Here is a 72,089-nt window from a genome sequence, read left to right on the forward strand (position 1 = left end):
ACCCCTGAACGGCCTGGCTAGCACGCCTACGCTTGGCACCGGTGATCTCGATGCTGCCGGCAAACGTAACAGGCATTGGCGGTGGTGGCGCCATGAACACTTGAAGCAAATCTGGAGATGACGAGTATGGAGGTGAACCGATCGTATTGTCGGCGAGCATCTGTGGTTGATCATTTGGCATCATCCTAGCCTGCACAACAGAGTGCGGCAATGCCAACACAAACAAGGAAAGTATCATAATGGCACGCGAGGAAGCCATGTCAATAAAATGGATCGAGCTAAGTCCGAAGAGTCTAATGTGAGTGTATATCTGTACGAAATTCTTTGTGTAAGAGGAACTGAATGGGTTTGTCTAGTGTGTGCAAATATGCGATGAGGTGAATGTGAGCAGCCTGGGCATGTATTTATAGGTGACGAGAGGTAGGAGTTGCAGCTGGCCACCAAGTATGTACGACTGTGTGTGGAGTGGCGGTGATGATGGAGTTCGTGGCTTAGTCAACTTAGTGAAAACACATCACTATCACGTTGTCTTTGGACCGACACAAATCATAGAGCTTCTTTGTCAAGTTCATTTTATCGGGCACTTAGTAAAGATGAAAAAAGCTGAGTACATAGGCAAAAACCATCGGAAAAAATAACACACTATAGCATCACTAATAGCAATGCTATTGTGTGCTGAGAAATGGCTCGCTAAATAATGTAGTGTACAATGTCTCGCTAATAGCACGCTCTAGCATGATGTTGCATTGCTAATAGGCCGGCGCTATTTTACTATACCACACTTTTTTATTGGAAAAAACATAGCAAAGACAAAGAACTCGGCAAAAAGAGCATTGCTGAGTGCAACACTATGCAAAAACCTAAAACTCCGCAAATGGCTGGACACGTGTCCCAAGTGGCCGCAGCTGAGGGAGCGTTGACGTTGTCATGGTGTTTGATCAGTTTGGTCCTCGGCAAAGATTTTGGGATGATAGTGCTCTTTTACTTTCTTTCTTTTTTTTGTTTTATTATTCTTTCTATTTGCCGAGCGGAGTAAGTACTAGGAAAATGTCTTATTATTATTTTACTGTTTTATTTTCTTCTCTTTGTACTTTTTGTAAAAAAAAACTTTGCTGAGTGAGTGTGACATTTTTTCCTGTTATTTTGCCATTTTATTTTCTTTGTTTGCATTTTTTATCTAGTGAGGTATTTGTCAAAAGTATTTTATTAGTTTACTATTTTTTCTCTTGTTTTATTTTTTATCTACACTTTCCCGAGTGGTGCACTCGGGAAAGCCTTTTAAATTTTTTACACTTTCATTTTCTTTGATTTTTAGTTTTTATTTTCCCAGTGGTGTACTCACCAGAATCCTTTTTTTACTTTTGTACTTTGTTTTTATTTCTTATTGTCCAAGTGTTGTACTCAGCGAAAGCCTTTGTTTTGTTTTTTCTTTGTTCTTATTACTCCCTTCAATGTTTCTCTAACCCCACAGGGAAACAACTCTCAGTTTTTTTTACTGTACACTGTATGGCAACCTCTCCACGACAATTTTTATTAATTAACCAAAAGTTACAAGGCTTGAGCTAAGCCAAAAGAAGAAGAAAAAAAAAGAAAAGAGAAAAGAATAAAACAGAAGAAGAATAACAAAGAAGAAGGAAAAAGACAAAATTACAACTGTAGTGAATCTAGCCAACTGCTGTATTCTCTAGCACACCTCTGTTTAGTTCTGTGCCTGAATATTTGAAGCTCTTCCCCGCAAGTATCTCTCCATCTGATAATAGTTGGCTTAATGTTTTGGAATATGAGATTGTACCTTGTGATCCAAATGGCCCATGATGCCAATATTATAATCGTCATGAAGAATGCCACCGGTAGATTCTGCTTCAAATCTGCAAATGCTTCCATTATAAAGAGATTCCTCTTTCTATGAGGGGAGATGAGATCCCAGCACTGTGAAGAAAATGGGCAAGTCCAAAGGTGATGCAAAGTTTCCTCCCGCTGGCAATTGAGTGTAGCACAATTGTAATCATCCAAGTGAAAATATTTTCTTCTTAGCAGATTTCTTGTATTAAGTCTGTCATGCAATAATCTCTAGAAGAACACTTTGTGTTTTGGTTGGCAAGAAGAGTTCCATATCCATTGGAACTGTTGGGGTACCATTTTTACTCCAATTAAAAGTCTGTATGCTTTGGCCACCGATTTTTTTTTCATTTCCCCAAATGTAACTCCAAGTATCAGTATCTTCCCTAAATTCTGATCTTTATAAAATGTCACAAATATCTTCCATAGCTTCAAATTCCTCCAAAGCTTGTGATGTAAGTAGCAGGTGGAATAGGTCCTCCAGATATTCATATTGTAAAACTCTATTCACAGTGATAGTTTGGTCCTTAAGAAAGGAGGACAAACGGGGAAACAGTTGATTAAGACATGTTGTGTGCCAATGATCAAACCAGAAAAAGAAACACTTTTCTAATCTCCTAAATTCCACCTTGCCAATGTTTTGAATTTATCTACCAGTGTCAGATTAGCTTTCCACCAAAAGGATCCTTCCCATCTAGTTCCAGGCCGTCTTCCATTAGCATAATATGATTCCCAGATTAGGTTGACTCATGGATTATCTACTCTATTGTAGAATTTGTGTAGGTTTTTCAGAAGCAGAGCTTGATTCTGCACAAAAATATTCATGACTCCTAGGCCACCATGATTTTTGGTCTGCAAACAGTGGACCAAGCTACTAAGGCAGGTCTGTGATCCTCCGGATCAGGGCCTCTTCAGAGACAATGTCTTACTCGCACATCAAGGCACCCCATAAATTAAATAATCAGAGAGCTGAGCATAGATTTAACCAAAAGCAGCCTCCCAGCAAGAGTCATGAAAGTAGACAGACCCACCAGCTTGTCGGACACCTTATTGACTAAAGGGAGACACTGCTCAACAGTTGGCTTCTGGACGCCCAAAGGCATACCAAGACAGCTCAATGGGAATGCACCTTTCTTGCAATTCAAATTGTTTGTCAAGATCTCAATTTTATCTTCTGATACATTGATGGGAATGAGATTTGGTTTGGAGTAGTTGACTCTAAGCCTGGTGGCATCAGCAAAAGTATTGAGGAGAGCCTTAAGATAATGTAATTGTTTAGCATCAACCTGCAGGAGAACGAAAGTATCATTTGCATATGCACAACTGGAAAGTCAGGGCACGAATTCACTTGTAGAGGGGAAGTTAGAAGTCCCAGGTTCCTGGCTCTATTCAATATAGTTTATAGTAGATCAGCAGCCAAGACAAATGGTAAAGGAGATAAAGAATCTCCTTGACTCACTCCTCTTATGCAATAATTTTTTCCGTAGTACTCCATTCAACATAACAACAGAAGCTGCAAAAGTGAAGAGCATTTTTATCCATCCAATCGATCTATCCCCGAAACCTTTAGCTTTGAGAATGTCCAAAATTGCTTGTTGTTCAATAATATCAAAAGCCTTTCCAAAGTCCAGTTTTACTACCACCACTTCCTTTGTTTGATTTATGGCATTGATGAAGATACTCAAAAGCCCAGCCCAAACAGTCATGGATAGTCTTTCTTTCATAAACCCATACTGATTTATATAGATCACCTTGTGAAGTATGTTTGCCAGGAGCTTGGCAATAATCTTGAGGCAACAATTGAGAAGTGAAATAGGTCTAAAATCATTTGCACTCATGGGAGTTGGTCCTTTAGGAATGAGGGTGATGTAGGAGGAATTAATGCTCTCCATAGAAATTTGACCTTCCTAGAAATCATGAATCAATCTTATCACATCAACTCTTATGATATCCGAGCATCCCTTAAGGAATTCATTGTTAAACCGACCAGGTCCTGGGGATTTCTCACTAGGCAGTTCTTTGATTACCTCATTGACCTCATCTTCTGAAAAAGGTTGTTCCAGAATTTCAAAAACAAAAGCATCAATGTGAAATCATATAAAGAATTGAGGTCAAGGTGCATAGTGCTTTTTTCATATATGCCCATTCTTTTCTTGAAAGCTTCCCATAATATTGTTGCCTTTCCAAGATGATCAGAAATCTCCACTTGATCCTCATTTTTTAGAATGGCAATATGATTGTGCTTGTGATTTATAGATGCCTTGGTATGAAAGAACTTAGTATTCTCATCACCAAATTTTACCCCTTTAATTTTCCCTCTTTGCTTCCAATAGATCTTTTGGTTTTTAAGCAGAATAAGTAAATACTCTTTGAGAATCAGCCTACAATTCCATTTAAATTCTCCCATGTCTCTAAATTCCTCAAAAATATACAAGAGAGGAAGATCACTTTATTAATAGTTGCAATCTGTGTTTTGAGACATGATAAGCTTCTGGCCCATAGCTTTAGAGCACTTCTAAGATTTTTAAACTTGGCAGTAATGCTTTTCACAGCATCCAAATCACCTAGAGGAATATTCCAAGCATCTAAGACCACTTCTTTGAAAGAGGGGTGATGTAACCAATAATTTTTGAATCTGAACAATCTAGCTTGTGGAATTGAAGCACCCACTTTAATGACATAGGGAAAGTGATCAGAAACATGTCTAGCTAGAAGAAGAGCAGTGGTGTCTGGGAAAATGATAACCCACAAGTATAGGGGATTGTTTGTAGCCTTTTTCGATAAATAAGAGTGTCGAACCCAACAAGGAGCCAAAGGTACAACAAATATTCCCTCAATTTCTATCGACCACCGATACAACTCTACGCACACTTGACGTTTGCTTTACCTAAAACAAGTATGAAACTAATTTGTAGGAATTATGCTAGAACTACTTTGCAAGAATAAAACTAGGAGTACTTTGTGAGATAATAAAAGCTAGTTGTTTAGTAAAATGCTTTTGTCACACAAGAAAGTTATTTGTCCCTAGGTGGTCGATAACTAAATCGGTAATCATCATTGCAATTTTAGATGAGGGAGAGGCCTCCTGCCTGGGACCTTCTAATAACTCCTCAAAGTCGAACTCCACATAGAATCATCTTCGGGATCCTCTGGCTCCTGGACTCCATATTACCGCGATGACCGGGAAAGGGGGGAAAAGAAGTAGCAAAGTAACCGCGAGTACTCATCCAAAGTACTCGCAAGCAAGGATCTACACTACATATGCATTGGTATCAATGAAAAGGTAGTATTTGTGTACTAAACTGCAGCATGCTAGAATAAGAGGGGGATAGCTAGTCCTGTCAAAGACTACGCTTCTGGCAGCCTCCATCTTGAAGCATGTAGAAGAGAGTAGCTGGTAAGTTCACCAAGTAACAATGTATAGCATAATCCTACCCGTGATCCTCTCATCGTCGCCCTATGAGAGAGCGATCACCGGGTTGTATCTAGTACTTGAAAGGGTGTGTTTATTAAGTATTCAGTTCTAGTTGTCATAAGGTCGGAATGCAACTTCGGGTCGTCCTTTCACCGAGGGACATGGCTATTCGAATAGATAAACTTCCCTGCAGGGGTGCACCACATTACCCAACACGCTCGATCCCTCTGGCCGGACACACTTTCCTGGGTCGTGCCCGACCTCGAAAGATCAACACATCACAGCCCTACCTAAGCACAACAGAGAGGTCAGCACCCCAGTCTAAATCCTAAGCGCGCAGGGGTCTGGGCCCATCGCCCGTTGCACACCTGGACATTGCGTACGCGGTAGGTGAGCATACCTAGCAACCTCCATTACAAAGGAACTTGCGCTACGCAGTCCAACCCAGCGCGCGCCGCTCAGTCACTGATGTCAAGATGGCTTCGGCTGATACCACGACGTCGAGTGCCCATAACTGTTTCTGCATAGTTAGTTAGTGCGTATAGGCCAGTGGCCAGACTCAGATCAAATATCCAGATCTTGTTAAGAGTGTTATTTGAAGTATCCGCGGATGCCGACTAGGACCAGGCCCACCTGTCTCCTAGGTGGTCACAACCTGCCCTGTCACTCTACCACAAAGGAACACTCGGGGGCCGTCGGGAACCCAGGCCCACCACTACCTGGGTTGAACCACATGTCCCTTCAGCCCCCACATCCGAACAGTATCACAAGTGATGTAGCAGTATAGTAGTATATGGTATATATTCATGATCACCTCCTGAAGTGATCATGGCCTATTAGTATAGCATGGCAGACGGATAAGAATGTAGGGCCACTGATGAAGTACTAGCATCCCATACTAAGCATTAGGATAGCATGTAAAGGTATCAACAATTATAGCAACAATGACAGGCTATGCAACAGAATAGGTGCTATCGAATCAACAACAATAGCAAACCTAATGCAAGAAAAGGGGAGAAGAGAGTGGATGATATCTGGTTGATCAAAGGGTTTTTTTCTTGCCTGGGAGCTCTGTTGCGTAAGAAGAAGGGTCGTCGGTGATGTAGTCGTACTCAGTGGCATCAGCGCCGGTCTCGGGGTCTACCAGAGAAGAAGAGGGGGAAGGAACAATAAATACAGAGCAAACAAAACATCACAAAATATAACAAGGCAATACACGGTGCCAGGGGTGAGCTATCCCGGGGATATGTGATACCGGCGAAGGGGAAAAACATCCGAGGAAGTATTCCCGGTGTTTCGCGTTTTTGGACAAACGGACCAAAGGTGGATTGTTGCATGTTCGCTATGCTAGGGACGTGTGGCGGACGAACGGACTGCGTATTCGGATTCGTCTCGCCGTTCTGAGCAACTTTCATGTACAAAATACTTTCATCCAAGTTACGGATTATTTAATATTAATTTTCAAAGTTTTAATTTATTTTTAGAATTAACAGAATTAAATTAATTAGAAAAATGCATTATGATGTCAGCATGATGTTAGGGTGATGTCAGCAGTCAACCAGTCAGTTGACTTAGTCAAACTGACATGTGGGTCCCACTGTCATTGAGAGTTAACTAATTAACCAAGTTAATTAGTTTAATTAACTGATTAATTAGGTTAAGTTAATTAATTAATTAATTTAATTATTAATTAATTAATTTAATTATTAATTATATTTTTTATTAATGTTCTGGGGTGCGGGGCCCGTTTAACATAGGCCCATAGGCCTAGCGGGGCGGGGCGTTAGCAGGTGTTGCCCGAATGGGCGCTGGCCACGGGGCGCACCTGGTTGGGCGCTGGCCACGGGGGCGCACCCGGTTGGGCGCTGCGGGAGCCGATGGCCACGGCGGCCGGTGATCCAGGGCGGCATCGAGGCGGGGTCGAGTGGCTGGTAGGGCGGCGGCCATGCCGGGGCCGGAGGCAGGCGTGACATGAGCTCGCGAGGGCGCGCGGTGGCAGAGTGAGCGAGGCGAGTCGCGGGCAGTGGCACGCGCGTGCGGTGGGACAGGGGCGGCCAGGGCGAGGCCAAGGTAGACGCGAGCGGGGGAGGCGCGGCTTCGCACGCGGGCGAGGCCAGGAAGCGTCGGGCAGGGCGCCCGTGGGTTGCGCAGGGCGTGAGCGGGGTGGTGGTCGCAGCCCCGGGGCGGCAGCGAGCGCAGGGCGGCGATGTGGCCGGAACGGGCGACGGGGACGGGGAGAGAGGGAGGTGCTCACGGACGGTGTAGGGAAATGGCAGCGAGCTCGAGGAGGAGGACAGGGACAACGGCGAGGTCGAGGCGGTGGTGCAGCGGCGGGGCGGCGTGCGTCAACGTTGTCCGGTGAGGAAGGGATGAGGAGGCGAGGAGGCAGTCTGGCGAGGTGGCTCCGGCGACGGTGGTCCAGCGAGGCACGGCGTCGGGCATGCGGTGAGGGGCGCCATTGCCCCCCGATTTGGGAGGAGCGGGGTCGTAGGGGGAGAAGTGGGGCATAGGGTTTCCGTCGCGGGGGGGGGGGGGGGGGTTGGTTAAGGAGAGTGCGGGGTGGGCCGATTGGGGCCAGTTGTGCTGGCCGGCTGGGTCATTTGGCCCAGTTGGCTAGGGGGTCCTTTAATTTTTTATTTAATTAATTTTGTTTTATCTTTTCTGGCGAAGAAGGCCGCAAAGCGAGCTGTTGGTGAAGCAAGGGGTCGGGCATATGAGGACCTCTACCAACGGTTAGGCACTAAGGAAGGTGAAAGGGACATCTATAAGATGGCTAAGATTCGGGAGAGGAAGACGAGGGATATTGGCCAAGTCAAATGCATCAAGGACGTAGCAGGCCAACTCTTGGTGAAGGACGAAGAGATTAAGCATAGATGGCGGGAGTACTTCGACAAGCTGTTCAATGGGGAGAATGAGAGTTCTACCATTGAACTGAATGACTCCTTTGATGAGACCAGCATGTGTTTTGTGCGGCGCATCCAGGAGTCTGAGGTGAAGGAGGCTTTAAAAAGGATGAAAGGAGGCAAGGCGATGGGCCCTGATTGTATCCCCATTGAGGTGTGGAAAGGTCTCGGGGACATAGCGATAGTATGGCTAACCAAGCTTTTCAACCTCATTTTTTGGGCAAACAGGATGCCAGAAGAATGGAGACGGAGTATATTAGTACCAATCTTCAAGAACAAGGGGAATGTTCAGAGTTGTACTAATTACCGTGGAATTAAGCTGATGAGCCATACAATGAAGCTATGGGAGAGAGTCGTTGAGCACCGCTTAAGAAGAATGACAAGCGTGACCAAAAATTAGTTTGGTTTGATGCCTGGGAGGTCGACCATGGAAGCCATTTTCTTGGTACGACAACTTATGGAGAGATATAGGGAGCATAAGAAGGACTTGCATATGGTGTTCATTGACTTGGAGAAGGCCTATGATAAGATACCGCGGAATGTCATGTGGTGGGCCTTGGAGAAACACAAAGTCCCAGCAAATTACATTACCCTCATCAAGGACATGTACAATAATGTTGTGACAAGTGTTCGAACAAGTGATGTCGACACTGATGACTTCCCGATTAAGATAGGACTGCATCAGGGGTCAGCTTTGAGCCCTTATCTTTTTGCTTTGGTGATGGATGAGGTCACAAGGGGTATACAAGGAGATATCCCATGGTGTATGCTCTTTGCGGATGATGTGGTGCTAGTTGACGATAGTCGGACGGGGGTAAATAGGAAGTTAGAGTTATGGAGACAAACCTTGGAATCGAAAGGGTTTAGGCTTAGTAGAACTAAAACCGAGTACATGATGTGCGGTTTCAGTACTACTAGCTGTGAGGAGGAGGAGGTTAGCCTTGATGGCCAGGTGGTACCTCGGAAGGACACCTTTCGGTATTTGGGGTCAATGTTGCAGGAGGATGGGGGTATTGATGAAGATGTGAACCATCGAATCAAAGCTGGATGGATGAAGTGGCGCCAAGCTTCTGGCATTCTCTGTGACAAGAGAGTGCCACAAAAGCTAAAAGGCAAGTTCTACAGGACGGCGGTTCGACCCGCAATGTTGTATGGCGCGGAGTGTTGGCCGACTAAAAGGCGACATGTTCAACAGTTAGGTGTGGCGGAGATGCGTATGTTGAGGTGGATGTGTGGCCACACGAGGAAGGATCGAGTCCGGAATGATGATATACGAGATAGAGTTGGGGTAGCATCAATTGAGGAGAAGCTTGTCCAACCTCGTTTGAGATGGTTTGGGCATATTCAGCGCAGGCCTCCAGAAGCTCCAGTGCATAGCGGACGGCTAAAGCGTGCGGAGAATGTCAAGAGAGGGCGGGGTCGACCGATTTTGACATGGGAGGAGTCCGTTAAGAAAGACTTGAAGGATTGGAGTATCGACAAAGAGCTAGCTATGGACAGGGGTGCGTGGAAGCTTGCTATCCATGTGCCAGAGCCATGAGTTGGTTGCGAGATCTTATGGGTTTCACCTCTAGCCTACCCCAACTTGTTTGGGACTAAAGGCTTTGTTGTTGTTGTTGTTGTTGTAATTTTGTTTTATCTTTTTCTTTTTATTTATTTATTGTTTTTATTTTACCTTAGTTTTATAAATTATAAACGTAGCCCCTAAATAAGTACTATTTCTTATGACACTGCCACAAATAACTTGGCAGCCTAAACAATTAGTTTATATTTGTTTATTATTTAAAAGGTGTTTGAATATTAGTTTTACTGCTGCTTTAATTAACTTAGTGCATTTAACTATTTTATAAAAAGATGTTTTCTCCACCATAATTACCTATGCAATATCTGGCACAACCCGAACATTTTAGTTTTAATATTTGAAAACTTTGGTTGTTTGCCTTTAATTTTTTTTGACTATATTGTTTGCCTTTAATTCAAATTTGAATTTGAATCATTTTGAACTAACATGAGATTGCCAATAGTAACCAAGGTGACATGGCATCATTAACAGAGGTTCACTATATCTTAATTATCCAGGCGTCACAGTTCTCCGCAACTATTAGAAATCTCGTCCCGAGATTTTAAGAGGTGGAGTAAGGGGAAAAGATCTGGTTACGAAATTCTAATGAATCTTCTCGGTATTGGTTGCTCTTCTCGAAGAGGTCAATCCATTACGTTGATGTCTTCACTTCTCTGCTTCAGGTCATCGTGATGAGGTCGGCATCCTTTCTTTGGGAACTCCATCGTACTTACGAAAGAATAAAGGATGGGTATTCTGGTGGAACGGACCTCCGCAAGGTTGATTATCTGGTCGATAACATCGGGGAAGGTGGAGGAAAGTAACTCCCAAATAGAAACTTAAGAAAATATCGAGAGCAAAGTAAGGAGGTATCATGGGAAGTTTCGAGCGGGCAGGCAATCGTTTGATGCCTGAAATAGGGCGTGAAAGGGGTTCCAAGCAACGGGAATAGGTATTGTGTCTGATACCAGAATTGGGGATCTCTCGGAAGGTGACTTGTGAATTAAATACGAGGCCACGCGCGAGGAACAACCTTGGGAACAGGGGGTGTACAGGAGAGTCAGGTTCCGATCATATCGAACTGTGGGTTATGGGCCCACCATCTGGGTTAAAAGAAGGAAGGGGGTTGACATCTTGCACGGTCATGATAGTAAGGCATGTCGGGGAATAACAGATTAGTTATGTTGGCAACATCGTTGGTACCAAGGGCAAGGGACGAAGAGAACCATTTTCCTGCTCGTTGAACGAGGCGGACCAATAGGCAAAGTCCTTGTCCATCAGTGGTTACCGGAATGACATCAACAAAAGCAACGGGGTCTTACTGACACAATTGTACACCAAGGTGTTTACATAAGCAGAAGAATATTACTGCTTAGATCATATAGATCACAAGAAAGGTTAAACAAAACAATGGAAAGGAAAAAGTGATCAATAGATTAAACAGAACAACGGAAAGGAAAATGTGTTTAAACACATATTTCAGGGGTATATCCTTCCCAAGGACAAGTAGAGCATGATATCCATGACAAGATAGAAAGTAGAAAACCGTTTAGGTAAGGGGAGAGGAATTTCATGACATTACCCATACAACGGTGTCTGGATAATGGACGAAGAAAATTTAGCATTGTGCTTCAAATGCTCTTATTGAAAAAATCGAAGTACCACGACATGCTTCGAGATAGCATTGTCATGGTCTTCAAGCAAAGGTCAGACTTTGGATACACAATGGATCCATAACTTATAGAATAAGTCTTAAAATTTCCTCAAGGAAGAATGGCTAACCTTGCTGGAAAGGAATCTATAACAATGGGTCCTCCGGCCAGGTGTGCTAGGCATGGCATCATCTTACCAGGTCATATAAAGACCAACGTCATAACTCCTGGAAATATGTTCCAACCACCATATCTGACCGAGATTCAGATCCAATTGGTGTCAGGATACCTCAGACTCAGGATGCCTGAGAAGAAAGGTGCAACACAAATTGTCGACATGACATTGTAAGGTTCTCAGGGAAATGAACTATGGAAGCGAGTACTAAAACAAGAGTTCATCATTAAACCAAGGAGGAGGGTGAGGAGATGGCTGATGGATTTAGCGACAATTCATTGAGATTTCCAAAAATATGGATTTCCACAAATATGTGAACCAGGAGACACACTTGTCAAATCAAATGATATAAATATGCATGCTCGAGGAAAACATACACAATTAAACATTGGTTGAAAGGTGCACCCGGGAATGGGCTTAGGTAGTATGAGCAATGTTATAATGGTGATTCAATAACCAATAGTCTAAGGACAAATTGCCGACCATTAACTTCAAAGCAATAAGGTTGCTAGAAGTACAGAATCCAAGAAGCACCGTTCACTTGTTGGTATCCGGTTAGAATGAACATGGGGACCAAGAAAGAATGGTGATGGTGAGAAGTATCACTATACCAAGAATACTTAAGAGGTGGAGCAATCCTCACAACATCCTTGACAGAAAAGATAGTATTACTACAAGGTAGAACATAATACAAGCTGGATAGCGAGTTGCATCCATAACATGAACAGTTTGTGATGAAAGGAAGGTAAGGATGTTGTCGATGGTAACTCAAATTACCAAGGGACGAGGATGGCACTAATCATCATGAATTCGTTTGATAAACTGGAAGGAGTCAAAATGTTGATGATGATCACGACAAATTTTATCGAGAGGCTCCATGAAGAAGCAATCGAACAGTGACTGCATCAAGAAAAAGGACTGATGTAGCGAAAGATTATTGTATTCACATATACAACACCAACTCCAAATCAAGTTTGTTGTTCGAGGTGGGACGATAAGTCGAGTAATTCGACATAAGCTTAGCTCATCATCGAAAGTTGTGCTCCGGGAATAAGTACCATGTAGCACAGTTAAAATCAGCACGGTAATGATATAGCCAATCAGCCTAGGAATGATGTGATCGAGTTCCAACCTATAAGAAATGACGGTAAATAAGAGTTGTTGAATCATAGTGCAGACTCGATTCAGTTGTCGGTGTTCTCGAGTGACTAATAACTCAGAACCTGGGAAAAATTGGAATCAATGAGAATGTAGTACTTGATGAAGAACTCATAAGAAGTTATGCAGTTTCATGATAATCTCAAGATACGAGGGGGGTAATACTTGACGATAGATCAAAGTAGAAGTTGGACTGGGTATTTCTCTACAGAAGACAAGTTCTTAAACTTGCACGAGAAATGGTATTTAAAGGAGAACATGGTCGGAACCACGATTGCAAAGGATCAATTCACCGATACCAGATGATATTATATCAAGGAAATAGTTATTATTACGAGAAGCTTCCATGATAGGATCTACATCGTGTCCATGGGCATGAACACAAGGTTCAAGGTCGACTCCCACTTCTTCAATGCATAACCTTACATTTACCTCCCATTTTCGAAGTTGTAGTGTTGAAAAGTTATCTGACGAAGCGTCATTAGGGTATAACCCGCATAACTTTCATGATCAAACATATTAGGAAAGGCATAGGTTAAACTCATCGGGGCATCTTAGGAACATATACCACAAACTGTAGGAGTAATTAGCACAAGCTCGAAATTAGAGCACGGTTGACAAAGCAGAGGATAGAAGTATCCAAAGACATAAGACACGATTTACCAAAAGGCATTATGTATCCGAGGAAAACTCACAAAGTTTATTGAATATGAAGGACTCTATCAGATAATAATCAAACAAAGGATTTCGCGGTACACAAAGGATCTGATGTGAGTATTGGTACCCAACTAGAAGAAGAAAGAATGCAAAGGCATCGGATTATTGAAACATCTAAATAATTCGATGCTTATATAGAAAGAAATTATTATTTCCAGACCGATGTATCAGAATCACATGTTGTCATCAGATATGATTAAGTTGTATAGACTTGGAGGCACAATCGATTGTAACTTGATTGGCCGAGAACCAGCTCATGTCCAAGGTGATGCCTAAGGTGGAAAGATAAATTCTATGATCTGCTTGAGGATTGCGAGCATTTGCAATATATTGAATCAATGGACTCAAAATAATAGTGACAACGGATGCCAATAAGATTATTATACTTATGGGGTTAACCATAACGCAAGCAAGCAAGAATTTTAAGTGCAATAGGATGTTGAGGATTTTTGGAAGAACCAATGGTATTTCAAAGACTTTTGTGAAATACATGAGTCATCTGGGGATGAGCGGATACTCGATAAGTGCGAGAAATCATCCGTAGGGGTATTCAGGTGGCAAAGAACTCCAAGGCAGTAGGCACCGAGTATCCTTGGAACAACAAAGAGAATTTTGGGCATCTTGTGATAACAAGAGCAGCTAGGAAGGAATGTATGGATGACAAGTGTATGTAGTTATCCATAAGGATATAACGGTGGTAAGGAGTTGCAAAGGCGCTGGACACAAGGGTCTCGGAAACATCAAAGAGTATCTTCGTAATCTTCTGGTGATGCAAGCGATCATCTGGAACGAGGGGCCCTCGGGAGGAAGTAGTTATGAGAACCTATAGTCAAAGTTAGTAAAATCATGTAACCCATTATAGGTCAAGAAATAAAAGATCCTAATACCATCCAATGGCAACGTGGGCCCGTAAGTCACACAACCATGTTAGTAAACGTTTTGTAATGACTGGACTCAACTTCGGCCAAGGAGTTGGAAGGGAAATTCCTATAGGCAGTCGGATCTAATACCAACTTGTGACGCCCCCGATTTGACCGTACACTAATCATGCACGCAAATGTGTACGACTAAGATCAGGGACACACTGAAAGATATCACAACCCAACTCTAGACACAAATTAAAGATCATACAAGCTTCATATTGCAAGCCAGGGGCCTCGAGGGCTCCAATACATAAGCTCGGTCATAAGCAAGTTAGCGGAAGCAACAATATCTAAGTACAGACATAAGTTAAACAAGATTCCATAAGATAGCTAGCACAAAAGTAGCAACGATCGGAAAGGCAAGGCCTCCTGCCTGGGACCTCCTAATAACTCCTCGAAGTCGAACTCCATGTAGAATCATCCTCGGGATCCTCTGGCTCGTGGACTCCATCATATGATCGCCATAACCGGGAAAGGGGAAAAAGAAGTAGCAAAGCAACCGTGAGTACTCATCCAAAGTACTCGCAAGCAAGGATCTACACTACATATGCATTGGTATCAATGAAAAGGTAGTATCAGTGGACTGAACTGCAGCATGCCAGAATAAGAGAGGGATAGCTAGTCCTATCGAAGACTACGCTTCTGGCAGCCTTCATCTTGAAGCATGTAGAAGAGAGTAGCTAGTAAGTTCACCAAGTAACAACGTATAGCATAATCTTATCCGGTGTTCCTCTCCTCTTTGCCCTGTGAGAGAGCGATCAGCGGGTTGTATCTCGCACTTGAAAGGGTGTGTTTTATTAAGTATCTAGTTCTAGTTGTCATAAGGTCGGAATACAACTCTAGGTCGTGCTTTTACCGAGGAACACGGCTATTCGAATAAATAAACTTCGCTGCAAGGGTGCACCACATTACCCAACATGCTTGATCCGACTGGCCGGACACACTTTCCTGGGTCATGCCTGACCTAGGAAGATCAACACGTCACAACCCTACCTAAGCACAACAGAGAGATCAACACGCCGATCTAAATCCTAAGCACGCAGGGGTCTTGGCCCATCGCCCATTGCACACCTGCACATTGCGTACGCGGCCGGTGAGCAGACCTAGCAACCTCGATTACAAAGGAAGTTGCGTTACGCGGTCCAACCCAATGCGTGCCGCTCAGTCACTAACGTCAAGAAGGCTTCGGCTGATACCACGACGTCGAGTGCCCATAACTGTTCTCGCGTAGTCCGTTAGTGCATATAGGCCAGTGGCCAGACTGAGATCAAATATCTAGATCTCGTTAAGTGTGTTTGAAGTATCCACGGAGGCGAAACAGGACCAGGCCCACCTGTCTCCTAGGTGGTCACAACCTACCTTGTCGCTTTGCCACAAAGTAACACTCGGGGGCCGTCGGGAACCCAGGCCCACCACTACCTGGGTGGAACCACCTGTCCCTTCAGTCCCACATCCGAACAGTATCACAAGTGATGTAGCAGTATAGTAGTATATAGTATATATCCGTGATCACCTCCCGAAGTGATCACGGCCTAGTAGCATAGCATGGCAGATGAACAAGAATGTAGGGACACTGATGAAGTACTAGCATCCTATACTAAGCATTAGGATAGCAGGTAAAGGTATCAATAATTGTAGCAATAATGACAGGATATGCAACAGAAGAGGAGCTATCGAATCAATAACAGTAGAAAACCCAATGCAAGAATAAGGGAGAAGAGAGTCGGCGATATCTGGTCGATCCAAGGGTGTTTGCTTGCCTGGAAGCTCTGTTGCAGCGGAAGAAGGGTCGTCTGTGATGTAGTCGTACTCAGTGGCATCAGCGCCTGTCTCGTGGTCTACCGGAGAAGAAGAGGGGGGAAGGAACAGTAAATATGAAGCAAACAAAGCATCACAAAATATAATAAGGCAATACGCGGTGCCAAGGGTGACCTAACGCAGGGATAGGTGATACCGGCGAAGGGGGGAAACAACCGAGAAAGTATTCCCGATGTTTTGCATTTTCGGACAAATGGATCGGAGGTGGATTGTTGCATGTTCGGTATGCTAGGGACATGTGGCGGACGAACATACTGTGTATTCGGATTCGTCTCGTTGTTTTGAGCATCTTTCATGTACAAAGTATTTTCATCCGAGTTACGGATTATTTAATATTAATTTTCGAAGTTTTAATTCATTTTCAAAATTAACGGAATTAAATTAATTATAAAAATACAATTATGACATCAACATGATGTCAAGGTGATGCCAGCAGTCAACCAATTAGTTGACTTAGTCAAACTGACATGTGGGTCCCACTCTCATTGACTGTTAACTAATTAACCAAGTTAATTAGTTTAATTAAGAGATTAATTAGGTTAAGTTAATTAATTAATTTAATTAGTAATTATATTTTTTTATTAATGTTCTGGGCCGTGGGGCCCGTTTGCCATAGGCCCATAGCCTAGCGGCGTGGGGCGTTAGCGGGTGTAGCCCGAATGCGCGCTAGCTGATACATCCATTTTGCGTCATGCTTTTATATCGATATTTATTGCATTATGGGCTGTTGTTACATGTTATGTCACAATACTTATGGCTATTCTCTCTTATTTTACAAGGTTTATCATGAAGAGGGAGAATGCCAGCAGCTGGGATTCTGGGCTGGAAAAGGAGCAAATATTGAAAACCTATACTGCACAACTCCAAAAGTCCAGAAACTCCACGAAAGTCATTTTTGGAATTAATAAGAATTATTGAGCGAAAGAAGTACCAGAGGGGGCCCACACCCTGGCCACGAGGGTGGGGGGCGCGCCCACCCCTACTGGGCGCGCCCCCTGCCTCGTGGGCCCCCTGGTGGCCCTCCGGTGCCCATATTCTGCTATATGAAGTCTCTTACCCTGGAAAAAATCATAAGCAAGCTTACGGAACGAAACTCCACCGCTACGAGGCAGAACCTTGGTGGAACCAATCTAGGGCTCCAGCGGAGCTGTTCTGCCCGGGAACTTCCCACCGGGAGGGGGAAATCATCACCATCGTCATCACCAACGATCCTCTCATCGGGGGGGGGGTCAATCTCCATCAACATCTTCACCAGCACCGTCTCCTCGCAAATCCTAGTTCATCTCTTGTATCCAATCTTGTATCAAAACCATAAATTGGTACCTGTGGGTTGCTAGTAGTGTTGGTTACTCCTTGTAGTTGATGCTAATTGGTTTATTTGGTGGAAGATCATACTCCCTCCGTCTCAAAATAAGTGTCTTAAGCTTAATATAAATTTATACTAGAGCTAGTATAAAGTTGAGACACTTATTTTGGGATGGAGGGAGTATGTTCAGATCCTTAATGCATATTAATACTCCTCTGATCATGAACATGAATATGCTTTGTGAGTAGTTACGTTTGTTCTTGAGGACATGGGTGAAGTCTTGCTATTAGTAGTCATGTGAATTTGGTATTCGTTCGATATTTTGATGAGATGTATGTTGTCTCTCCTCTAGTGGTGTTATGTGAACGTCGACTACATGACACTTCACCATTATTTGGGCCTAGAGGAAGGCATTGGGAAGTAATAAGTAGATGATGGGTTGCTAGAGTGACAGAAGCTTAAACCCTAGTTTATGCGTTGCTTCGCAAGGGGCTGATTTGGATCCACTAGTTTCATGCTATGGTTAGGTTTACCTTAATACTTCTTTTGTAGTTGTGGAAGCTTGTAATAGGGGTTAATCATAAGTGGGATGCTTGTCCAAGAAAGGGCAGCACCCAACCACCGGTCCACCCACATATCAAATTATCAAAGTACCGAACGTGAATCATATGAACGTGATGAAAATTAGCTTGACAATAATTCCCATGTGTCCTCGGGAGCGCTTTTCTCATTATAAGAATTTGTCCAGGCTTGTCTTTTGCTATAAAAAGGATTGGGTCACCTTGCTGCACCTTATTTACTTTCATTGCTTGTTACCCGTTAAAATTATCTTATCACAAAACTATCTATTACCTATAATTTCAGTGCTTGCAGAGAATACCTTACTGAAAACCGCTTGTCATTTCCTGCTGCTCCTCGTTGGGTTTGACACTCTTATTATAAAAAGGACTACAATAGATCCCCTATACTTGTGGGTCATTTAGACTCTTTTCTGGCGCCGTTGCCGGGGAGTGAAGCGCCTTTGGTGAGTGGAACTTGGTAAGGAAACATTTATATAGTGTGCTGAAATTTACTGTCACTTGTTACTATGGAAACTAATCCTTTGAGGGGCTTGTTCGGGGCATCTTTGCCCTGACCAATAGAGCAAAGAGTTGCTCCTCAACCTACTGAACCTATTGAAAATGTTCACTTTGAGAATCCTTCGAGTATGGTAGAGAAACTGCTAGCTAATCCCTTTGCAGGAGATGGAACATTGCACCCCGATTTACACCTTATCTATGTGGATGAAGTTTGTGGATCATTTAAGCTTGCAGGTATACCCGATGATGTTGTTAAGAGGAAGGTCTTCCCTTTATCTTTGAAAGGAGATGCATTGACATGGTATAGGCTATGTGATGATACGGGATCTTGGGACTATAAACGATTGAAATTGGAATTTCACCAGAAGTTCTATCCTATGCATCTTGTTCATCGTGATCGTAACTATATATATAATTTTTGGCCTCGTGAAGGAGAAAGAATCGCTCAAGCTTGGGGGAGGCTTAAGTCAATGTTATATTCATGCCCCAATTATGAGCTCTCAAGAGAAATGATTGTTCAAAAATTTTATGCTCGGCTTTCTCTCAATGATCGCACCATGCTTGATACTTCCTGTGCTGGTTCTTATATGTTGAAGACTATTGAATTCAAGTGGGACTTATTGGAAAGAATTAAACGCAACTATGAAGATTGGTGTTCCGACAATGGTAGGAGTCAGGTATGACACCTAAGTTTGATTGTGTTAAATCTTTTATAGATACCAATGCTTCTCGCGGATTTAGTGCTAAATATGGACTTGACTCTGAGATAGTAGCTTATTTCTGTGAATCTTTTGCTACTCACATTGATCTCCCTATGGAGAAGTGGCTTAAATATAATCCTCCCATTTAATTAAAAGTAGTTGCACCTGTTATAGTTGAAGAAAAGACTATCACTTATAATGATCCTATTGTTCCTACTACTTATGTTGAGAAACCACCTTTCCCTGTTAGGATAAAGGATAATGCTAAAGCTTCAATTGTTGTTCATAAAAGTAATACTAGAACATATACACCTCCTGAGCAAATTAAAGTTGAACCTAGTATTGCTATGGTTAAAGATCTCTTGGCTGATAATATTAATGGGCATGTTATTTATTTCTGTGAGGAAGCTGCTAATATTACTAAACCCAATGCTAAGATACATAGACATGTTGTAGGCATGCCTGTTATTTCTATTAAAATAGGAGATCATTGTTATCATGGCTTATGTGATATGGGTGCTAGTGCCAGTGCAATACCTATTTCCTTATATGAAGAAATTATGCATGATATTGCACCCGCTGAGTTAGAAGGTATTGATGTTACTATTAAACTTGCAAATAGAGATACTATTTCACCGATTGGGATTGTTAGAGATGTTGAAGTCTTGTGTGGGAAAGTTAAAATATCCTGCTGATTTTCTTGTTCTTGGTTCCCCACAAGATAGCTTTTGTCCCATTATATTTATTAGACCCTTCTTGAATACCATCAATGCTAGGATTGACTGCAAAAAGGATGTTGTTACAATTGGCTTGGGGGATATGAAACATGAGTTTAACTTTGCAAAATTTCGTAGACAACCCCATGATAAAGAATTGCCTAGTAAAGATGAAATTATTGGTCTTGCTTCTATTGCCGGGCCTCCTACTGATCCTTTAGAACAATATTTTCTAGACCATGAAAATGACATGTTTATGAATGAAAGAAGGGAGATAGATGAAATATTCTTTCAACAGGGTCCTATTCTGAAACACAACTTTCCTGTTGAAATCCTAGGGGATCCCCCTCCACCCAAGGGTGATCCCGTGTTTGAGCTTAAACCATTACCTGATAATCTTAAATATGCTTATCTTGATGAAAAGAAGATACATCTTGTTATTATTAGTGCTAACCTTTCAGATCAGGAAGAGGAAAGATTATTGAAAACTATGAAGAAGCAGTGTGCTGCTATTGGATATACTCTTGATGATCTTAAGGGCATTAGTCCCACTCTATGCCAACACAAAATTAAATTGGACAAAGGCTCCAAACCAGTTAGAGATCATTAACGACGGTTAAATCCTAAGATGAAAGAAGTGGTAAGAAAGGAGATACTAAAGCTCCTTGAGGCAGGTATAATTTATCCGTTGCTGATAGTGAGTGGGTAAGTCATGTCCATTGTGTCCCTAAGAAGGGAGGTATTACTATTGTTCCTAATGATAAAGATGAATTGATCCCCCAAAGAATTATTACAGGTTATAGGATGGTAATTGATTTTCGTAGATTAAATAAGGCAACTAAGAAAGATCATTACCCCTTACCTTTTATTGATGAAATGCTAGAAAGACTATCCAAACATACACATTTCTGCTTTCTAGATGGTTATTCTGGTTTCTCTCAAATACCTGTGTCAGCGGACGATCAAGCAAAGACTACTTTTACTTGCCCTTTCGGTACTTTTGCTTATAGACGTATGCCTTTTGGTTTATCTAATGCACCTCCTACCTTTCAAAGATGCATGATGGCTATATTCTCTGACTTTTGTGAAAAGATTTGTGAGGTATTCATGGATGATTTCTCCATTTATGGATCCTCTTTTGATGACTGCTTGAGCAACCTTGATCGAGTTTTGGAGAGATGTGAAAACACTAGTCTCGTCTTGAATTGGGAGAAGTGCCACTTTATTGTTAATAAAGGCATTGTCTTGGGGCATAAAATTTTTGAAAGAGGTATTGAAGTTGATAAAGCTAAAGTTGATGCTATTGAAAAGATGCCATGTCCAAAGGACATAAAAGGTATAAGAAGTTTCCTTGGTCATGTCAGTTTTTATAGGAGGTTCATTAAGGACTTTTCTAAAATCTCTAGGCCTCTGACTAATCTATTACAGAAAGATATCACTTTTGTCTTTGATGATGATTGTGTAGAAGCATTTGAAATACTTAAGAAAGCTTTGATCACTGCACCTATTGTTCAGCCACCTGATTGGAATTTACCCTTTGAAATTATGTGTGATGCTAGCGATTATGCAGTAGGTGCTGTTCTAGGGCACAAAGTTGATAAGAAATTAAATGTTATTCAATATGCTAGTAAAATTCTAGACACTGCTCAGAGAAATTATGCTACCACTGAAAAATAATTCTTAGCAGTCGTATTTGCTTGTGATAAGTTCAGACCTTATATTGTTGATTCTAAAGTAACTATTCCCACCGATCATGCTGCTATTAAATATCTTATGGAAAGAAACATGCGAAACCTAGACTTATTAGATGGGTTCTCTTGCTACAAGAATTTGATTTGCATATTATTGATAGAAAGGGAGCTGAGAACCCTGTTGCAGACAACTTGTCTAGGTTAGAGAATGTTCTTGATGACCCACTACCTATTGATGATAGCTTTCCTGATGAACAATTAGCTTTCATAAATGCTTCTTGTATGACTACATGGTATGCTGATTATGCTAATTACATTGTTGCTAAATTTATACCACCTAGTTTCACATACCAGCAAAAGAAAAAGTTCTTTTATGATTTAAGACATTACTTCTGGGATGACCCACACCTTTATAAAGAAGGAGTAGATGGTGTTATTAGACGTTGTGTACCTGAGCATGTACAGGAATAGATCCTACGCAAGTGTCACTCCGAACCATATGGAGGACACCATGCTGGAGATAGAACTGCACATAAGGTATTGCAATCCGGTTTTTATTGGCCTACTCTCTTCAAAGATGTCCGTAAGTTTGTCTTGTCTTGTGATGAATGTCAGAGAATTGGTAATATTAGTAGACATCAAGAAATGCCTATGAATTATTCTCTTGTTATTGAGCCATTTGATGTTTGGGGATTTGATTATATGGGACCTTTTCCTGCCTCTAATGGATACACACATATTTTAGTTGCTGTTGATTACGTTACTAAGTGGGTAGAAGCTATTCCAACTAGTAGTGCTGATCATAACACCTCTATTAAGATGCTTAAAGAAGTTATTTTTCCGAGGTTTGGAGTCCCTAAATACTTAATGACTAATGGTGGCTCACATTTTATTCATGGTGCTTTCCGTAAAATGCTTGCTAAGTATGATGTTAATCATAGAATTGCATCCCCATATCACCCACAGTCTAGTGGTCAAGTAGAATTGAGTAATAGAGAGATCAAATTAATTTTGCAAAAGACTGTTAATAGAAGTAGAAAGAATTGGTCCAAGAAACTTGATGATGCATTATGGGCCTATAGAACTGCATATAAGAATCCTATGGGTATGTCTCCATATAAAATGGTTTATGGAAAAGCATGTCACTTACCTCTCGAACTTGAACATAAGGCATATTGGTCTATTAAAGAGCTCAATTATGATTTCAAACTTGCCGCTGAGAAGAGGTTATTTGACATTAGCCCACTTGATGAATGGAGAACCGAAGCATATGAGAATGCCAAGTTGTTTAAAGAAAAAGTTAAAAGATGGCATGACAAAAGAATACAAAAGCGTGAGTTTAACGTAGGTGATTATGTGTTGTTATTCAACTCTCGTTTAAGATGTTTTGCAGGAAAACTTCTCTCTAAATGGGAAGGCCCTTACGTTATCGAGGAAGTCTATCGTTCCGGTGCCATAAAAATCAACAACTTCGAAGGCACAAGTCCGAGGGTGGTGAATGCTACCTCTTGAGCACTGCGTTGGATTTCCCCGAAGAGGAGAGGATGATGCAGTAAAGTTGCGTAAGTATTTCCCTCAGTTTTTTAGAACCAAGGTATCAATCCAGTAGGAGACCACGCACAAGTCCCTCATACCTACACAAAACGATAGCAACTCACAACCAACGCTTAGGGGTTGTCAATCCCTTCACGGTCACTTATGAGAGTGAGATCTGATAGAGATAATATTTTTGGTATTTTTGATAGATAGATGCAAAGTAAAAAGTAAAAGGCAAAGTAAAAACAAATCAAGTAAATAAATTGATATGATGAGAATAGACCCGGGGGCCATAGGTTTCACTAGTGGCTTCTCTCAAAAGCATAAGTATTCTACGGTGGGTGAACAAATTACTATTGAGCAATTGACAAAATTGAACATAGTTTTGAGTATATCTAGGCAATGATCATGTATATAGGCATCACATCCAAAACAAGTAGATCGAAACGATTCTGCATCTACTACTATTACTCCACTCATCGACCGCTATCCAGCATGCATCTAGAGTATTAAGTTAAAAACAGAGTAACGCCTTAAGCAAGATGACATGATGTAGAGGGATAAATTCATGCAATATGATAAAAACCCCATCTTGTTATCCTCGATGGCAACAATACAATACGTGCCTTGCAACCCTTTTTGTAACTGGGTAAGGACACCGCAAGATTGAACCCAAAGCTAAGCACTTCTCCCATTGCAAGAACTACCAATCAAGTTGGCCAAACCAAAAAGGATAATTCGAAGAGACTTGCAAAGATAACTCAATCATACATAAAAGAATTCAGAGAAGAATCAAATATTTTCCATAGATAATACTGGATCATAAACCCACAATTCATCGTTCTCAACAAACACACCGCAAAAATAAGATCACATTGAATAGATCTCCATGAGAGAGGGGGAGATCATTGTATTGAGATCCAAAAAGAGAGAAGAAGCCATCTAGCTACTAGCTATGGACCCGAAGGTCTGAAGTAAACTACTCACACTTCATCAGAGGGGCTATGGTGATGATGTAGAAGCCCTCCGTGGTGGATGCCCCCTCCGGCGGAGCTCCGAAACAGGCCCCAAGATGGGATCTCGTGGGTACAGAAGGTTGCGGTGGTGGAATTAGCTTTTTGGCTCCTGTTCTGATTGTACGGGGATGCGTAGGTATATATAGGAGGAAGGAGTACGTCAGTGGAGCGTCAGGGGGCCCACGAGGTAGGGGGGCGCGCCCTCCACCCTCGTGACGCCTCTGGCACTGCTTGGAGTAGGGTCCAAGTCTCCTGGATCACGTTCGGTTGGAAAATCACGATCCCGAAGGTTTCATTCCGTTTGGACTCCGTTTGATATTCTGTTTCTTCGAAATACTGAAAAAGGCAAAAAACAGCAATTCTGGGCTGGGCCTCCGGTTAATAGGTTAGTCCCAAAAATAATATAAAAGTGGAAAATAAAGCCCAATATAGTCCAAAACAGTAGATAAAGTAGCATGGAGCAATCAAAAATTATAGATACGTTGGAGACGTATCAGGCACCCCCAAGCTTAATTCCTGCTCGTCCTCGAGTACGTAAATGATAAAAAAGAATTTTTGATGCGGAGTGATACTTTGGCATAATTTCGATAGGAATATTCAGATCCGAAAGATTCAAGACAAAAGTTCATATTGACACAAAAATAATAATACTTCAAGCATACTAATCAAAGCAATCATGTCTTCTCAAAATAACATGGCAAAAGAAAGTTCATCCCTACAAAATCATATGGTTAGGCTATGCTTCCTTTTCATCACACAAAGATGTTCCCAACTTCTATATCCCCGATGAAAAGCCAAGCAATTGTTTCATACTCAAAATAATCTCAAACTTTTTCAACTTTCACGCAATACATGAGCGCGAGCCATGGATATAGCACTATGGGTGGAATAGAATATGATGATGGGGATTGTGTGGAGAAGAAAAAAAATGAGAAAGTCTCACATTGACGAGGCTAATCAACGGGCTATGGAGATGCCCATCAATTGATGTCAACATGAGGAGTAGGGATTGCTATGCAACGGATGCACTAGAGCTATGAATGCTCAACAAAAGAAAACTAGTGGGTCTGCATCCAACTCGCTTGCTCACGAAGACCTAGGGCATTTTGAGGAAGCCCATCATTGGAATATACAAGCCAAGTTCTATAATGAAAAAATTCCCACTAGTATAAAAAGACAACTTATGAGACTCACTATCATGAAGATCTCGGTGCTACTTTGAAGCACAATATATGAGACTCACTACATGAAGAACAAGGTGCTACTTTGAAGCACAAGTGTGGTAAAAGGATAGTAACATTGTCCCTTCTCTCTTTTTCTCTCATTTTTTATTGTTTGGGCCTTTCTCTTTTTTTTATGGCCTCTTTTTTTTCGTCCGGAGTCTCATCCCGACTTTTGGGGGAATCATAGTCTCCATCATCCTTTCCTCACTTGGGATAATGCTCTAATAATGATGATCATCACACTTTTATTTTCTTACAACTCAACAATTACAACTCGATACTTAGAACAAAGTATGACTCTATATGAATGCCTCCGGCGGTGTACCGGGATGGTGCAATGAATCAAGAGTGACACGTATGGAAAATAATGCATGGTGGCTTTGCCAAAAATACGATGTCAACTACATGATCATGCAATGGCAATATGACAAAAGTAATGTACGTCATGATGATGATGGTGGAAGTTGCATGGCAATATATCTCGGAATGGCTATGGAAATGCCATGACAGGTAGGTATGGTGGCTGTTTTGAGGAAGATATAAGGAGGTTTATGTGTGATAGAGTGAATCGTATCACGGGGTTTGGATGCACCGGCGAAGTTTGCACCAACTCTCAAGGTGAGAAAGATAAATGCACGGTACCGAAGAGGATAGCAAAGGCGGAAAGGTGAGAGTGCGTATAATCCATGGACTCAACATTAGTCAAAAGAACTCATATACTTATTGCAAAAATTTAGAAGCCATCAAAAAATTCAAGTACTACGCGCATGCTCCTAGGGGGATAGATTGGTAGGAAAAGACCATCGCTCGTCCCTGACCGCCACTCATAAGGATGCACAAGCCAGGTACACTTCATGTTTCAAATTTGTTACACAACTTTACCCGTACGTGCATGCTACGGGACTTGCAACCTTCAACACAAGTATTTCTCAAATTCACAATTATCAACTAGCACGACTTTGATATTATTACCTCCATATCTCAAAACAATTATCAAGCATCAAACTTATCTTAGTATTCAATTTACTCAAAAGAAAGTTTCACATGTCTTGAACACTAAGTATATTAACATTAAGCGAATTACCATGCTATTAATGACTCTCAAAATAATATAAGTGAAGCATGAGAGATCAATAGTTTCTTTAAAACAAATCCACCACCGTGCTCTAAAAGATATAAGTGAAGCATTAGAGCAAAAATTATCACGCTCAAAAGATATAAGTGAAGCACTATGAGCAAAACTATCAAGCTCAAAAGATATAAGTGAAGCACATAGAGTATTCTAACAAATTCCAATTCATATATGGCTCTCTCAAAAGGTGTGTACATCAAGGATGATTGTGGTAAACTAACAAGCAAAGATGCAAATAATACAAGATGCTCCAAGCAAAACACATATCATGTTGGTGAATAAAAATATAGCTCCAAGTAAATTACCGATGGAAGTGGACGAAAGAGGGGATGCCTTCCGGGGCATCCCCAAGCTTTGACTTTTGGTGTCCTTGTATTATCTTGGGGGTGCCATGGGCATCCCCAATCTTAGTCTCTTGCCACTCCTTGTTCCATAATCCATCAAAAGAATTCACCCAAAACTTGAAAACTTCACAACACAAAACTCAATAGAAATATTGTGAGCTCCGTTAGAGAAAGAAAACAAAAGACTACTTCAAGGTACTGTAATGAACTCATTCTTTATTTATTTTGGTGTTAAAACTACTGTATTCCAACTTCTCTATGGTTTATAAACTATTTTACTAGCCATAGATTCATCGAAATAAGCAAACAACACACGTAAAACAGAATCTGTCAAAAACAGAACAGTCTGTAGAAATCTGTAACTAACGCAAACTTCTGGAACTCTAAAAATTCTACCAAAATAGGAAGTCCTGGAAAATTTGTTTATTGAACAGCAGAAAAAATAATCAAGGAAAAATCACGTTTTTGTGATTTATCATAACTAAATTTGTGCGCGCGAAGTTTCTGTTTTTCAGCCTGAATCAAATCAACTATCATCGTAGGTTATCCTATAGGTTCTACTTGGCACAAACACTAATTAAAACATAAAACCACATACAAACAGAAGGTAGATGGATTGTTTATTCCTAAACAGAAGCAAAAACAAAAAACACAAAATAAAATTGGGTTGCCTCCCAACACGCGCTATCGTTTAACGCCCCTAGCTAGGCATAAAAGCAAGGATAGATCTAGGTATTGCCATCTTTGCTAGGCAATCCATAAGTGGCTCTCATGATAGATTCATATGGTAATTTTATTTTCTTTCTAGGGAAGTGTTCCATACCCTTTTTTAAGGGAAATTGGAATCTAATATTCCCTTCCTTCATATCAATAATTGCACCAATCGTTCTAAGGAAAGGTATACCAAGAATAATAGGACATGAAGGATTGCAATCTATATCAAGAACGATAAAATCTACGGGCACATAATTCCTATTTGCAACAATAAGAACACCATTAATTCTTCCCATGTTTTTTAATAGTGGAATCCGCAAGATGCAAGTTTAGAGAGCAATCATCAAAATCACGGAAATCTAGCAAATCACATAAAGCTTTGGGAATAGTAGAGACACTAGCACCCAAATCACACAAAGCATGAAACTCATAATCTTTAATTTTAATTTTTATAGTAGGTTCCCACTCATCATAGAGTTTTCTAGGGATAGAAATTTTCAACTCAAGTTTTTCTTCATAAGATTGCATCAAGGCATCAACAATGTGTTCGGTAAAGGCCTTATTTTGACTATAAGCATGAGGAGAATCTAGCACGGATTGCAACAAGGAAATACAACCAATCAAAGAGCAATTTTCATAATTAAATTCCTTGAGATCCAAAATAGTGGGTTTAGCAACATCTAGGTTTTTATTTCTTTCAATCCCACTTTCATCAATTTCATCATCAAGATCTAGAAACTCCGAATTCTTAAAACGCCTTCTAGGTAAAGGAAGATCATATTCAGTTTCATCAAGATTCATATTGCAAAACAAAGATTTAATGGGGGACACATCAATAACTTTTAGATCTTCATCTTGATTTTCATAGGAATTCGGTTTAGCGGCCATCTTATTGACTAAGGTAGCTTGCATATCCAAAATTTCAGCGGTCATCTTTTCAAGACGAGCAATTTGGGCCCTTATACCATCAAATTCTTTAGACATATCATCGAGTTCTTTATTCATAAAGCTCATAAAACTTTTTTTTCCTTAAGTTCGTTTCTAAAGAAATTATTGTGCTCAAATTGCAAAACCATAAACTTTCTGACATTGCTTTCGATCTCCTCTAGCCTTTTAAGGTGAAGGTCACCAAATCTAGGTAGAGCCATCACAACAAATAAGCAAACTAACACACGAACAAGCAGAAAGGCAACGGGAAAGAGAGGAGGAGATTGGGAAAGAGAGGGAAAATAAAACGACAAGGGTGAAGTGAGGGAGAGGAAAACGAGAGGCAAATGGCAAATAATGTAATGCGAGAGATAGGGATTGCAATGGGTACTTGGTATAGTTGACTTGCTTGCGTGAGCCTCCCCGGCAACGGCGCCAGAAATTCTTCTTGCTACCTCTTGAGCACTGCATTGGATTTCCCCGAAGAGGAGAGGATGATGCAGCAAAGTAGCGTAAGTATTTCCCTCAGTTTTTGAGAACCAAGGTATCAATCCAGTAGGAGACCACGCACAAGTCCCTCATACCTACACAAAACGATAGCAACTCGCAACCAACGCTTAGGGGTTGTCAATCCCTTCAGGGTCACTTACGAGAGTGAGATCTGATAGAGATAATATTTTTGGTATTTTTGATAGATAGATGCAAAGTAAAAAGTGAAAGGCAAAGTAAAAACAAAGCAAGTAAATAAATTGATATGATGAGAATAGACCCGGGGGCCATAGGTTTCACTAGTGGCTTCTCTCAAAAGCATATGTATTCTACGGTGGGTGAACAAATTACTGTTGAGCAATTGACAGAATTGAGCATTGTTATGAGTATATCTAGGCAATGATCATGTATATAGGCATCACGTCCAAAACAAGTAGATCGAAATGATTCTACATCTACTACTATTACTCCACTCATCGACCGCTATCCAGCATGCATCTATAGTATTAAGTTAAAAGCAGAGTAACACCTTAAGCAAGATGACATGGTGTAGAGGGATAAATTCATGCAACATGATAAAAAACCCCATCTTGTTATCCTCGATGGCAACAATACAATATGTGCCTTGCAACCCTTTCTGTAACTGGGTAAGGACACCGCAAGATTGAACCCAAAGCTAAGCACTTCTCCAATTGCAAGAACTACCAATCTAGTTGGCCAAACCAAAAAGGATAATTCTAAGAGACTTGCAAAGATAACTCAATCATACATAAAAGAATTCAGAGAAGAATCAAATACTTTCCATAGATAATACTGGATCATAAACCCAGAATTCATCGGTCTCAGCAAACACACCGCAAAAAGAAGATTACATCGAATAGATCTCCACGAGAGAGGGGGAGATCATTGTATTGAGATCCAAAAAGAGAGAAGAAGCCATCTAGCTACTAGATATGGACCCAAAGGTCTGAAGTAAACTACTCACACTTCATCGGAGGGGCTATGGTGATGATGTAGAAGCCCTCCATGGTGGATGCCCCCTCTGGCGGAGCTCCGGAACAGGCCCCAAGATGGGATCTCGTGGATACAGAAGGTTGCGGCGGTGGAATTAGGGTTTTGGCTCCTGTTCTGATCGTACGGGGATACGCAGGTATATATAGGAGGAATATAACGCCCTCGATGCGGCTATAGCTCCCACGTGTCGAGGCACGACTTAGAGGCATAACCGCATTGAAAGCAATGTCGCAAGTCAGGCAATCATTACAACATCCCATGTAGTACATAATAAAAGGGGGAGATAACATAGCAATATAATGATATCCCAACAAGCAATATAAATGTTCCAACAAGGAACGGCTCCAATCTTCACCTGCAACTAACAACGCTATAAGAAGGGCTGAGCAAGCGGTAACATAGCCAATCAACGGTTTGCTAGGACAAAGGTGGGTTAGAGGTTCAACATGGCAATTGGGAGGCTGACAAGCAAAAGGTAGGCATCGAAGCAGTGGCAAGCAAAAGAGCGAGCAAACTAGCATGGCAAAGATAGTAGTGATTTCGAGGGTATGATCATCTTGCCTGCACAGTTGTCAGAGTTGACTGGATCCTCACAAGCAAACTCAACGGGCTCCTCGGTAGCGAACTCGTCTCCCGGCTCTACCCAACAAGACAAACAAGCAACAAGGATACAATCAACCACGGGCAAGACCAAACAATATGATGAAATGACGATATGCTATGCGGAATACGATGCGGGATGCAAAATGCAAGATATGACAGGAAAAGCATGAACCTGGCATCAACTTGGAAAACCAAGTGTGCCACTGGATAGAGGGGATGAAATCGCTCGAAAACGATATAAAGATCATAGGAATCGGAGCTACGGTTTGGAAATGGCAAGCGTTTTAAGATATGACACCGGTCTGCGATTTACAGCAAGTAGGCATCTAAATGCAATGAAATGAGCATGCTACAGCCACCAAACATGAAAACAAAATACATGGCAGCGAAGTACACAAGATGGTCGACAAAACACTAGCACTGAGCCATAGGCAAATTCATCCATTAAGAGGTTCAAACAAGCATGGCTAAAACGCAAATGCAAAACAGATCTCAGACTTAGTGAAATTAACACTAGTCTGAAATTTCAGATCACGAAGCTCTCTTCGGAGCAGCAAAACAACATGATAGGAAACCTGAACATGACAAGTAAGAACATGGCATGGAGCTACTCAACAAGCTTAATAAAACACCCAAAGTGACCTGGGGCCAAAAGGGTTCACAAAATACTCTACCGAGCTCACGAACATCGCTCGAACACAATCAGTTTTCAGACTTAGTGAAAACTGAGACATGCTGAAATTTAACTCACGAAGGCATGTAAACGAGCTCGATGCACTCACTACGGTGCAAGTCATGGAAAGGAAAGCATATAACCAGCAAGAAGGCACAAAGTGCTAGCTACACATGGCAAGAACGAAGGCATAACATGCATGGAACACTAACGGTAGCATCGGCGAAATCGCAAACAAGTTAACGATCTGCCCAGATTAACAACGAAGCAAAAGTTGAGCTCGATTGAGTCAACCTAGAGCACTCCACAAATGCCAACAAAGACATGGATGGATAGAGCATGACATAAATATCAAAACTCCCTTACTGATCATCCTCAAAAGAGGCACGGATCACTAGGAAACAAGCTGGACATATAGCATCATGAACTAAAATATCCCAGACTTAGTGAAAATCACTAAGTCTCTGAAATCTGCATTCTCAGGTACCCTACTTCGCAAGCTTGCACAAGACAACACACACATCCTAAAAATGCATGGGTGGCACCTCTGGAAAGAAGACAAAATGCTTCACAATACATCCCAAAGGGGCACAGGCATATCATGCACGAATTAAATATAGCAAAAATGACAAAAGTGCATGATGAACTAACGGATCTGCAATTTAACTCACGAAGCCTCCTTCTAACAGCATTTTGGGTATCAAGATGACCTCAAATGCAAATGATGCAATGGAATGAAATGATGTACATGTCGAGACGAAGATTTTGATATATCATACGCCCAAAACGGAGCTACGGTTGCGGAGATACAAGCAGTCAAAGATAGCACGAAAATTAGGGTTTCGGGGGAGAGAAGTCAACCTAGATCTAGATCCAGCCGCACTGTAGCAGTGGCGCGACTCCCGAGGTTCGCCGGCCCGATCTGGAGCTCGCCGGCGTCGGACTTGGCGCGGAGGAGGGGCTCGCCGGCCGGGAGGGAGAGGGCGGCGGGGCCGGTGAGGAGGCGGGCGGCGCGGACGGCGGCGGGGTCGGCCGGCGTCGGGGATGGCGCGGACGGCGCAGCGGGGCGATGCCGGACCGGAGAGGCGAGCGGCGGCGGGGAGGCGGCCCGCGGCGGCGCCGGTCACCGGCGTCGGGGAAGGAGGCGGCGCAGGCGTCGGGGACGGGCGCGGAGAGCGGCGGCGCGGAGCCGGGCCGCGGGGGCCGGCCTCGGGCTCCCGGGCCTCGGCGGCGGCGATGTGGGCCTCGGCCACGTGGCGGCGCGGGACTCGCTGCGGCGGCGGGGCGGACGTTGTCCGGTCGGATCCGGACACGTCCGTCGGTGGCGGGGTTGATCTGTTTTTTTTTAGGGTTTCGGGGAGAGGGAGAGATCCGAAAACGGAGGGGTGTATATATAGGCATAGAGGGAGCTAGGAGAGTCCAAATGAGGTGCGGTTTTCGCCCACACGATCGTGATCGAACGCTCTAGGACATGGAGCAGAGTTTGGTGGGTTTTGGGCCAAATTTGGGGGGTGTTGGGCTGCAACACACACGAGGCCTTTTCGGTCCCTCGGTTAACCGTTGGAGTATCAAACGAAGTCCAAATGACCCGAAACTTGACAGGCGGTCTACCGGTAGTAAACCAAGGCCGCTTGACAAGTCTCGGTCCAATCCGGAAATGTTTAATCCCCACACGAGAAAGAAAGGTAGAAATGACCACCGGAGGAGAACGAAACGCCGGAATGCAAAACGGACAACGGGGAAAATGCTCGAATGCATGAGATGAACATGTATGCAAATGCAATGCACGTGATGACCTGATATGAGATGCATGAAAACGAAAACAACACACACGAAGACAAAGACCCAACCCGAGAAATAAATATAACTTAGCGCCGGAGACGGCAAGAGTTGGATACAAATATGGAAAGTTACATCTGGGGCGTTACAACACTCCACCACTACGAAAAGATCTCGTCCCGAGATCTAGGACTGAAAGAACTCCGGGTACTCGGAACGGAGGTGATCCTCGCGTTCCCAGGTAGCTTCACGGTCGGAATGGTGTGACCACTTGACTTTGAGAAATTTGATTGACTTGTTGCGAGTCTTGCGTTCAGTCTCTTCGAGAATAGCAACTGGGTGCTCACGATAGGAGAGATCTTCTTGGAGCTCAATGTCCTCGAAGTTGACGGTGCGGTCAGGAGTCTTGAAGCACTTTCGAAGCTGAGAGACATGGAACACGTCATGAACATTTGCAAAGTTTGAAGGAAGCTCGAGTTGGTAGGCGAGGTCGCCTCTCTTGCTGACAATCTTGAAAGGTCCCACGTATCTAGGGGCAAGCTTCCCTTTGATACCGAAGCGACGAGTACCTTTCATGGGAGAGACGCGGAGGTAAACATGATCTCCAATCTCGAAAACCAGATCACGATGCTTACTATCATAGTAGCTCTTCTGGCGGGACTGGGCTGCTTTGAGGTTATCACGAATGACTTTGCACATTTCTTCTGCTTCTGTGATTAAGTCATTACCCAGCAGCTGACGTTCACCGGTTTCAGACCAGTTGAGAGGGGTACGACACTTCCTGCCATACAGAATTTCAAAGGGGGCCTTGCCCGAACTTGCTTGAAAGTTGTTGTTGTATGAGAATTCAGCATAAGGAAGACAATCCTCCCACTTCATGCCGAAGGAGATCACACAAGCCCTGAGCATATCTTCAAGAATTTGGTTGACACGCTCGACTTGACCGCTTGTTTGAGGATGGAAAGCTGTGCTGAAGCGGATGTTGGTGCCCATGGCCTTCTGAAAAGAATCCCAAAACTTGGAGGTAAAGATGCTGCCACGGTCTGAAGATATCACTTGAGGAATACCGTGCAGAGAGACAATGCGAGAGGTATAGAGTTCCGCCAATTGAGCTGCAGTGATTGACTCTTTGATAGGGAGAAAATGAGTCACCTTGGTGAGCTTGTCGATGACGACAAATATAGCATCATTGCCACGCTTGGACTTTGGAAACCCAGTCACGAAGTCCATTTCAATGTGGTCAAACTTCCATTCTGGAATGGCAAGAGGTTGGAGGAGACCAGCTGGCCTTTGGTGTTCTGCCTTCACTCTTCTGCAGACATCACATTCGTTCACGAATTGAGCGATCTCGCGCTTCATTCGAGTCCACCAATAAACTTGCTTGAGGTCCTGATACATCTTCGTACTACCAGGGTGGATGGAGAGGAGAGAGTTGTGAGCCTCGTTCATGATCACCTTACGGAGTTCACCTTTGGGCACAACAATTCGATCCTCGAAGAAGAGAGTGTCCTTGTCATCAAGTCGGTAGCACTTGTACTTGGACTGACTCTTTGCAATACCAATCTTCACCTTCTTCACCATGGCATCGAGAAGTTGGGCTTGGCGAATCTGGTCTTCTAAGGTAGGAGAGACTTGAAGGTTGGCGAGGAAACCTTGAGGAACAACTTGCAGATTCAGTTTGCGGAAAGCTTCACAAAGCTCGGGTTGATAAGGCTTGAGAATCAGACTGTTGCAATATGCTTTTCTGCTCAAAGCGTCAGCAATCACATTAGCCTTGCCTGGAGTATACTCGATACTCGGATTGTACTCTTGAATCATTTCGACCCATCGAGTCTGCCTGAGGTTGAGATTAGGCTGAGTGAAGATGTACTTGAGACTCTTGTGATCAGTGAAAATATCCACTTTCCTTCCCAATAGAAGATGTCTCCAAGTCAACAAAGCGTGTACAACTGCCGCCAATTCGAGATCATGAGTGGGGTAGTTCTTCTCATTAGGTTTCAACTGGCGAGAGGTATAAGCAACAACTTTCTTCTCTTGCATCAGTACAGCACCGAGACCTTGGAGAGAGGCGTCACAAAAGACCTCGTACGGCTTGGTTTCATCAGGTGGAGTCAGAACTGGAGCAGTGATCAATTTCTCTTTCAAAGTGTTGAAAGCAATATCACACTCCGGAGACCAAACGTACTTGATGTGCTTCTGAAGAAGATTTGAGAGAGGCTTGGCGATCTTAGAAAAGTTTTCAACGAATCTTCTGCAATAGCTTGCGAGACCGAGGAAACTGCGGAGTTGCTTTACGTTCTGAGGAGGTTCCCAATTCACAATTGCAGACACCTTCTCAGGATTCACGGAAATGCCCTTGGCAGAGATGATATGACCAAGATACAGAACCTCATCGAGCCAAAATTCACACTTGGAGAACTTGGCGTAGAACTGATGTTCTCTGAGCTTGTCAAGAACCAAACGCAAGTGCTTGGCATGATCTTCCTTGTTCTTCGAGAAAACCAGAATGTCGTCGAGATAGACCAGAACGAATTCATTGGTGTAGGGGTTGAAGATGAAGTTCATCATGCGAGAGAACGTCGGAGGAGCGTTGGCGAGGCCAAAAGACATGACGGTGTATTCATATGAACCAAAGCTTGTTCTGAACGCCGTCTTGGGAATATCTTGCTCACGAATACGAATCTGATGATAACCCATACGGAGATCGAGCTTGGAGAATACTTGAGCACCCTTGAGTTGTTCAAACAGCTCATTGATGTTGGGAAGGGGTATTTGTTCTTGATGGTCTTCTTGTTTACTGGACGGTAATCAACACAAAGTCGACTCGATCCATCCTTCTTCTTCACAAAAAGAACACCACAACCCCACGGAGAAGTACTAGGCCGAATGAGACCCAATCTTTCTTGCTCATCGAGTTGTTTTTTCAGCTCCTTCAACTCTTCTGGGCCGAGCTTGTAAGGGCGCTTGCACACAGGTTCCGTACCGGGCTCAAGTTCAATAACAAATTCAACCGGCCGGTGCGGAGGCATTCCTGGGAGCTCTTCTGGAAAGACGTCTTGATATTCGCAAACGACAGGAATTTGCGAAATAGCATCCAATTCACCCTTCTCATTGAGAGAAAACAACCGGATTGAATTATCTCGAGCGGCAAAGACAATGACATCCTCAGACGAATGAGTCAGTTGAATCTGCCTGGCTGCACAATCAAGCTGAGCTTTATGCTTAGAGAGCCAGTCCATCCCGAGAATAAGATCGATATCGGAATTACCAAGAACCATAGGAGAAGCAAGAAACTTGAAATCGCCCATCGAGATAGCGACATCTGGCACCTCCAGACTTGCGCTCAAACGTTTGCCAGGAGAAATGATATCCATATGTTTACCCAAATGAGAAGAAACGAACTCATGCTTGGTAAAAAAATGGCTTTGACATGAAACAATGCGATGCACCCGTGTCAAAAAGAACTTTTGCAGGAATATCATTAATAGGAAGGTTACCCATAATGACATCTGAAGAATCCTCAGCCTGAGCTGCATTCAGCATATTGACCTTGGCGTGCTTGGGATTGTGTTTGACCACAGCTGTACTTGCCGATCTGACAGGAGGAGGAGGAGGAAGACGCCTCTGGTTGGTACACTTGTTGGCATAGTGACCCTTCTGTTGGCACTTGTTGCACGTGACCTCTGAAAGCGGACGGTGATACGGAGCACTCGGTCTTGGAGCTTGAGACGAAGCCTTGTTCTGAAAGCCTGGGTTGGGTGGGTGGGAGAAACCACTGCCACCTTTGCTCTTCTGCTGATACGGCTGACGGAACGGAGGAGGAGGAAGCCAGTACTTCTGCTGCTTGACCACTTGAGTAGAGGAAGACGGAGTAACATCTCTGGCACGCTTCCTGGAAGCATCACATCTCAACTGAGCAGCCTCTTGCTTCAGTGCCATGTTGTAGAACTCATCGTATCTCAACGGCTCAAAGAGGACAAGAGCGAGCTGAATTTCCTCACGAAGACCACCCCTGAACTGATAGATCATACTCTTCTCATTAGGAACATCCTGCTTGGCAAAACGGGCGAGCTTCTGGAACAACTTGTTGTAGTCATAGACAGACATAGAGCCTTGCTTCAGATTACGGAATTCCTGACGCTTACTCTCAACCACACTTTGAGGGATGTGATGAGCGCGGAAATCTTGACGGAAATCGTCCCAAGTGATAACACGTCCACCTCTGGAATCCTTGTACTGCTGGAACCACTCTGCAGCCTGATCTTTGAGCTGGAAAGAAGCAAACTTGACGAAATCTTCAGGCCTGACGTTGCTGCATTCAAAATGCTTGCCCAGATCCACTAGCCAATCGTCAGCATCGGTAGCCTCAACACAACCGCTGAACGTCTTTGGGCCATTAGCAAGGAACTGGTTCAGAGTAGCAAAGTGGTGCTGATTGTGGCCTTGATTCCCTTGACTGCCTTGATTGCGCTCTTGAAGGATTTGCATGATCAACTGTGTGTTTGCATTAGTAGCGGCCATCACAACTTGCCATGCTTCCGGAGGAGGCGGAGGTGGATTAGGATTCGGAGTCGTGCGCGTTGGAGGAGCCATCCTGAACAGGTTGACCACCATTAGCACATAGATAGACAACAATACAGAAGCTGAATCCAACGGAATGAAAATTGCAACATATAGTCTTCACATCCGAACAAAATGAACGAATGCATTCCTCTTCAAATGATCACATATCCATAAATTGCGAAGCCACGAAGAATTAAGGTAGAGAAATAAATCAACAAGGTACAGATCAAGAACGAATAATCGGTAAGAAATCCCAATCTCAAACCAATATCCGTGGAAGAAGAATTAGAGCTACTAGATTTCCCACCTATGAAACTCCCGAACCTTTCCGGTTATGCAATCAGGTGTTGGGGATACAGGGGAAGCACAATATCTCATCCAAACTAGCAAATCCTACATCCAGCTGTATCCATCCTTCAACACATAACCAGGAAAACTTCGGAAACCATCTACCTCAACCTTCGAAAAGCATCTGTTATACAAGTTATGGCGATACTCCCGAACTCCCGCCCCAGTACTGGGTGGCGTCGAGGTTATCTCACCAACGAACTGCATAAAAGAGATTTTCGATGTCGGCGAACATATCTCAAGTATACCAGAATTGCAACGATAAAATTGTGACGACAACACCTCGGAGCTCAACTCCCCGGGACACTGCCACAACCCCTAAAGACAGGAGGCACCAAGAACAATGTTCTCGTCACAAAACCATCGGAACAAAACCAAGATACTCGCGTGATCCTAAAAAAAAAATTTAGTGAAATTTGAGAAGAGAAGAGACAAAACTCTACGCCAGGATGCCTTACCAGAGCGATGAGGAGACTGGGAAGTAAAAAGAATTCCTAAGCTCTCCGATATATAATTCCTAAGGACTCAAAACACTTTTCTAGACACAACTCGGCTGCTAAAAACGATCAAGCAATGGGGCTCCTAAGGTCGGGGATGGCTCTGATTACCAACTTATAACGCCCTCGATGCGGCTATAGCTCCCACGTGTCGAGGCACGACTTAGAGGCATAACCGCATTGAAAGCAATGTCGCAAGTCAGGCAATCATTACAACATCCCATGTAGTACATAATAAAAGGGGGAGATAACATAGCAATATAATGATATCCCAACAAGCAATATAAATGTTCCAACAAGGAACGGCTCCAATCTTCACCTGCAACTAACAACGCTATAAGAAGGGCTGAGCAAGCGGTAACATAGCCAATCAACGGTTTGCTAGGACAAAGGTGGGTTAGAGGTTCAACATGGCAATTGGGAGGCTGACAAGCAAAAGGTAGGCATCGAAGCAGTGGCAAGCAAAAGAGCGAGCAAACTAGCATGGCAAAGATAGTAGTGATTTCGAGGGTATGATCATCTTGCCTGCACAGTTGTCAGAGTTGACTGGATCCTCACAAGCAAACTCAACGGGCTCCTCGGTAGCGAACTCGTCTCCTGGCTCTACCCAACAAGACAAACAAGCAACAAGGATACAATCAACCACGGGCAAGACCAAGCAATATGATGAAATGACGATATGCTATGCGGAATGCGATGCGGGATGCAAAATGCAAGATATGACAGGAAAAGCATGAACCTGGCATCAACTTGGAAAACCAAGTGTGCCACTGGATAGAGGGGATGAAATCGCTCGAAAACGATATAAAGATCATAGGAATCGGAGCTACGGTTTGGAAATGGCAAGCGTTTTAAGATATGACACCGGTCTGCGATTTACAGCAAGTAGGCATCTAAATGCAATGAAATGAGCATGCTACAGCCACCAAACATGAAAACAAAATACATGGCAGCGAAGTACACAAGATGGTCGACAAAACACTAGCACTGAGCCATAGGCAAATTCATCCATTAAGAGGTTCAAACAAGCATGGCTAAAACGCAAATGCAAAACAGATCTCAGACTTAGTGAAATTAACACTAGTCTGAAATTTCAGATCACGAAGCTCTCTTCGGAGCAGCAAAACAACATGATAGGAAACCTGAACATGACAAGTAAGAACATGGCATGGAGCTACTCAACAAGCTTAATAAAACACCCAAAGTGACCTGGGGCCAAAAGGGTTCACAAAATACTCTACCGAGCTCACGAACATCGCTCGAACACAATCAGTTTTCAGACTTAGTGAAAACTGAGACATGCTGAAATTTAACTCACGAAGGCATGTAAACGAGCTCGATGCACTCACTACGGTGCAAGTCATGGAAAGGAAAGCATATAACCAGCAAGAAGGCACAAAGTGCTAGCTACACATGGCAAGAACGAAGGCATAACATGCATGGAACACTAACGGTAGCATCGGCGAAATCGCAAACAAGTTAACGATCTGCCCAGATTAACAACGAAGCAAAAGTTGAGCTCGATTGAGTCAACCTAGAGCACTCCACAAATGCCAACAAAGACATGGATGGATAGAGCATGACATAAATATCAAAACTCCCTTACTGATCATCCTCAAAAGAGGCACGGATCACTAGGAAACAAGCTGGACATATAGCATCATGAACTAAAATATCCCAGACTTAGTGAAAATCACTAAGTCTCTGAAATCTGCATTCTCAGGTACCCTACTTCGCAAGCTTGCACAAGACAACACACACATCCTAAAAATGCATGGGTGGCACCTCTGGAAAGAAGACAAAATGCTTCACAATACATCCCAAAGGGGCACAGGCATATCATGCACGAATTAAATATAGCAAAAATGACAAAAGTGCATGATGAACTAACGGATCTGCAATTTAACTCACGAAGCCTCCTTCTAACAGCATTTTGGGTACATGTCGAGACGAAGATTTTGATATATCATACGCCCAAAACGGAGCTACGGTTGGGGAGATACAAGCAGTCAAAGATAGCACGAAAATTAGGGTTTCGGGGGAGAGAAGTCAACCTAGATCTAGATCCAGCCGCACTGTAGCAGTGGCGCGACTCCCGAGGTTCGCCGGCCCGATCTGGAGCTCGCCGGCGTCGGACTTGGCGCGGAGGAGGGGCTCGCCGGCCGGGAGGGAGAGGGCGGCGGGGCCGGTGAGGAGGCGGGCGGCGCGGACGGCGGCGGGGTCGGCCGGCGTCGGGGATGGCGCGGACGGCGCGGCGGGGCGATGCCGGACCGGGGAGGCGAGCGGCGGCGGGGAGGCGGCCCGCGGCGGCGCCGGTCACCGGCGTCGGGGAAGGAGGCGGCGCAGGCGTCGGGGACGGGCGCGGAGAGCGGCGGCGCGGAGCCGGGCCGCGGGGGCCGGCCTCGGGCTCCCGGGCCTCGGCGGCGGCGATGTGGGCCTCGGCCACGTGGCGGCGCGGGACTCGCTGCGGCGGCGGGGCGGACGTTGTCCGGTCGGATCCGGACACGTCCGTCGGTGGCGGGGTTGATCTGTTTTTTTTTTAGGGTTTCGGGGAGAGGGAGAGATCCGAAAACGGAGGGGTGTATATATAGGCATAGAGGGAGCTAGGAGAGTCCAAATGAGGTGCGGTTTTCGCCCACACGATCGTGATCGAACGCTCTAGGACATGGAGCAGAGTTTGGTGGGTTTTGGGCCAAATTTGGGGGGTGTTGGGCTGCAACACACACGAGGCCTTTTCGGTCCCTCGGTTAACCGTTGGAGTATCAAACGAAGTCCAAATGACCCGAAACTTGACAGGCGGTCTACCGGTAGTAAACCAAGGCCGCTTGACAAGTCTCGGTCCAATCCGGAAATGTTTAATCCCCACACGAGAAAGAAAGGTAGAAATGACCACCGGAGGAGAACGAAACGCCGGAATGCAAAACGGACAACGGGGAAAATGCTCGAATGCATGAGATGAACATGTATGCAAATGCAATGCACGTGATGACCTGATATGAGATGCATGAAAACGAAAACAACACACACGAAGACAAAGACCCAACCCGAGAAATAAATATAACTTAGCGCCGGAGACGGCAAGAGTTGGATACAAATATGGAAAGTTACATCTGGGGCGTTACAAGGAAGGAGTATGTCAGTGGAGCGTCAGGGGGCCCACGAGGTAGGGGGGCGCGCCCAAGGGGGCGCGCCCTCCACCCTCGTGACCGCCTCTGGCACTACTTGGAGTAGGGTCCAAGTCTCCTGGATCACGTTCGGTTGGAAAATCACGATCCCGAAGGTTTCATTCCGTTTGGACTTCGTTTGATATTCTGTTTCTTCGAAATACTGAAAAAGGCAAAAAATAGCAATTCTGGGCTAGGCCTCCGGTTAATAGGTTAGTCCCAAAAATAATATAAAAGTGGAAAATAAAGCCCAATATAGTCCAAAACAATAGATAAAGTAGCATGGAGCAATCAAAAATTATAGATACGTTGGAGATGTATCAGTGAACGGTCAAAGAATCAAACATTATATCTCAGGTAATCCTATAAATGTTGAAACTAATATTATTGAAACCGTAACCTCAAAGGAATACATAAGTTACACATTCCAGAACGTTTCAGACTCTGAAAAGGAATAGGTATGTGGTACGGTAAGTAAACTGACTCCGAAACAGTTCTAATGGCAATTTTTCTCCGTTTTGGAATATTTAAGAAAATAGGAAAATAAGAAGTAGTCCGGGAAGGACACGAGGCCTCCACGAGGGTGGAGGGCGCGCCCACCCTTATTGGGCGCGCCCCCTGCCTCGTGGGCACCTCGTGTGCCTTCCGGACTCTGTTTTCTTGCACGATACTTCTTTTAGTCGGTGAAAATTCATTATATAATCTCCCGAAGGTTTTGACCACCGTATCATGCAAAAATCTTCTGTTTTCGTTTCGAGCTGTTTTCTGACAGATCTAAATCACCATGACATCTCCAAGCGCTCCCAAGGACAAGTTTTTCGAGAAGGTCATCAACCCCTATCTCGCGGAGGTGCTGCAACACCCTCAAACCATTGAGATGCGTGAGGGGGTGCTGCACATCCCGATGTGGAGGGACCAAGGCATACCGGAAGCATGGAGACAAAGCTCGAAGCTATGGAACAACAGGTTTTCAAGTGCCAAGGGATAGTGGAGCGCGGACATAATGCTACCCAGATGATGATCATGGAGTTCACCAATGTCGGTGGGAAACGACACCTATGGGATCACAAGAATCCCTACTACGGTTGCGGAGCGCGGGGTTGTGAGAAGAGCGGGATTAGTAATTGACACGGGGATCGTTTACCCAGGTTTTTGCCGCAAGGACGTGTAAAACCCTAGTCCTGCTTGGTGGATGTATTGAGTGTTCTTGAGCTCTTGAACTAGCTACGGGTGCTGCCTGGTTCGAAAGAGCCGAATCATTTTCCTGTACGCCATGGGCCTCCTTTTATAGGCAAAGGGGCTGCCACGGTGGCACACAGGAGGTGGAAAGGCCTACAGTGTTGCGAGCTTACCGCTCGTATTACAGGACAAGATGCATTTAATGCATGGCTTAGGTGTCATTCACTTTATCGGGGACGGGAGCGAGGCCCGTCCTATCGGTCGATGCTCCTCCTCGCTTTGACACGCGCCCTGGCCAGCGATGCATGCGGTGCCATGTAGGCAGGCAAGCAGCAGAGGTGGCGCGGTGGTGGAGCCTCCACGAAGATCTGCATGCCGCCACGCAGATGCGTGCTGAGTTGGCCTGGAAGCTGCATGTTGCCACGCAGGTGCCTGCACTGCTGGTTGGGCTGGTAGCTGCATGCGAACGGCGGCGGGGAGTTGGCTAGTTAGGGCCTGGCAGTGGCCCCGCTGTCTCCTCCGACAAGGGTCTTGTTGATCGGCCCAGCAAGGGTCTTGCCGGGTGGCCCGGCAAGGGTCTTGCCGTGGTGTCCCCGGCAAGGATCTTGCCGGGGGTCTTGTGGGTTTCTTCGGTAAGGATCTTGGTAGGGAATGTTGCCTTCCAATCCTCATCTGATCTTGAGTATTCTATGTCTTCACAAAGATTTGCATGTCACCATGGAGGTGCCTCCCGAGCCCTAGTCCAACGTGGTTGCTAGCGTTGGAGACCGTGGGTTCAAGGGTGGCTCGCTCCGTTGGTGTGGGCGAGCTGCCCCGGCAAGGGGCTTGCCGGCGCTGCAGAGGCTGCCCCCAGCAAGGGTCTTGCCAGGGTAACCTGCTTCGCCCGTCTGCACTTTGTGGCCTTGGTCCTTGATGTTTTCTTGTTTGTCTTCAGCCTTCGACTTCTCTCCGGCTTCCCTCCTTTGCCCTACTATGTGTGGCCACGACGCGTGGCTCCGACTGCCCATGCACAAGTAAAGGGGTCAAAAGGAGAGCCCCTACTTTTGTACATCGACAAGAGCCCCCGGGCCTGGGCCATACATAAGCGCGACACGTTGTTGGGCCAGGCCCAGAACGGTGCGCGAGCAGGCAGGGTGGATTTTACCGCGGTAACTGCTCTGTCTACTGCGCTTCCCCACGGCCCGCGTTGAACGTGCGACATGGGGGTCATGCGCGCGCGTGTGACGGAAGCATGCTGGCGTCATCTTGTGGTGGACAGTAAAGAGGCGGCTTGCGTGTCTCTTCGAGACCACAGGGCCGCTGCTCATTTACTGCCCTCACTTGGGAACCGTCGCTCCACGCGTCTCACTGCGCCTATCCCTTGTGCCACGTTCGCTGCATGCACGATGCAGAGCGAATGACAGGCGTGTGGGATGTGGGAAGTCGTGCGCGTGCGTGGGTCAATTCCCACGCGCCTTTCAATGCAGCGGGGAGGGCGGTCGACGGCCCCGCTTGCTGTCTCTTCGACGGGATGGATTGGCCGAGAGGGGCAGCTGAGCCTCGTGCCCACCCCTTTATGAAGAGGGGAGTGGGGGGGAATGGCGCCTCTCAATCCTTCGCCATCTGCCTCTCCCCATTCCCGCTTCCTCCTTTCTTCTGCCATGGTGAGGGGGCGTGGCAAAGCTTCATCGGTGGCGGCGAGGGTCTCGGCTCGACTATGCATCGCCCCTCCCCAAGTGCTCGTAGCGGTGGAGCCGGCCGCGAGAGGGAGGGGGAGGGGACGAGGTCGAGGTCGTCGTGGCGCTTGAGGGAGAGGAGGATAGGGCAGCAGATCAGCCTCGCCTCCGCCAGCGGCCCCTCCTCCGATGGAGGGCCACGTCGGGGACAACCCTTGCGAGTTCTTCATTAGGCTGCGCCGGCCGCTGCACCATCGTCTCCGCCTCCTGACTCCATTTGCCCGGGAGATGGAGCTGGATCCGCCACAGGCGCTGCGGCTTCATATGAGGGGTTGCGGGAACAGCGGCACATGGCCGACGTCGAGTTCCCCGCCCCTCACGTCATGTATCTTCACCGAGGGTGGAAGACCTTTGCCAGCGTCCACAACTTGACGGTGGGCTCGTTCTCTTCTTCAAATTAATGGAGAACGGCCTGCTCTCCGTCAAGGTCTTTGGAGATATTGGAACTCTCTTGAAGTGCTAAGTGGAGAGCTCCTCCGACGACGGGAACACTTCCTCGAGCGGGAGTGATCAGGAGGACAGCGGGGCAGATGACAGGGACGAGTCTGACTAGGCGTCGGACGCCGGCAACAGAAGCATCTGCACCTGGCCGCTCCTCCGGTGGGACCCGCTGGGGGAGGGGCCAGCTTCTTGGACTTCTCGGGGCCGCCTCCTTGGGCGGCTGGCGTAGGGAAGCTGGGGAAGGCTAGGAAGGCGGGTGGCGGGCCGTCAAGTCGGAGTACGCGGGCACCAACGGCTTCATCGACGGGCCACTGCCTCATCTTCCAGCTCTTTCCCTGGTGCCACCACCGCCGACCCTCTCCTAGGCGACCGCCGGCATGTTCTCTTGGTGTCTTCTGCTGCTCGTACCTCGCCTAGGCGCCTCTTTTGCCCTTCTGCTTTCTTGTTGCCTTTCCTGAGGAGAGGGACAAGAAAGGGATTACGGGCATCTTATCTCTTTTTAGTCTTGTAAGCCTTCAGGCCTTTGTTAACTTTAGAACTTGTAATCCTCTTGCTCATGTTTTTCATCTCGTATGAACTGTACCTGTACGGGATGTTTTTTAATGAAAAAGGGATGTTTGTCGGGTTTTTAGCTCGCGGGTGGAACCCACGACAAGGAGTGAATCCTCGTTGTTTTTTAAGACAAACGTTGCCCGGCAATAGGCCTTGCCATTTCCCCACTTCGCTTGACCTTTCCCACGCCCTTGGCGGAGGCAGGGATGAGGTGGGCTTAGGCTCCTTGTTCCTCTTCTTTGCTACCGCGGGTACGACCAAATTCAGACCCAGGGGATAATCCTTGGGTGCCGAAAAAAGGGGAGCACGGTAGCTTAGAGATAAAACGAGGTTTCACGTATCCCAGTCCATAACGAAATGCATGATAGAGGATAGAGAACATATCTAGATCTGCAGCCCCTGGCGACCTTGTCCTGTCGTGGATGGATCCTTGTGCTTGCAGCCCCCGGCAACTTTGGCTTGCCGGGGCCCGGATGCCGTTCTGTCCACCTTCTCCCAAAATAGCTCGGCAAGAATACTTATATGCCATGCGAACCAAATAAGATAGAGAAGAACAAAGAGACGCACACTCGACCTCTAAGCTAGGGGTCAGCCGCCGCTAAGCACTATCAACCCTAACCAAGGAAGAGACTCAACCTAGCATGCATGATATAGCTTAGGGCGCCAGTGCTTCATTTATTTATGCTCAGGGTCTGCGCCTGGCTTTGTACAAAGGGTTACATGGCCTGCTGGCAAGGCTTGTACAAAAGGGTGGCTTGCCGGGAGGCCTGCAGCCGCGCCTTATGGGTAAAACTTGCGGAGATGCTTGATGTTCCAGGAGTTGCTCACTGGAACGACATCTTTGGTCTCCAGCCGGACTGCGCCAGGCCTGGTGACTCGTGTTACCCGATAAGGGTCTTCCCACGTCAGCGTCAGCTTGTTGAATTCTTGGCCGACTGAACGTGCCGAAGAACAAGGTCGCCTTCCTCAAAGCTCCGGGCATGAACCTTGCGGCTATGGTAGCGGCGCAAGGCTTGCTGGTAGCATGCTGCTCTCACAGCCGCCCAGAGATGATCTTCCTCAAGGAGCGTAGCGTCATGTTGCCGCAATCGCTCTTTCTCAAGCTCATCATAAGCGAGCACTCGAGGTGAGCCGTATATGAGTTATGTGGGGAGAACTTCTTCTGCCCTGTATACCAGGGCAAAGGGTGTCTGGCTGGTGGCTTGATTTGGCGTCGTTCTGGTCGACCAAAGAACCACCGGCAACTCATCAATCCAGCACCTTCCACTCTTGCGCAGCCTGTCAAAAGTCTTCGTTCTTAAGCCTCGCAGAACTTCAACATTTTCTCTCTCCGCTTGGCCCTTGCTCCATGGATGTGCCACGGAAGCAAAACAAACCTTGCTGCCGAGATCCTCAATATATTGCATGAAGGCATGGCTTTTGAACTGTGTGCTGTTGTCAGTGATGATCCTATTGGGCACCCCAAAACGGCACACTAGTCCCTTGAAGAACTTGATGGCTGACTATGCTGTCACCTTCCTCACTGCTTCCACCTCTGGCAACTTTGTGAACTTGTCGATTGCGACGTACAAGTACTCAAAGCCCCCGACAACATGGGGGAAGGGGCCCAATATGTCGAGCCCCCAGACCGAGAAGGACTAGGAGAGAGGGATAGTTTGAAGGGCTTGGGCTGGTTGATGAAGCTTCTTTGAATGGAACTGGCACGCTTCACACTTGGTTACTAGTGCCGTCGCATCCTGGAGGGCGGTGGGCCAGAAGAAGCCTTGCCGGCAAGGGCCCTCGACCCTATGTGGGAGCCACATATGCCTCTGTGTATCTCTGCCAACAGCTTTAGTCCTTCCTCCCGGGAGATGCACTTTAATATCACCCCATTCGGTCTTTTTCTGTACAATACGCTATCAACGAATTGGTACAGAGCAGACCGGCGGGCTACTCTTTCTGCCTCTTCCTGCTTCTCAAGAAGCTGTCCTTTTTGGAGGAAACGATGGAGCCTGTGGCTCGACGACAAGGACCAAAGGCATCTCTTCTACCACGGGAGCGACCATCTCGACGGCCATGACTTGAGGTCCTGCCGGAGTCGGTTGCCCTGCGGAAGGATCGGCATCCACGGCAACATCTTTGCCGGCGGCTCCGGGGAGCTCGGTGGGGAAGTACTTGCCGGAGCCTAGCTTCCTCCGTTTGCTCTGCCCGGTTGACGGCTCAACGGATGGTTGAGTTAACTGAAGCACAAAAGTACCTGGTTCCACAGGTAGCTTGAGGGCAGCGCATTTTGACAGGTAGTCGGCAATGTCATTCTCCGTCCGAGGGACACGCTCCGCTTGTATACCGTCAAAGCACTCCTCCATTTTCCTCACCTCATCTATGTAAGCTTCCATCAACAGGATTTGATAATCTTTGTTGATCTGCCTGACGACAAGCTGTGAGTTGCCCCTGACAATGAGCTTTTTAACTCTGAGGTCTGTCACGATCCTGAGACCGGCAAGCAAACCCTCGTACTCGGCGGTGTTGTTGGTTGACATCTCCCGGGGAAGTGCATCTGGATGACATACTTGAGGTGCTCTCCGGTGGGTGCGACAAGCAGCACACCAGCACCGGCGCCTTGTAGTGAGAAGGCACCATCAAAGTACATGATCTAGTTGTGGCTCATTTCCTTGCCGGGGAGAGTGGTCTCCTGCACCTCTTCGTCGGGCGTAGAGGTCTATTCTGCAACAAACTCCGCCAAGACTTTGCTCTGAATCGTCGAGGTACTTTCGAACTTCAAACCGAAACTTGACAGCTCCAGGGCCCATTCCACGATCCTCCCCGTTGCATCTGGGTTATGCAATATCCGTTGCAATGGGAGGCGGGTGACCACCGTGATCTCGTGTGCTTGGAAGTAATGGCGCAGCTTCCTCGAAGCCATAAGGAGGCCGAAGAGCAGCTTTTGCACACCTGAGTACCTCGACCTAGCCCCCTACAAGAGGGAGCTGACGAAGTAAACTGGGTGTTGTATCATTTTCTTCTTCTGCGCCTCTTCACCCGGTCACGTGGGCCCTGTCGCACTTGCGTCAGCCTCTGCCGGGGACTCGGTCTTGCCGGGATCGAGCCCTGCCGGAGAGGGTTTCGGCTTGCCATTTGTTGACTCTGTCGCTGCCTTCTCGTCGACCTCTCTCTGCGCCAATAGTGCGGCGCTAACCACCTGATTTGTTGCCGCTAGATAAAGCAACAATGGTTCTCGTGGTTTGGGCGCAACCAGCACTGCGGTAGAGGAGAGGTATTTCTTCAAATCCTGCAGGGCTGCCTCGGCCTCTAGGGTCCACTCCACTGGCCCTGCTTTCTTCAAGATCTTGAAAAAAGGAAGGGCACGCTCCACGAACTTGGAGATGAATCGGCTCATGGCAGCACCGCAGCCAGTGAGCCGACGCACGTCCTTGATCCATTTGGGTGCCTCAATCTGCTCGATGGCCTTGATCTTATCTATGTTTGCTTCAATCCCGCGCTGGGACACAAAGAACCCGAGAAGCTTGCCAGACGGGATGCCGAAGACACACTTCTTAGGGTTCAATTTGAGGTTCATCTTGCGGAGGTTCGCAAATGTTTCCTCCAGATCTTGCACAAGGGTTGCTTTGTTCTTGGTTTTGACCACTATGTCATCCATATAAGCTTCCATACTTCTATGTAGATGGGGTTCAAAACCAATTTGGACCGCTCGTGCAAAGGTTGAGCCAGCACTCTTCAACTCGAAAGGCATCCGTAAAAAGCAATACGTACCACATGGGGTGATGAATGCTGTCTTCTCCTCGTCCTCTTTCGTCATGAAGATCTGGTGGTATCCCGAGTAGGCGTCGGGGAATGATAACAGGTCACACCCAGCCGTGGATTCAACAATCTGGTCGATGTGCGGTATACGTAAAGGGATCCTTTGGACAAGCCTTATTAATGTCCGTGTAATCAAATCACAGTCTCCACTTCCCGTTTGCCCTGCGCACCACTACCGGATTGGCCAACCATGTCGGATGGAGTACTCCTCTTACCAAGCCTGCCGCCTCCAGTTTTCTGATCTCCTCTGTGATGGACTCTTGCCTCTCCAGAGCATGCTTCCTGACCTTATGCTTGACGGGGCGCGCATGAGTACAGATAGCAAGATGGTGCTCAATCACTTCCCTGGGAACGTTGGGGATGTCGGAAGCTTGCCATGCAAACACATCGACATTTGCCCGCAGGAAAGTGACGAGCTCGCTTTCCTATTTGCTATTGAGGGTAGAGCTTATGGTGAAAGCTCCCCCCGCACCGTCCTCCTTGACGGGCACCTTCTTGGTCTCTGGTGGTGCAGCTCTGGACTTCTTGCTCTTGCCGGCGGAGCTCTCTAGCACTTCCTCAACGGGTGCGCAACACCCCGTGGAGCTCTCTGGCACTTCCTCAACGGGAGCGCAACACCCCCGAAGAGGTGCGCTTGCCGGAGTAGGTGCGAGGGGTCTCGCCGGTCTTCTTCCCTCCCCTGGCTCCATCGGCGGGAGCAGGTGCCTTGGCAACAGCTGCCGCGACTGCTTCCCGGTAGAGTTGGTCGGTGCAAATCAACGCATCTTTCTTGTCAGAGGGGATGGTGATGATGTTCATTGGCCCGGGCATCTTCAACATGTTGTAGGCGTAATGTGAAGCCGCCATGAATTTGGCTAGCGACGGGCGGCCGAGGATCCCGTTGTAGGACAAGGGGATCTCAGCTACATCGAAGACAATCCTCTGCGTCCTGTGGTTCAGCTTGCCTCCGAACGTCACGGGCAGCGTGACCTTTCCCTTCGGCTGGCTCCTCCCCGGGTTGACCCCTTGGAACGTGCCCGTCTCCTCGAGGTCTCCATCAGGGATTTGCAGCCTCTTGATCACAACGGGCGAGATAAAGTTCAGAGCAGCCCCGCCGTCAACCCACATCTTTGTCACCTTGAGGTTGCAGATTGTTGGTGAGACCAACAACGGCAAGCGACCGCGGTAGTGCGGTCAGGGTGGTCCTGGGTGTCAAAGACGATAGGCGTGCTGAGCCACCTCAGCGGCTTCCGTGCGTTGACCGATGGCTCCACCGCTGTGATCTCACGTGCCCACTGCTTGAGCTGGCTGTAGGATGTATGCAGCGAGGCGCCACCATCAACGCACATGGCTTCTGTGGATTTCTGGAGCTCGTGGTCGCTGAACTCATCACCCTGTCATGATCATCGTCTTCCTGCTTCTTGTCGCGGTCCCGAGCGGGCCTCTCTTGCTGATTATCTTTGCCACGGCAGACTCCATGGCCGCCGCGCTTCTTGCTGGATCCTTCAGCACCCTCTTGACCCTTCTCCTTGTCCCGCCGCTCATACTCTGCTTTCTGCTTCTCAGCGAGCAGCTCTACTTGCCGGCAGTTCTGGAGATCGTGGCCCTTGGTGCGGTGGATTTTGCAATACTGTTTGTCAGAGTCTCCTGGCTTGTCGGCAGCCGCCAAGGCCCGGCAAGCGGCACACCCGGTAACCTCCTTGCCAGGGTCACTTGCCTTGGGTTTCTTGGTGGCGCCAGTGTCGTCGGATCCCTCGACAGCAAGCACGGTCTTGCCACTGCGCTTCCTGTTACGGCGCAGACCCTTCTTTGCTGGGGCGGCGGTATCATCCATGGAGTCGGTTTCCGCGCTGGCTTCTTCGCCGGGGTACTTCCTTCCCTCTTGAGCGCGAGCGCATTGATCGGCCAGAACATAAAGTTCGACCACATCCCTGACCTTGTTCATTGCCAGCTCCTCACGCATCTTACAATTGTGCACATTCTGATGGAACGCACTGATCACGGTGGCAGGATGAACGTCGGGGATGTTGTACTGCACTCGGCTGAACCTTTGGATGTACTTGCGCAAGTTTTCTCCTTCCTTCTGGGGGATGATATGCAGATCACTTGCCTGGCCATGAGCTTGGTGGCCTCCGGTAAAGGCGCCAAAAAACTCATGACACAGATCTGCCCAAGAAGAAATGGAGTCTACTGGCAAGTGCATCAACCATGACATGACATTGGGCTTCAGTGCCAATGGAAAGTAATTGGCAAGCACCTTGTCATCGAGGGCCCCAACAGCCTGCATCGCGATGGTGTAGATGTTGAGGAACTCTGACGGGTGAGTCTTGGTGTTGTACTTTTCTCCAACGTCGGGTTTGAACTTGCGGTAGGAGGGCCACTGGAACTGCCGCAGCTCGCGGGTGAAGGCCGAACAACCTACCTCGTAGGGTGGGCCACCGTAGCCCCCCGATGCTGGGTGGTCCGTAGTGGGCCCCGCCCGCCTGTCCGACTGGTGGCGCGCGAGCGCCGACGCTCGATGGTAGTTTGAGCGTATTCATGAACTCGCTCCCGAAGAACCTGGCGTTGGTGGTGATGGGTTCGTGGGTCGGACAATGCTATGGAGATATCATCATGAGCGTCGTCGCGACGGACCGACACCCACGATGGTCGGGGAGGAGGGGAGTGCACCGTGGCCGCATCGCCTCCGGCCCGGCCTCCGCTGGCGTGCGGTGGCCCGACGGAGCGACGGCCTACGGGTCCTGCCGGCCACAACTCGTCATTGTTGGCGATGCCGACGAGGCTCCAGATGGTGGCCCTCCATTCGTCAAGCTTCTCCGCGGCGGGAGGAAAATCGAGAAGCAGCTGCGCATGCTAGGGCTTCTGCTAGCGTGGGTGGCGGTGAAAGCTGGGTGGACCGTGATGCGCCTCGACTTCTAACCGCGTTAGAAGGAGCCGCGTCACGGCCCTGCAACCGTTTGCCATCTCAGTCAGCACCTCGGCGCGCATGCTGGCCTTCCTCATCATTTGAGGGGCGCATGGGACTCTTCCCAGGACGGCACCCAGGGTCACTAGCAGAGCGGCACTGCTCGTCACGCACAACCTGAGAAGAGCACACCGTGGGAGCCAGTGTTGGCGTTTTGGAGGCCGCCGCGCCGCCGTCTGGCGGGATGGCGGCGCCCCTGGAGGACCTCGCGCTGCCTGCGGGGGCCCCATCTCCGTCTCTGGAGCCCACGACCGGTGGCTCGTCACCTGGCGTGCGAATGACGCTACTCACCGGGCCTGGACCTCCAGGGTGATGCGAATGTTCGTGGGCCGCGTGACGAGTTCTCTCCGCGACTGGTCCGCTACTAGTCTGCACCGGTACTGGCAATCCGGTCCCGGACTAACCGATCATCGTGGTCGTCTTCTTCTTATGAGCCATGGCGATGAGTAACAGCTAGGTCAACTGCTAGATCAGATTCTCAGAATTGTGCCCCCTACCTGGCGCACCAGAGATGTCGGTGGGAAACGACACCTATGGGATCACAAGAATCCCTACTACGGTTGCGGAGCGCGCGGTTGTGAGAAGAGCAGGATTAGTAATTGACACGGGGATTGTTTACCCAGGTTCAGGCCGCAAGGACGCGTAAAACCCTAGTCCTGCTTGGTGGATGTATTGAGTGTTCTTGAGCTCTTGAACTAGCTACGGGTGCTACCTAGTTTGAAAGAGCGGAATCCTTTTCCTATACGCCATGGGCCTCCTTTTATAGGCGAAGGGTCTGCCATAGTGGCACGCGGGAGGTGGAAAGGCCTACAGTGTTGCGAGCTTATCTCTCGTATTACAGGACAAGATGCATTTAATGCATGGCTTAGGTGTCCCTCACTTTATCGGGGACGGGAGCGAGGCCCGTCCCATCCGTCGCTGCTCCTCCTCGCTTCGACGCGTGCCCTGGCCAGCGATGCATGCGGTGCCATGTAGGCAGGCAAGCATCTGAGGTGGTGCGGTGGTGGAGCCTCCACTAAGATCTGCATGCAACCACGCAGGTGTGTGCTGAGTTCGCCTGGAAGCTGCATGTTGCCACACAGGTGCCTGCCCAGCTGGTTTGGCTGGCAGCTGCATGCGAATGATGGTGGGGAGTTGGTTAGTGCGGGCCTGGCAGTGGCCCCGCTGTCGCTTCCGGAAGGGTCTTGTCGAGCGGCCCGGCAAGGGTCTTGCCGGGTGGCCTGGCAAGGGTCTTGCCATGGCGTCCCCGGCAAGGATCTTGCTGGGGGTCTTGTGGGTTTCTTCGGTAAGGATCTCGGCAGGGAATGTTGCCTTCCAATCATCATCTGATCTTGAGTATTCTATGTCTTCACAAAGATCTGCATGCCACCATGGAGGTGCCTCCCGAGCCCTGGTCCAACGTGGTTGCTAGTGTTGGAGACCGTGGTTTCAAGGGTGGCTTGCTCCATTGGTGTGGGCGAGCTGCCCCGGCAAGCCGGAGGTAGCCCCCAGCAAGGGTCTTGCTGGGGCAACCTGCTTCGCCCGTCTGCACTTTGTGGCCTTGGTCCTTGATGTTGTCTTGTTTGTCTTGAGCCTTCGGCTTCTCTCTGCCTTCCCTCCTTTGCCCTGCTATGTGTGGCCACGACGCGTGGCTCCGACTGCCCGTGCACAAGTAAAGGGGTCAAAAGGAGAACCCCTACTTTTCTACACCGACAACCAAAAAACACAAGCTGGACGCCAAGAACATTGGGGAGACCATCTTCACGCTTTATGAGAAAATCGAGCACCTCCAAGCCCAGATCTATGACCTGCAAAACCAAAACTGTGAGTATGAATATAGATTCAAGAGGATGAGTTTGGCTGCAGATTTGAGGATCCCGGTGACTCGATCATCCTTCTATGATGGCGAGCCTATACCTTGGAAGACGGACGACAAGCCTACATCATCAACAACTCCTTCTTCACCACCTCCGAGGACATAATCACATGGGTATGGGCATTTCCCTTGGCAACTTCCAAGCTTGGGGGAGTTGCCCCGGTATCGTATCACCATCACACTCCTATCTTTACCGTTTTACTTAGTTTGATCGTTTTAGTAATATCTTGATCTAGTAGAATAAAGTTTTGGTATGAATTAGTTTTGAGTTTTGCTTTGTGATCCCTCTATGTAATCGAGTCCGTGAGTTATATATAATAAAGATTAGTGTTGAGGTAAGGGCTTTGCTGTCTTGCTATAATCATGAGAAAATAGAAAGAACAAAAAGAAATAAAAGAGTTCATATTGATCTTATGGATAGTAATAACTTCACATATAAAGAGTATGATGCATAAAAGTAGTTGAGAGTTGAAAACCATAGTTTTGGTCATCGTTGCAATTAATAGGAAGTAATAAAGAAAGAGAGGTTTTCACATATAAATATACTATCTTGGACATCTTTTATGATTGTGAGCACTCATTAAAGTATGACATGCTAAAGAGTTGAGGTTGGAAAGGGAAGACAACGTATTGGGTTATTTTTCTCACATCTTAGTTAAAGTATATTGTCATGGATCGTCCAACATGTTGAGCTTGCCTTTCCCCCTCATGCTAGCCAAATTCCTTGCACCAAGTAGAGATACTACTTGTGCTTCCAAATATCCTTAAACCCAGTTTTCCATGAGAGTCCACCATACCTACCTATGGATTGTGTAAGATCCTTCAAGTAAGTTGTCATGTTGCAAGTAATAAAAAATGCTCTCTAAATATGTATGACTTATTAGTGCGGAGAAAATAAGCTTTATACGATTGTGTGATATGAAAGTAATAAAAGTGACGGACTGCATAATAAAGGTTCATATCACAAGTGGGAATATAAAGTGACATTCTTTGCATTAAGATTTTGTGCATCCAACCCTAAAAGCACATGACAACCTATGCTTCCCTCTGCGAAGGGCCTATCTTTTACTTTATGTCTTTACATTATGCAAGAGTCAAGGTGATCTTCACCTTTCCCTTTTTCATTTTATCCTTTGACAAGCACCTCGTGTTGGAAAAATACTGATATATATATATCCAATTGGATGTAAGTTAGCATGAACTATTATTGTTGACATTACCCTTGAGGTAAAACATTGGGAGGCAACACTATAAGCCCCTATCTTTCTCTGTGTCCGACTAAAACTACGGAACCATAAGTATTGCGTGAGTGTTAGCAATTGTAGAAGACTATATGATAGTTGAGTATGTGGACTTGCTGAAAAGATCTATTCTTGACTCTTTCCGATGTTATGATAAATTGCAATTGCTTCAATGACTGAGATTATAGTTTGTTAGTTTTCAATGAAGTTTCTGAACCATACTTGACATTGTGAATAGATTGTTACTTGAGCATAAGAAATCATATGACAATATATATATATGTTGCTGTTATAAGAATGATCATGATGCCCTCATGTCCGTATTTTATTTTTATCGACACCTCTATCTCTAAACATGTGGACATATTTTTCGATATCGGCTTCCGCTTGAGGACAAGCAAGGTCTAAGCTTGGGGGAGTTGATACGTCCATTTTGCATCATGCTTTTATATCGATATTAATTGCATTATGGGTTGTTGTTACACGTTATGTCACAATACTTATGGCTATTCTCTCTTATTTTACAAGGTTTATCATGAAGAGGGAGAATGCCGGCAACTGGGATTCTGGGCTTGAAAAGGAGCAAATATTGGAAACCTATTCTGCACAGCTCCAAAAGTCCTGAAACTCCACGAAAGTCATTTTTGGAATTAATAAGAATTATTGAGCGAAAGAAGTACCAGAGGGGGCCCACACCCTAGCCATGAGGGTGGGGGTGCGCCCACCCCTACTGGGCGCGCCCCCTGTCTCGTGGGCCCCCTGGTGGCCCTCCGGTGCCCATCTTCTGCTATATGAAGTCTCTTACCCTAGAAAAAAATCATAAGCAAGCTTATGGGACGAAACTCTGCCGCCACAAGGCGGAACCTTGGCGGAACCAATCTAGGGCTCCGGCAGAGCTGTTCTGCCAGGAAAACTTCCCTCCTGGAGGGGGAAATCATCACCATCGTCATCACCAACGATCCTCTCATCGGGAGGGGGTCAATCTCCATTAACATCTTCACCAACACCATCTCCTCTCAAACCTTAGTTCATCTCTTGTATCCAATCTTGTATGAAAACCACAAATTGGTGCCTGCGGGTTGCTAGTAGTGTTGATTACTCCTTGTAGTTGATGCTAATTGGTTTATTTGGTGGAAGATCATATGTTCAAATCCTTAATGCATATTAATACTCCTCTGATCATGAACATGAATATGCTTTGTGAGTAGTTACGTTTGTTCCCGAGGGCATGGGTGAAGTCTTGCTATTAGTAGTCATGTGAATTTGGTATTCATTCGATATTTTGATGAGATGTATGTTGTCTCTCCTCTAGTGGTGTTATGTGAAAGTCGACTACATGACACTTCACCATTATTTGGGCCTAGAGGAAGGCATTGGGAAGTAATAAGTAGATGATGGGTTGCTAGAGTGACAGAAGCTTAAACCCTAGTTTATGCGTTGCTTCGTAAGGGGCTGATTTGGATCCACTAGTTTCATGCTATGGTTAGGTTTACCTTAATACTTCTTTTGTATTTGTGGATGCTTGTAATAGGGGTTAATCATAAGTGGGATGCTTGTCCAAGAAAGGGCAGCACCCAAGCACCGGGCCACCCACATATCAAATTATCAAAGTACCGAACGCGAATCATATGAACGTGATGAAAACTAGCTTGACGATAATTCCCATGTGTCCTCGGGAGCGCTTTTTTCATTATAATAATTTCTCCAGGCTTTTCCTTTGCTACAAAAAGTATTGGGTCACCTTGCTGCACCTTATTTACTTTCATTGCTGTTACCCGTTACAAATTATCTTATCACAAAACTATCTATTACCTATAATTTCAGTGCTTGCAGAGAATACCTTACTGAAAACCGCTTGTCATTTCCTTCTGCTCCTCGTTGGCTTCGACACTCTTACTTATCGAAAGGACTACGATAGATACCCTATACTTGTGGGTCATCACTAGCCACGGGGGCGCACCCGATTGGGCGTTGTGGGCGCCGGTGGCCACGGCGGCCGGCAACGACGATCTAGGGCGGGGTCAAGCGGCTAGTATGACGGCGTCCACGCCGGTGCCGGAGGCAGGCGCGACATGAGCTCGCGAGGGTGCGCGGTGGCAGAGTGAGCGAGGCGAGTCGCGGGTAGGGGAGCACGTGTGCGGTGGACGCGGGTCGATGGCAGGTGCGTGGAGGGGGGCAGCTGCAGGGAGAGAGCAGCGGGGCCGCGCAAGCGGCGGGACAGGGGCAGCCAGGGTGAGGCCAAGGAAGGCGCGAGCGGGAGAGGCACGCCTTCGTGCACAGGTGAAGGCAGAGAGCGTCGGGCCGGGCGCCTGTGGGGTGCATAGGGCATGAGCGGGTTGGTGGCCGTGGCCCCGGGGCGGCAGTGAGTGCGGGCGCGGTGGCCGGAATGGGCAACGGTAACGGGGAGAGAGGGAGGTGCTCATAGATGGTGTAGGGAAATGGCAGCGGCCTCTAGGAGGAGGACGGGGACGATGACGAGGTCGACGGCGGTGCAGCGGCGCAGCGGCGTGCGTCGATGGTGCCCGACAAGGAGGAAGGTAAGGAGGCGAGGAGGCAGCTCGATGAGGTGGCTCCAGCGACGGCGGTTCGGCGAGGCGCGGCGTCTGGCCTGCGGCAAGGGGCGGCGTTGCACCCCAGATCCAGATCGGGCTAGAGGGAGGAGTAGGGCCGTGGGGGGGGGGGGGGTTAGGGCCAGTTGGGCTGGCCGGCTAGGCCATTTGGCCCTGTTGGCCAGGGGGGTCCTTCACTTTATTTATTTATTTAATTTTGTTTTGTCTTTTCTTTCTATTTATTTACTGTTTTTATTTTATCTTAGTTTTATAAATTATAAACCTAGCCCCTAAATTAGTACTATTTATTATGACACTGCCACAAATAATTTGGCACTCTAAACAATTAGATTATATTTGTTTAGTATTTAAAAGGCATTTAAATATTAGTTGTACTGCTACTTTAATTAATTTAGTGCATTTAACTATTTTATAAAAAGATTTTTTCTCCACCATAATTACCTGTGCAATATCTGGCACAACCTGAACATTTTAGTTTTAATACTTGAAAACTTTTGTTGTTTGCCTTTAATTCAAATTCAAATTTGAATCGTTTTGAACTAACGTGAGATTACCAACAATAACCGAGGTGACGTGGCATCATTAGCAGAGGTTCACTATAGCATAATTATCCGGGCGTCACACCAACTCTAATTATTCGAAATAATTTTCCGTTTTGTGCTCGTACCGCTCATAATGCGGCAGGGGGTGGCCAATATCTTCCATGTTAGGTGGGTTATTCTCATGGTGAATGTTTATTCACTTGTCATTGCACGAGAAAGTGAAAGGGAATAGGGATGCCCAATCCCATAATGAATCAAAAAAAAATTCCTTCGAAAGTTGTTGGTATGGAGGGCACCCGTGGATACGGCTAGCCATGGATTGTGAAAGAATGGTGGAAAGGAAATTAAATTTATTTTCTGTTTGGGAACTGCCTATAATGTGTCTAGCATGGAAGATGTTGGGAACTCTCGGTCGTATTGTTCTAGTAAATGCATGCCTCTCAAAATAATTTTATCTCTCTATTTTAAAACCTTGAGCTCTAGCACCTCTCCAAGTCTCTGCTTCCCTTTGCGAAGGGCCTATCTATTTACTTTTATGCAATTTTTATTTTAAATTTGAGTCTTCACCTTCTCTTATAAGCACCAACTGGAGAGCACTATTATCATGCTTGTGCATTGGGTGTAGCTAATATTGAGTGTGTTTCATGAATGGATCAATGATTGAGCATGACGGGCCAGGTATAACTTTCTTTAGCGTTCATATTTTGAAAGGCATGATTATTTGTTGGTATGCTTGAGTATTTATATATTTATGTCAAACTATAGACTATTGCTTCGAGTCATTCGAATCTCAATATTCATGCCACAAAAGAAAGAATACATGATGAATATGATAGGTAGCATTCCACATAAAAAATTGTTTTTAATTGCTACTTTGTCATGATGAGTTTTATGAGAAAGAGGTGCTATTATGATGCTAGGAAAAGTGATTGAAATTGTCATTGATCAAACTTATGCACTATCCTAGCATTCACACTTCATAAATTATTTCTTTTATCATTTACCTACTCGAGGACGAGCATAACTTAAGCTTGGGGATGCTGATATGTATCTAATACGTCTCCAACATATCTATAATTTTTGATTGTTCCATGCTGTTATATTATCATTCTTGGATGTTTTACAATCATTTTATAGTCATTTTATATCATTTTTTGGTACTAACCTATTGACATAGTGCCCAGTGCCAGTTGTTGTTTTCTGCATGGTTTTTACATCGCAGGAAATCAATATCCAACGGAGTCCAAACACATCGAAACTTTTTGTGGATTTTTTATGGACCAGAAGACACCCAATGGGTTGAAGAAGCACCTGGGGGTGCCCCGAGGGGGTGAGGGAGTCCTGGAGTACGGGGTCCTCGGGTGTCCGGACTGTGTGATGTGGGCCGGACTGATGGGCCCTGAAGATATAGGACAGAAGACTTCCTCCCATGTCCAGATGGGACTCTCCTTTGCGTGGATGGCAAGTTTGGCATGCGGATATGAAGATTCCTTTCTCTATAAACCGACTCTATATAACTCTAGGCCCCTCCTTGTCTATATAAACCGGAGGGTTTAGTCCATAGAGGCAATCATAATCATACAAGCTAGACATCTAGGGTTTAGCTATTACGATCTTGAGGTAGATCAACTCTTGTAACCCTATATTCATCTAAGATAATCAAGCAGGAAGTAGGGTATTACCTCCGTCAAGAGGTCCCGAACCTCGGTAAACATCGTGTCCCTGTCTCCTGTTACCTTTGATCCTCAGACGTACAGTTTGGGACCCCTACCCGAGATCTGCGGATTTTGACACCGACAGGGGGCACAACCCACCAGGGCACGTCTTGGTCCCCAGGCGCACCCAGGTGGGTTGTGCCCACCTCAGTGGCCTCCCGAACCGCCTCTTTGCTCTATAAATACCCTAATATTCCAGAAATCCTAGGAGAGTCGACGAAAATCAATTCCAGCCGCCGCAGGTTCCAGAAAAACCAGATCCAATCTAGACACCATCACGGAGGGGTTCATCATGCCCATTGGTGCCCCTCCGATGATGCATGAGTAGTTCTTTGTAGACCTACGGGTCCGTAGTTAGTAGCTAGATGGCTTCCTCTCTCTCTCTTTTGATTCTCAATACAATGGTCTCTTGGAGATCCATGTGATGTAACTCTTTTTGCGGTGTGTTTGTTGGGATCCGATGAACTTTGAGTTTATGATCAGATCTATCTTTTTATCCATGGAAGTTATTTGAGTCTTCTTTGACTCTTATATGCATGATTGCTTATAGCCTCGTATTTCTTCTCCGATATTTGGGTTTTGTTTGGCCAACTTGATCTATTTATCTTGCAATGGGAAGAGGTGCTTTGTGATGGGTTCGATCTTACGGTGTTTGATCCCAATGACAGAAGGGGAACTGACATTATGTATCGTTGCTATTAAGGATAACAAGATGGGGTCTATTTCTACATAAATATATCTTGTTTACATCATGTCATCATTCTTATTGCATTACTCCGTTTTTCCATGAACTTAATACACTAGATTCATGCTGGATAGCGGTCGATGTGTGGAGTAATAGTAGTAGATGCAGGCAGGAGTCGGTCTACTAATCTTCGATGTGATGCCTACATAATGAGCATTGCCTTGATGTCGCCATGATTATTTGAACTTCTATCAATTGCCCAACAGTAATTCGTTTACCCACGTTTGCTATTTTTCTCGAGAGAAGCCACTAGTGAAATCTATGGGCCCCGGGTCTCTTCTTTATTATATTTGCCTTTGCGATCTATTTTTATTTGCTTTTATTTTCATATCTACTAAACCAAAAATACAAAAATACTTTTCTGCACTTTATTTTATTCGTGATCTATTTATTCAATCTATTACAACTTTCTCCCGTCTACTTGCCAATTTCTGGCGCCGTTGCTGAAAGGGATTGACAACCCCTTTAACACGTCGGGTTGCGAGTATTTGTTATTTGTGTGCAGGTGTTGTTCATGTAGTGTTGCGTGCTTCTCCTACTGATTTGATAACCTTGGTCTCATCACTGAAGGAAATACTTACAGTTGTTGTGCTGCATCATCCCTTCCTCTTTGGGGAAATACCGACGTAGTTCTAGCAGACATCAAAAGGAATTTTTGGTGTTATTGCCGGGAGACATCATCAACATCTACCATGTTCCCAATCACAAATCTCATCTCCTTGTAATTTACATTATTTGCCATTTGCCTCTCGTTTACCTCTCCCAAACTTCACAAAAATTTGCCGTTTTATTCGCCCTCTTTTTCGTTCATCGTTTTCTCGTCAGATCTGTTTTTGTGTGCGTTCTTGTTTGCGTAGTAATGATGCCTCAAAGAAAATATTATGATGGTCCTTACCCCAAAATTTTGCTTGAAATTGAGAAAAGTACTAAGGAATATATGACTACACAATTTGAGAATAATAAGTATTTTACTGAAGAACTTGAGGAGCACTCCATTGTGCTGGATGCTATAACAAAACAACTTGATGATATTAGTAAAGAAGTTTGCAATCTCCAACCTAAGTATGCTTTTGCTAGAAGTCTGCTAGGAAAAATATCCGATGCACAAGCTACCCTAGTAAATCAAAAGGACGCTAAACCAATCTCGTTAGAAGATAAAAGTGATAAAGATATTAAAACCATTGGTGTTTCTTCTATTGATTCCTTGTTTAGTAAAATTAAAATTGATGATATCGGGACTGGAGAAGAGTCAACTTTAGCTGGAAGGAGTCCCGATAATTTGGAGGGTGAAAATCTTGTTGAGAAAATTGATAAAAGTGGGTTTGAGGAGGTCAAGACTTTAACAAGTGATGTGTCCACTCTTTTGGATTACAAAGACTTTAATTATGATAGTTGCTCTTTGTTTGATTGTATTTATTTATTGCAATCCATGATGAATTCACCCCATTCTTATGAACAAAATAAAGCTTTTACTAAACAAATTGTCGATGCTTTGATGAATTCTTTGGAAGAAAAATTGGAATTAGAAGTTTCAATTCCTAGAAAATTAATGGGAACCTACTATCAAAGTCAAGATTAAAAATTATGAGTGTTTTGCTTTATGTGTCTTGGGTGCTAGTGTTTCTAAAATTCCAAAATCTTTATGTGATGTGCTTGGTCTTATCGATATTGAAGAATGTTCTTTGAATTTGCACTTGGCGGATTCTACTATTAAAAAGCCTATGGGAAAAATTAATGATGTTCTTATTCTTGCAAATAGGAATTACGTGCCCATAGATTTATTGTTCTTGATATTGATTACAATCCGTCTTGTCCAATTATTCTTGATAGACCATTTTTACGTACTATTAGTGTCGTGACTGATATGAAAGAAGGCAATATTAAATTTCAATTTCGACTAAGGAATGGTATGGAACACTTCCCTAGAACAAGAATTAGGCCACCATATGAATCAATCATGAGGGCATCTTATGGATCCAGAACCAAGATGACAATACATGGATCATTGCTTTATGCCTATCTAGGTGCGTAAAATGATTGCACTTGTTGGCAGGCAACCCAACTTGTATCTTTTCGCTTTTTGGTTTTCTTGAGGTTTTCAATAAAATACCCAATGCCTCTGGTTAGAAGTGTTTTTGTGGTTTAAATTAGTGTTTGTGCCAAGCAAAACCTTTAGGATCTTGTTGGGTGATGGTTGATTTGATCTTGCTGAAAAACAGAATCTTTTGCACTCACAAAAGAATTCATAAATCAGGGAAACGTGCTTTTGCTCTGACCTTTTTACACAAGATTGATATACAAATTTCTCACGTTTTCCTAATTGTTCAGAATTTTTGGAGTTACAGAAGTATTCGAAGTTCCCAGATTGCTACAGACTGTTCTATTTTTGATAGATTTTGTTTTCTTTGTGTCGTGTGCTTGTTTTGATGATTCTATGGTTTTCTTTGAAGAGTTTTTTCCATAGAAAGGTTGGAATGCAGTAGATATAATGCAAGAATAAACTAAGAATTGGTTTGCTACAGTACTTATAGTAGTGATTTGTTTTCTTATACTAACGGATCTCACGAAGGTTTTGTTGAGTTTTGTGTGATTGAAGTTTTCAAGTATTGGGTGATGTTATGATGGATGAAGGAATAAGGAGTAAGAAGAGCCTAAGATTGGGGATGCCCATGGCACCCCAAGCTATTATCCAAAGAGAATCAAGCAACTAAGCTTGGGGATGCCCGAGTTGCATCCCCTCTTTCTTCTAACAACCATTGGTATTTTACTCGGAATTATATTTTTATTCGTCACATACTATGAGTTTTGCTTGGAGCGTCCTCTATGATATGAGTCTTTGCTTGTTTTGCTTTTTATTTTAAGTCTTGAATCCTTGCTGGACACACCTATTTGAGAGAGCTAAAATTATGCCATGACTTGTTAGAATTGCTCCCTATGCTTCACTTAAATCTTTATGAGCTATGGAATTGCTCTAGTGCTTCACTTATATATTTTTGAGCATGGTGTGCTTTGTTATTTTTGAAGAAATGCTCTCATGCTTCACTTAGATTTATTTGAGAGTTAGTAATTTTTTTTAAGAAATTCTCTCTTGCTTCACTTAGATTTATTTGAGAGAAAGAAACATTATGCTCATGATCTTCACTTATATTTGTTTGAGCTTATCAAAAGCAACACATGAAAATTAGTTTCAAAGTGATAGATATCCAAGAAGGATATAATAAAAACTTCCATGAAGATCATTGGACAAAATAAACTTGATTCCTCGTAATAGTTTTGAGATATGATGATGTGATATGTGAGTCATGTTGATGAGTAATTATGCTTTAGTAAGAACATTGGTGTTAAGGTTTGTGATTCCCTATGCAAGCACGAAAGTCAATAGTTATGCAATGAAATTACATCCTACTTGTGTTGCATTATCTAGTGTTAATTATGCTTAATGCTCACTTATGAGATTTTTCGTTTCTTGGTTTGTCGCTTCTCAATGTTTTGCTAGCCTTCATTTTGCACTAAGTATGATCACTACTTGTGCATCCAAAATTCCTTTAAACCAGTTTTTGCCTCATGAGTCCATTATACCTACCTATATGCAGTATTTTCGTGCCGTTCTAAGCAAATTTGTATGTGACATCTCTAATTTTCAAAATAAATTTCTCTTTTGTGTGCTCGTACCGCTCATGAACCGGTAAGGGTTGGCTAATATATTTCCATGCTAGATATGTTGTTCTCGTGATGAGTGTTTATTCACTTGTCATTGCATGAGAGTAAGGCAAAGGTATTAGGGATGCCTAGTCCCGAAATGAAAATGAATTTACTTTATGTTGTCAAATAATAAATTCCTTGGTAAGTGTTCGTATGGAAGGCACATGTGGATACGGTTAGCCATGGAAAGTGAAAGTATGGTGGAAAAGGAATAAAATTTAATTTCTATTTGGGAACCGCCTATGATATATATAGCATGGAAAGTATTGGGAACTTCTCAATCGTTCTCGTTGACAGGAAAAGCATGCCTCCCAAAATGTTTTTATCTCTATGATTTTCGCTTTGAGCTCCGGCACCTCTACAAATCCCTACTTCCCTCCGCGAAGGGCCTTTCTTTTACTTTATGCAATTTTTATTTTTAATTTGAGTCTCCATCTTCTCTTATAAAGCACCAACTAAGGGGCACTATGATTGTACTTGATCATTGGATGTAGCTAATATGTGAGTGTGTTTCATGAATGGATCAATGATTGAGCATAATGGACTAGGGATAACATATTTTAGCATTGATATTTTGAAAGACATGGTTGCTTGTTGATATACTTGAGTATTTAAGTCTCATGTCAAAACTAGACTATTGCTTTGAATCATATAAAATTCCAAAAGTCCATGTTATAAAGAAAAGAATATGTGATGTATATGCTAGGCAGCATTACACGTCAAAAATTCTGTTTTTATCATTTGCCTACTCGAGGACGAGCAGGAATTAAGCTTGGGGATGCTGATACGTCTCCAACATATCTATAATTTTTATTGTTCCATGCTGTTATATTATCATTCTTGGATGTTTTACAATCATTTTATAGTCCTTTTATATCATTTTTTGGTACTAACCTATTGACATAGTGCCTAGTGCCAGTTGTTGTTTTCTACATGTTTTTTACATCGCAGGAAATCAATATCAAACAGAGTCCAAACGCAGCGAAACTTTTTATGGATTTTTTATGGACCAGAAGACACCCAATGGGTCGGAGAAGCACTTGGGGGGTGCCCTGAGGGGGGCACAACCCACCAGGGCGCGCCTAGTGAGGGAGTCTTGGATTAGGGGGTCCTCGGATAGCCGGACTATATACTTTGTCTGGACTGTTGGACTATGAAGATACAAGATTGAAGACTTCATCCCGTGTCTGGGTGGGACTCTCCTTTGCATGGACGACAAGCTTGGCAATTCGGATATGTAGATCTCCTTCTCTGTAACCGACTATGTGTAACCCTAGCCCCCTTCGGTGTCTATATAAACTGGAGGGTTTAGTCCGTAGCACAAGAACAATCATAATCATAGGCTAGCTTCTAGGGTTTAGCCTCTACGATCTCATGGTAGATCAACTCTTGTAATACTCATATCATCAAGATCAATCAAGCAGGAAGTAGGGTATTACCTCCGTCGAGAGGGCCTGAACCTGGGTAAACACTGTGCCCCCCGCCTCCTTTTACCATTAGCCTTAGACGCATAGTTCGGGACCCCCTACCCGAGATCCGCCGGTTTTGACACCGACATCGGTGCTTTTCATTGAGAGTTCCACTATGCCGTCATGATAAGGCTTGATGGCTCCTTCAATCATCTGCAATGATGCGATCCGGGGTGAGGTTTTTCTCCCCGGACAGATCCTCGTATCCGGCGGCTTCGTACTGCGGGCCAACTCGCTTGGCCATTTGGAGCAGATCAATAGCTATGCCCCTGGCCATCATGTCAGGTTTGGAAGCCTAGACTACACCGCCGACTTCCGCGAAGATTTGATCTTCGACAGATTCGAGCACATGTAAGGTGCCCCGCACAGTCACGATGAGCGTGACTTAGATCTGCCATCAGACAGTGTTCAGGAGAACGCACCGGCAGCTGCCCCGGCCCTAGATCTGGAGCAGATCGCGCCATCCGAGGATGGGTGGATAGACCCCACCACGGAGGCCGCACACTCATCGGCGCTAGAGCCGAACACAAACTTCACATCCGAAGAAATCTGTGTCATCGGACCCTCGGAGTCGTCTCCGGTCATAGGTTCCGAACCACGCGCATCCGTACCTATCGACTCTGATTGGGCGCAGATCATGGAGTTTACCTCCGTTGATATCTTTCAGCACTCACCTTTGGGTGACGTGCTAAATTCACTGGAATCCCTCTCCCTATCAGGAGACTCTTGGCTGAACTATGTCCAGCTTGAGTGGGAAGCAGACGACGAAGAAATTTGTTTTCCACCCACCACCCACTTGGTAGCCACTGTCGATGACTTAACCGACACGCTTGACTTCGACTCCGAAGACATCGACGGTATGGACGATGATGTTGGAGAGGAAAAGGAACCACCGCCCACGGGAGGCTGGACAGCCACCTCATCATATGATATATACATGGTGGATACACCCAAAGAAAACAACGGCGAGGAACGGAAGGATGCAACGGAGGATAATCCCCTCGAGAAGCAACCAAAGCGACAACGTAGGCGCTGCTCCAAATCCCGCCTCAGCAAAAATAGCGATAGCAGCGCAAGAAAGAACAATACCCCGGTCGACTCCAAAGGAAACGACGACCCCCTGGACCCAGCGATGGAGCAGGATGAGCCAGGGGACGGCGCATAGTCCGGAGCCGCTATCTGATCACGGTGATGCCGAGGGTAAAACTCATCAACCTGTCTCCGGAGAGGAGAACAACCCGGACGATGATGCACACATCATCCCGGAAAGGCACTTGGAACAAGAGAACCTCCATAGAAGTCTTATTGCCACCGCGAGGAGCTTGAAGAAGCAGAAGCAAAGAGCTTGAGGCCGCGCAAGATACGCTCAACCGCAGATGGAACAAAGTGCTTGACACTAAAGAAAAATATGGTGGCGATGGACACACAAAGAGCTATCCAAAGCGCAAGCTGCTGCCCGAATTCGACGACGAGGCTATAGAGCCCATTCAACCGAAAAATAAAACGACCGATCAGCCAGACCGACCACCCCGTGGCCGCGACAGGGCGGGTAATGAAGTTGCACATAAGTCAGTGCACGATTTACGTGAGAACCTAGACAAAAAAGCCGGTATGGCCAGGTCCATCTATGGATCTAGGAAGCACGCTCCAGCACAGGATCATGGCCGCCCAAATGACTATACTGACCGAATGACAGCTCGGAATCAATACCGAACACTACAACCGTCAGAAGAATGCCATGACACATCCAAATACAGGGGTGCCGGGCACCCCCTATGCTTCACCGATGAGGTGCTGGATCATGAATTTCCAGAGGGATTCAAACCCGTGAACATAGAGGCATACGACGAAACAACATACCCTGAGGTCTTGATTGAGCACTTTATCCTTCACATCCACATGGCTCGCAGAGATGATCTCCACGCCATTAAATACCTGCCCCTCAAAATGAAAGGACCAGCTCGACACTGGTTGAAAAGCCTCCCCGAAAACTCAATTGGAAGTTGGGAAGATCTTGAGGATGCTTTTAGGGCTAATTTTCAAGGGACCTATGTCTGACCTCCGGATGTAGACAATTTAAGTCACATAATACAACAGCCCGGAGAGTCAGCCCGAAAGCTTTGGAACAGATTTCTCACTAAGAAGAATCAAATCGTCGACTGCCCGGATGCCGAAGCCTTAGCGGCTTTCAAACACGGTGTCCGGGATGAATGGATCCACAGACACCTCGGCCAGGAAAAACCAAGGACAATGGCATCCCTAACAAGCCTTATGACCCGCTTTTGCGCGGGCGAGGACAGTTGGCTGGCCCGTAGTGGCACCAGCGACCCAAGCACATCCGAAGTCAGGGATGACAACGGGAAGCCGCGACGCAATAAAAGAAAGCGTTGAAACAATGAAGACAGCCCAGACAACATGGCGGTAAACGCCGGATTCAGGGGCTATCGACCCGGTCAACGGCAAAAGGCCATTTAAAGGCAGCAGAGATGGACCGTCCAGCCTAAACAAGATTCTTGACAGATTATGTCAGATTCATGGCAGCCCCGACAAACCTGCAAATCACACCAACAGAGAATGTTGGGTCTTCAAGCAGGCCGGTAAGCTAAACGCCGAACACAAGGGAAGGGAGACGCCAAGTGAAGACGAGGATGAGCCTCGCCAGCCGAACACTGGGGGACAGAAAAAATTCCCACCAGAGGTCAAAACAGTGAACATGATTTACGCAACTCACATACCAAAGAGGAGGCGCAAACGCGCACTCCGAGACGTATACGCTGTAGAGCCTGTCGCCCCCAAGTTCAACCCTTGGTCGGCCTGCCCTATCACTTTTGATCGCAGGGATCACCCGAATAGTATCTGGCACGGAGGATCGGCTGCCTTGGTGCTCGACCCAATAATTGACGGATACCATCTCATCCGAGTCCTTATGGACGGCGGCAGTAGTCTTAATCTGATATATTAGGACACTGTCCGCAAAATGGGGATAGACCCGTCAAGAATCAGCCAAAGCAATACTATCTTTAAAGGAGCAATACCAGGCGTAGAGGCCCGCTGCACAGGCTCTCTAGTACTAGAGGTTGTATTCCGTTCTCCTACCAACTTAGCGAAGAATTAATCTTCGACACCGCTCCATTCTGAAGCGGCTATCACGCACTACTCGAAAGAATGGCCTTCGCTTGTTTCAATGCAGTAGCTCATTATGCTTATCTTAAATTTAAGATGCCCGGTCCACGTGGCGTCATCACAGTTAGCGGAAACACAGAGCATTCTTTACATGCGGAGGAGTATGTGGCGGCTCTAGCAGCCGAACACTGAACGGCCTCTCCAACCAGAATAAATGATCGGTCATCAAGACCACGGACACGGTTAGATGACTCCGGCGCACCACTAGTTGTAGCAGCTCAGATAAACCTGAGCTTGGGTCGATGAATATACCCCCATAGGTGGTGCTAGGGGCTACCCGCATGTAAAAAGGCCCATAGTTCGGCTTGACCCTATTAATACAACAATATATTGCATTTTCATGGTTCATTAAGGATAACCAACTTTTCGCACGAAGACTTTCACCTGGGTTTTTCTCTTTTACAGATGATCATCGTGCTACACCCTTCCAGGATATGGCACAACGGAGATAAAGGCGCAGACGTGCAGCAGGGCCCCGCTCAAAGGTTTCTTTTTAGAATAAGACCCTGCGTAAACCCTTTTTAATGTCTCTTGTTGATTCACACCCCCTCGGGCACTCAACACAACCGAGAGGGATGCTGACGTTATTGGCATTTCGTCACGTCAGACTAATGCACGTACCTGGAAATTCAGGGCTCATTATCGAGGGCGTTACTCGTCCCAGTATATGTTGTAAAGTCCGAATACCTTAGGGAGTGTTCGGCGTCATGAGTTTGGCCTTATATGCATCAGCTCCGAATCATGTCTTTGGTCAACAGTTGGGTTTGCCCGCCTCCCGTGTTTTGCTACCTTACGTTCCACTCTATCGGCTAAGGTGGCACTGGGAGAACTACTGCGATTGTGCCCTAGTTCATCTGGATGAGCACCTCAGTAGAGAAAGCCGAAAACTGACTGTCATGATAAAGCGCGAGACTGGTCAACCACTTGATGACTCCGCGGAATCTTCGCGATTCCTCCACATTAACGAAGGACCGGTTTCCCGGTCATGTACGTACGCGCATCGTATTCGAATGAACACGGAAGTACCAGGGGATATATAGTAGCCCCACCATCAAACTCCTATGGTTAAGTGAAAGTGTTAAAGCTATATAGTCCGATTGCCTTGTTCGCCATGCTATCACCTCCTTAATGGACCAAGACGTTGGATCAAGTGTCAATACGCGCTTTTCCGAACACCCCCGCATTACATGCGTGGGGGCTGAAGCCGATGACTGCAAACTTTCAGGTTATATACATACATAAACGGCCGCACACGAGGCACTATAATACTTTCGGGAAAAAGTATTAACACAACCTTTATAATCAAAATAGCATTGTTTTTACAATTCAGATACATGTCACTCGAACATGGTACTCTTCCAGTACTGAGCCTCTATTAAACGGGAGCCTTCTAGGACTTCTTCAAAATAGTGCTCGGCGAGTCCTGGTCTCCGGCCGGAGCCCGGTTACAATAGCGGTAGCCTCCATCCCTGCCCAATATGTCTTAACACGGGCAAGAGCCATCCGCGCACTCTCTATGCACGCCGACCTCATCATTGCACTAAACCAAAATAACTATCCGGCCTTGGTCCCTTTGGCCAAAGATGATCCACGACAGACCTCATGGCAAGCCCGGACAACCTATGGAGCTCGACCCACTCGGCCATTTGTTCATTCAACAGTAGCGGACGCGTTGGAGCACTGAACTGTGACCAGAACAACCTTTCCACCTCATGATCTTTCTGATCTTTGAAAAACTCAGTTGCATCAGCAGCACTCTTTGCCAAGTCCAAGTACGCGTCTGCAGCACTCCATAATTGATCCAGAGGGGCATACTTCGGATCTCCGAACTTCGTCCGCAACAAAAAGGGCCTCCCAGCCGTGGTATCTCCGGCTTGACGAAGCTCATCCCTTACCGCTCTGATTTTAGAGCGAGTTTCCTTGGCTGCTTCCAAGGCCTTCTTCAGGTCAGCCGCTTTCGCTTAGCTTTCCTTTTCAAGGAGCTCATATCGGCTGGTGGCATATTTCAGCTCAACAGCCATCTTGGCTATTTTATCTTTGCTCTGGTGATGAGCAGCCTGTTCGGCTCTTAACTCTTCGGCCGCCTTTAGGGCGGCCGCATCACTTCTCCTGGCTTGTTCCTTGGCTCGGGAAAGTTCCGCCCAAAGGGTCTCCACGGCGGCAGCTCCATCTGCAGTCACAGCATATTATAGATACTAGCATCATGCTCCTCTTAATATTTGTTGACCACCCGAAAATACATACCCTATGCCTCATCAAGTCGCTTGTTCACAAGCACGATGTCAGCATCTACCACGTCAAGCTGCCGCCTCAGTTTGCCAAAATCAGCAGTCCGGCCAGCCACCGGACCCTCAGCCGCCTGCACATGAATGCAGCATGATCATTACCTGGGACTATGATCCTCTCTTTGCCGCCTCTGGATGGCAACCAGAGTGTCAGGGGCTAGTATCTAGACAGAGCACACCTAGCGTGTGTGCGGTACCGTCAAAAATACATATATATTACTTTGCATACCTCAAAACCTCTTAGCAGGCTCGTAAAAGCTTCATTCAACCCACTTTTGGCGGATGAAATCCTCTCAACCACCGTACCCATTAAGGTACGATGTGCCTCTGAGATAGCCGCTTGCTCCAGAAGACCCATCAGTGTGTCCGGTTGTGCACCGGATAGTCACGGACTCTTTCGGTTGCTCCCCTTAGGAGCCGAATACTCTGGACTTTGGGCGGCCGAAGAGTTACCTTCTGGCCGTGGCGGATCAGTAG

This window comes from Triticum aestivum, chromosome 1B (assembly GCF_018294505.1).
Source record: "Triticum aestivum cultivar Chinese Spring chromosome 1B, IWGSC CS RefSeq v2.1, whole genome shotgun sequence".
Taxonomy (NCBI): Eukaryota; Viridiplantae; Streptophyta; class Magnoliopsida; order Poales; family Poaceae; genus Triticum; species Triticum aestivum.